The sequence below is a fragment of the Anabrus simplex genome, chromosome 1 (assembly GCF_040414725.1).
Source record: "Anabrus simplex isolate iqAnaSimp1 chromosome 1, ASM4041472v1, whole genome shotgun sequence".
Taxonomy (NCBI): Eukaryota; Metazoa; Arthropoda; class Insecta; order Orthoptera; family Tettigoniidae; genus Anabrus; species Anabrus simplex.
Window position 1 is genome coordinate 179,591,268 of NC_090265.1, and position 72,089 is coordinate 179,663,356.

The following is a 72,089-nucleotide window of genomic DNA, read 5'->3' on the forward strand; positions in this document are numbered from 1 at the left end:
ATTCTGGAAAGTTGAATGAAATATGGAAGGCAAGGCAGGACATTCTCATAGATATAGTCATTTCCTGACCTGACAAGTACACAACTCAATTGCTTTATTAAGAACAGGGTAGTTGTAATCTTAAGACAGAGGAACAAGTATCCAGGGAGAAGACAGGGAGTCAATCTCACCGTCAATAATTCCTTCGTGATCTTAGAGCAGAATGTACTTTTCTGAATGCCGCAGCTAATTCCGTCGAAATATTACCCCAACTAGCACAGACACAATTGCTGCATGAGCAAGTGAATAGAACACTATAAGATATTTAAAAGAATTAAGCACAAGAAAACAACGAAAATACATTGATTTACAAAATGAAGTGCAATACTTACATTTATTCTTAGCCAAGCAGGGTATGTCTGTTAAGTTACACGTCCTGTCACCTGAAAACCAACACAGAGAAGTCAGAACTGTCATTAGACTTCAGTTATCATCAGGGCTCTCTGGAGGCCAAACATCAATCAATCAATCAATCAATCAATCAATCAATCAATCAATCAATCAATCAATCAATCAATCAATCAATCAATCAATCAATCGATCGATCAATCAATCAATCAATCAATCAATCAATCAATCAATCAATAAATAAATCAATCAATCAATCAATAATCAATCAATCACAGGTTAAATAGAGAATACGAACATGGCCATTGCCTCGCTACGATTGTGAAAGAACTTCATAGTCGGTCAAACAGATTTTTTAATGTAAATAAAAACGACATCTCGCCATTTGCACACAAAGCATTACCAACCTCCATAGAAGAATGTAATAGTAAATACATCCCTGCACATAGGGTTGGTGTCGAGAAAGGCACCCGACCGTAAAACTGGGCTTAATCTACGTGTAGTGACTAGTCCAAATAATTGGGGAAAGTTCAGGAAGAAAGACAACTATATGATGGTAGTCATCAATTGTACCGATTATGATAACACCTCGGTGGAAAATTATGGCAAGTAATGGAGAATATTACCGTAAACCAAGTGCGTAAAATGAATCCGAATTAAATAAACTCTGTAATGTGTTTGACGAATCAAAAATTGATTGTACCTCTTGATAGTGAAAAATGGTATGTTCTCCTTCCTAGAGATAAGGTAAACACGCGTATCATCAAAGCAGATGACACACCGACCTCATTTAATCAACTTTTCATTTTTAAGATTCACAGGAAATCTTCCACTTTGCACGCCGTTCGTGACCTTTACCTTTCTTTAATTCTTTCGTTTTCTTCCTGTTTACGATACCCTCAGCCTTCGATTCACCTCTCTTATTCAAACAGGCGAGAGATACCGTGGTTACATTCTACACTCCCATCCACAGGAAGAAGAGAAGGACCTGAAGAAACAAGCATTATAGTTTGTGTTATATGCTTTGATGATGCGCGTGTTTACCTTATCTCTAGGAAGGAGAACATGCCATTTTTCGCTCACTCACTATCAACAGGTTATCTTCCTCCTTCACCTCCTCAATAGAGTTAAGTTATCAAGTTGAACTTCCCTTTGAAACAATAATGGCCGGGCTGAGTGGCTCAGACGGTTGAGGGGCTAGCCTTCTGACCTCAACTTGGCAGATTCGATCCTGGCTCAGTCCGGTGGTATTTGAAGGTGGTCAGATACGTCAGCCTCGTGTCGGTAGATTTTCCGACACGTAAAATAACTCCTATGGGACTAAATTCCGGCACCTTGGCGTCTCCGAAAGCCGTAAAAGTAGTTAGTGGGAAGTAAAGCAAATAACATTATTACTGAAACAATAATGACCATCATCATCAGCTACCAAATAATTGCCGATGTTTTTCGTGACATTCAAAAGTAACTATGAAAAGGTAAATGAGTGATATTTTGCAACATTCATTTATTCAACGTGACATCATTTACTGGAAATTGAATCAGATAGGCTAAACGTTTTAATTGTGTCCTGAGAAATAAGCCATTTATGTATCAACCAAGCATGAGCAAATTTCACGAATATGTGCCAGAAAATAATGGAAATGATGCATATGTCTTTTAATTATGTTCTGCACATTTCAATGCATGGTGAATCTGGAGTAGCTACTAGCAGCCCACTTTTGAAAAATAAACAAGACATATATATATGAGACATGCAGCCAGTATTTTCTTGAGGAAGTATGACCAAGGACGGGAGCTCTATTAGTTGCAATAGAATGTTTACATAATGGGAATTGCCTGTTTGGTCACGAGAGTCACACGGAGATGAGTTCAAGATATTGCACAAAAAACATGTCCTCCTTCTGTCATTCATTTTACATTACAAAACATTTTAATGTGAGAATTCCTTAATTTCATGCATAAATTGTACAAGCAGATGCCTTATGATCTATATATAAATTTCACGTAAGAATTAATCTTACAACTTTGACTCTTGGAACATCTGTGTTTAAATGATAATTTTACATCGACGGATTACTTCTAAAGCCTCGTATCTCCCATTGCCCTTCCTATCCATTGTTTTCCTTAAGACTTGTCATGCCCCCAGCCGCATATTGATATGCAGCCCATCAGAACAATTTTCGTTGCGTTCATTTTCCTGTGTTAATGTGAAAAGGAAAATGAACTTAAATACATTATACTGTAGGAGTGCGTAAATACGACATGCAAACAACATCCCTACTATACGATATGATAAGGTTCATTTTCCTTTACACATGCACATAGGAAAATAAACACAACGAAAAATGTTCTGATGAACTGCATATCAATATGTGGCTAGGAGACGTGACCAGTCTTAAGGGAAATAATTGGTAGGAAGAGCATTGGAACATACGAGGTTTTATAAGTAATCCATCGATATTTTCAAACCTGTACTTAAACATTATTACATTCTGTATATTCTCTTTCTGTTTACAGGAAACATCCGAACTAAGGTCATGGCAGATTATATACGGAGTATCGTAGAACGCTCATCGTAACCCAAGAATGTACTCCACCTGAACCAGATCCAAACGCACCCCACAACACTAGACGGTAAGAGAGCCGAATAATCTACAAGATTGTAATACTATAGATAAAGATTGTTCTATTGTATTTTCAAATGTAATAGTTCAATTATGATATCAAATACCATATCGTCGATGCTGTGCCAAAACCGCGAATTTAACTATGTTCTTCCTATCCATAATTTCCCTTAAGGCTGGTCAAGCCTCCCAGACACATATTAATATTCAGTCCATCAGAACAATTTTTGTTGAGTTTATTTTCCTATGCGCTAGTGTAAAGGAAAATGAACCTGAGAATGAGTCATACTCTGCCATGCAAACATACATTCCTACAGTACGAAAGAGTAAGGTTCGTTTTCCATTACACTCGCGCACAGGAAATTGAACTTAAAAAAATTGTTCTAATGGAATGCTTATCAATATGTGGGTGGGTGGCGTGACCAGTCTTAAAGGAAATAATGGATAGAAAGAACATTGTTACATTCACGGTTTTGGCACAGTAGCGACGTTAAGCATACATACATTATCATTATAGACTGTTATGCCTTTCCGCATTCAGTCTGCAAACCTCTGTGAATTTACTAAACGTCGCCACAATCCTCGATTATCAACTAGTGTTGTGGCCTCCTTTAGTTCTATACCTCTTATCTTTAAATCATTAGAAACAGAGTCTAACCATCGTCGTCTTGGTCTACCTCTACTTCTCTTACCCTCCATAGCAGAGTCCATTATTCTCCTAGGTAACCTATCCTCCTCCATTCGCCTCACATGACCCCACCACCGAAGCCGGTTTATGCTTACAGCTTCATCCATCGCGTTCATTCCTAAATTAGCCTTTATCTCCTCATTCCAGTACCCTCCTGCCATTGTTCTCACCTGTTTGTACCAGGAATCATTCTTGCTACTTTCATGTCTGTTACTTCTAACTTATGAATAAGATATCCTGAGTCCACCCAGCTTTCGCTCCCGTAAAGCAAAGTTGGTCTGGAAACAGACCGATGTAAAGATAGTTTCGTCTGGGAGCTGACTTCCTTCTTACAGAATACTGCTGATCGCAACTGCGAGCTCACCGCATTAGCTTTACTACACCTTGATTCAATCTCGCTTACTATATTACCATCCTGGGAAAAAACACAACCTAAATACTGTACTTGAAATTATCGACCTGTTCTAGATTTGTATCACCAATCTGACATTCAATTTTGTTGAATTTCTTACGTACTGACATCAGTTTAGTCTTCGAGAGGCTAATTTTCATACCATACTCATTGCACCTATTTTCAAGTTCCGAGAGATTAGACTGCAGGCTTTCGGCACAATCTGCCATTAAGACCAATTTAAGCATAGTACTCAAAATTGATAAGGAAAATACTGTATATTTTAAAAAAACTGGCCTTAAGTAGGCTTAAGAAAAAATATTGTTCAGTGATATAAAGTGACTAGTTCAGTTTACTGATGTGTGCATTATCAATTATCACAAAAATTATATGTAAAATTATGACTGGTGACTTTGCTGAGGGTTTTCTTTACAGGCATGTTTTCCTTTGAAAATCCAAATCCTGTGTCCAGTCATTCGATCGGGTAAGGATAGAAATTGTGCAGGCTGCCGAAGCCTGTCGCACTCCTCTGGGGCACTGATTAATGAATGACAGATGAAATGAAATGGTATTGGAAAGTGTTGCTGGAATGAAATATGACAGGGAAAACCGGAGTACCCGGAGGAAACCTGTCCCGCCTTCGCTTTGCCCAGCACAAATCTCACATGAATTTGAACCGGGATTTGAACCACGGAACCCAGCGGTGAGAGGTTGGCGCGCTGCCGTCTGAGCCACGGAGGATCCTACGTTTTCCTTTATTTTTTAAACATAATTTCCTACTTCCAACTTCTTTGTAAATCACCATTGCCCAACGCTTGAACCTGCGGGAACTGGTCGTCCTCCAAATGAACAATGCTCAGTTGATGTTCGACGAAAACTGATTTTATTTTTTTAATGAAAAAAGCATATTATTATTATTATTATTATTATTATTATTATTATTATTATTATTATTATTATTATTATTATTAAATTTCGCAAATCATACAGAATTTATGGATGGTCTAGTGAAAAAGGGAAAGGCCTCATGTACAGTAAATGCTTCACAGACCCACTAAGGTCATATTTAAAATAATTACATTATTCACATATTTACACTCCTACATAAATTCATTCGCTCGATAACTAGTATATTCACTTTCACTTCCGTTCATGTGAACTCGAAGATAAACCACATATTTCTTAGGTTTTTTTCATCTGCATTAGAGGCAAGGCGTTGAAATGAAATGGCGTATGGCTTCTTGTGCCGGGAGTGTCCGGGGACTAGTTCGACTCGCCAGGTACAGGTCTCTTGGTATAGGTCTCTTGATTTGACGCCCGTAGGTGACCTTCACGTCGTGATGAGGATGAAATGATGATGAAGACGGCACATACACCCAGCCAGTGAAATTAACCAGTTATGGTTAAAATTCCCGACCCGGCCAGGAATCGAACCCGGGACCGCTGTGAACAAATGCGAGCACGCTAACCATTTAGCCATGGAGCCGGACGGTAAGGCGTTTATTTCAGGCGATAGTCCATCCCAAAGTCGTGAGGAGCAGCCATAGTAACCAGATTGGTAGGAGATGGAACAGGCAAATGGAAGGAAAAGGTTAACTGCTGCGAACAGAGCAAAAGGACAGGGAAAGGCGATAAAAAAGGTCAAGGTTAATGGAACCGGCGAAGAATTTTCGAAAGAAGATCAAGTCGGTTATTTTGTCGGTGAATCCTCTGGCGTCAATAGAGGTAGTCCTTACTATAAAACCTGAGAGTTCCCGTTGCCAGGTCACATACTGGCCAGCCATGATCTCACGCCTAAACCAACCCATCTCATCAGCAAACAATGCAAACCACGGAATTTACTTTTAGGATAGGGCTCTGAAAACTTGTACCGGTTGACAGACCACAGCATTCACGAGTCACAAAGAAGACGAAAGAATTAAGTGGTAGTGGTGCCCCTGGGTCTTATCTGTTCTTGTCGTCTGTACCGGAGAGCTCGGAGGACGTGTCACATAGCGTTAAGAATACTAGGACTTTGCATATCGATGGCTTTCTTTTAAAACCTCGTATGTGCAAATGTTCTTCCTACCCATTATATTCCTTAAGACTGGTCACGCCTCCCGGTCATATATTTGTATGCAGTCCATCAGAATAATTTTCGCTGTGTTCATTTTCCTTTGCTGACGTCTAAAGGAAAATGAACCTTAACGTACCGAATTGTAGGGATGTTGATTGCATGGCAAATTTACACACTCCTACAGTATAATGAATTTAAGGTTCATTTTCCTTTACAAATTGGCAGAGGAAAATGACCATAACGAAAATTATTCTTTTGGACTGCATATAAATATGGGACTGGGAGACGTGACCAGTCTTAAGTAATATAATGGATAGGAAGAGTATTCGGACTTACGAGGTTTTTCAAGAAAGCCATCGATATATTCTGGACCCCACTATTAGATGCGAGGTCAACCCAAGTCAGCCAGCGGAGGTAGAAGTGGAGAAGCGAGCCATCCATGAACCAACCATCATCTACTTCAAAGAAGCATACATCACCTCTATGAGGGTTGTAGGACTTTTTATCGGAGCAGGAGGAACCATATCAAAATTCTTAGTTGAGTTTTTCAAAAGTGTGGGCTTTCTCAAGAATCTGTACTGTGACTTATCCGTCTTGGTCATTAAAAGCTCTGCGCCAGTTGTTATAAATCATCTCTATAGTATTGCATGAAAGAAGGACTAACTCCAGAAAACTCTTCATAGTTAAACATACATTCAATATCCAAGTGTCATGGTATACTTTGTTAGATTTGGGCAGTCTATCATTGTAGGAAGTACAAATACATAAAATACGTTCCTTATTAGACATGATTTTAACATGGAGTGTTATAACGAAAAGAATTATTTTTTACTTAATGAACATACAGAGTCTGGAGACACGGGCACAGTAGATCGTTCTATAATCTATTTTAAACTAACGATTTCAAATTACCTGGGTACTGCAAATTTAATTACTCAAGTAATTAGTGCTAAGTAATTTCAGCTGCGAATCAACGGACTCGTATTTTGAGAAGTTCGCGAGCTAATGAACAATTTTACCCGTGTGTATCTAGTTGCGAATCTTAGGAGTTCTATGTTCGAGGACCGCTGTCAATGTTTTACTTGGTCCGCGAGTGACTCAGTTGTATCGGTCGTATAACCATTGATAATTATTTCTTCCTATGCAGCAGAAACTGTGTAACAGCACTGAGTTTAGAAAGAAATCAATAGTAGATGGTCATCAGCATCGATATGGAGTCCTTGGTTCAGACAGCGTCGTCTGAAGTCATCATGGACAGTTAAACAAACCAGGAGTCAGTTAGGAGGCCGGTCGCTATCAGAAACGGAGTACAAAAGTTGTTGACTTATATTTATGTAAAGAAAGCGGCATCACCAATTTGTAAATAGTTACATCTATTTGTAATGATAAATGCTGATTCGCAACTTGTGTATTTTAATAGTTTGGAGTGATAAATAATAATAATGTTATTCTTTTTATGTCCCACTAACTACTTGTTACGGTTTTCGGAGACGCCGAGGTGCCAGAACTTAGTCCCGCAGGAGTGCTTTAACGTCCCAGTAAATCTATCGACACAAGGCTGACGTATTTGAGCACCTTTAAATACAATCGGACTGAGCCAGGATAGAACCTGCCAAGTTATGGTCAGAAGGCCAGCGCTTCAACCGTCGACTGAGCCACTCAGCCCGGCACCTTGGAATGAGGCCACGTGTTTATTTGCATGCATTTCTATTCTTCCTTAAGGGAATTCAGTTAGGCAGTTTTGTATTATTACAGTCATCATGGTAGTTTAGATTATTCCTATTTTCCTTTTCAAGTGCTAAGTAAGGACGTATGGTTGACAAAAGTCATCTGTGCTGCTAGGATAACACTGACCTACCCTAGAGATGAAGTAAGATTTTTTGAAAAGCTTAGAGAGCACTTACTTTTTTGAACTCATGACCTCCTTCATGACTGACTGTATTTAGTGATCTAACCCGTTACGTTATCAGGGATATAATTGTTGGTGGAGTTTTTAGTATTGAAAGCATGGGCCTGTATCTGCGTGTTAGTAACATACCCGTGGAATTGCTTGGACTACAGTCTTCTTTTTATTATTTTATGGTACCGCTTTTCCCACAACTGTGGGGTGACGGGTGCGAACTGTGTAGCACATGTGGATTTGGCTGTCTTTTACGGCCGGATGCCCTTCCTGACGCAACCCATATGGAGGGATGAAATCACCATTGATTTTTCTATAGTGGTGGGTAGTGTAGTGTGTTGTATGAATATGAAGAGAACAAACAAAAATACCAAGTCCACGGGCCAGAAGAATTAATCAGAGGCAATTAAAATTCCTGAACCGACCGGGAATCGAACCCGAGACCCTCTGAACCGAAGGCTTCAACGCTGACCTTCCAGCCTATGAGTCGGACAGTTGTTGGACTGCAGACAGGGGCATTAATGTTTTGTTACCCAAGGAACGTTTTGATAAGAATTGAAATACGAAGATATGTAATATTGACAATCAGATGTCCTTTTGAGAAAGATGAAATAAGAAATAAGAGATACTGTTAGCCGCAAGTAACCGAGGTTTCGGGATATGGCAGAGTGGCATGCAATATAGCCGCAAGTGTTTCGTGCCAGTCCTCATCAGGTAGGAAGGAAGGGTGTGTCCCTTTCACGTGGAAATATTGAAAGGGACCCATTCACATTCGATCGGGTTGGCGAGCCGATCCACGAAATAATTCCCCGCTTCGAAGCCAAATGGCTCGACGGTTACCATCCACTAGCGAACCGGTTGGCGCAACGGTCCGCCAGTCTATAAGTATACCCCAATCTGGGAAGTTTGCTACGACTTGAAAATAGTATGTGCATCGCCTAAAATTACATACATACATACATTATCATTATAGACTGTTATGCCTTTCAGCGTTCAGTCTGCAAGCCTCTGAAAATTTCCTAAACGTCGCCACAATCCTCGATTTGTAACTAGTGTTCTGGCCCCATTTAGTTCTATACCTCTTATCTTTAAATCGTTAGAAACCGAGTCTAAACATCGTCGTCTTGGTCTCCCTCTACTTCTCTTACCCTCCATAACAGAGTCCATTATTCTCCTAGGTAACCTATCCTCCTCCATTCGCCTCACATGACCCCACCACCGAAGCCGGTTTATGCGTACAGCTTCATCCATCGAGTTCATTCCTAAATTAGCATTTATCTCCTCATTCCGAGTACCCTCCTGCCATTGTTCCCACCTGTTTGTACCAGCAATCATTCTCACTACTTTCATGTCGGTTACTTCTAACTTATGAATAAGATATCCTGAGTCCACCCAGCTTTCGCTCCCGTAAAGCAAAGTTGGTCTGAAAACAGACCGATGTAAAGATAGTTTCGTCCGGGAGCTGACTTCCTTCTTACAGAATACTGCTGATCGCAACTGCGAGCTTACTGCATTAGCTTTACTACACCTTGATTCAATCTCACTTACTATATTACCATCCTGGGAGAACACACAACCTAAATACTTGAAATTATCGACCTGTTCTAGCTTTGTATCACCAATCTGACATTCAATTCTGTTGAATTTCTTACCTACTGACATCAATGTAGTATTCGAGAGGCTAATTTTCATACCATACTCATTGCACCTATTTTCAAGTTCCAAGATATTAGACTGCAGGCTTTCGGCACAGTCTGCCATTAAGACCAAGTCGTCAGCATAGGCCAAACTGCTTACTACATTTCCACCTAACTGAATCCCTCCCTGCCATTTTATACCTTTCAGCAGATGATCCATGTAAACTACGAACAGCAAAGGTGAAAGATTACAGCCTTGTCTAACTCCTGTAAGTACCCTGAACCAAGAACTCATTCTACCATCAATTCTCACTGAAGCCCAATTGTCAACATAAATGCCTTTGATTGATTTTAATAATCTACATTTAATTCCATAGTCCCCCAGTATGGCAAACATTTTTTCCCTCGGTACCCTGTCATATGCTTTCTCTAGATCTACGAAACATAAACACAACTGCCTATTCCTCTCGTAGCATTTTTCAATTACCTGGCGCATACTGAAAATCTGATCCTGACAGCCTCTCTGTGGTCTGAAACCACACTGGTTTTCATCCAACTTCCTCTCAACGATTGATCGCACCCTCCCTTCCAAGATGCCAGTGAATACTTTGCCTGGTATACTAATCAATGAGATACCTCGATAGTTGTTGCAATCCTTCCCATTCCCTTGCTTATAGATAGGTGCAATTACTGCTTTTGTCCAATCTGAAGGTACCTTACCAACACTCCACGCTAATTTTACTACTCTATGAAGCCATTCCATCCCTGCCTTCCCACTATGCTTTACCATTTCAGGTCTAATTTCATCTATTCCTGCTGCCTTATGACAATGGAGTTTATTTACTATCCTTTCCACTTCCTCAAGCATAATTTCACCAACATCATTTTCCTCCTCCCCATGAGCTTGGCTGTTTGCAACACCACAAGGATGATTTCCTTTTATGTTGAGAAGATGTTCAAAATATTCCCTCCACCTCTCCAGTGATTCCCTGGGATCTATTATGAGTTCACCTGAATTACTCAAAACACTGTTCATTTCCTTTTTTCCTCCCTTCCTAAGATTCTTTATTACTGTCCAGAAAGGTTTCCCTGCTGCTTGACCTAGCCTTTCCAGGTTATTACCAAAATCTTCCCATGACTTCTTTTTGGATTCAACAACTATTTGTTTCGCTCTGTTTCTTTCATCTAAATCCCTGTCTGCCTCGGCCCTTGTTTGGAGCCATTTCTGATAAGCTTTCTTTTTACGTTTACAGGCTGCTCTCACTTCATCATTCCACCAAGATGTTCGCCTTTTCCCATCTTTACACACAGTCGTTCCTAGGCATTCCCTTGCTGTTTCTACTACAGCATCCCTGTATGCCACCCATTCACTTTCTATATCCTGAACCTGCTTACTGTCTACTGTTCGAAACTTCTCACTAATCATATCCATGTACTTCTGTCTAATTTCCTCGTCCTGGAGATTTTCTACCCTTATTCGTTTGCAGACAGATTTCACTTTATCTACCCTAGGCCTAGAGATACATAGTTCACTACAGATCAGATAGTGGTCTGTATCATCGAAAAATCCGCGAAAAACTCGTACATTCCTAACAGATTTCCTGAATTCAAAGTCTGTTAAGATGTAGACTATTATGGATCTGGTACCCCTAGCCTCCCATGTGTAGCGGTGAATAGCCTTATGCTTGAAGAATGTATTCGTAACAGCTAAACCCATACTAGCACAGAAGTCCAGCAAACGCTTCCCATTCCCATTAGCTTCCATATCTTCCCCACATTTACCAATCACCCTTTCGTATCCTTCAGTTCTATTCCCAACTCTTGCATTGAAATCACCCATTAGCACTATTCTATCCTTGCTGTTGACCCTGCCCACGATGTCACTCAATGCTTCATAAAACTTGTCAACTTCATCCTCATCTGCACCCTCACATGGTGAATACACGGACACAATTCTTGTCCTAATTCCTCCAACTAACAAATCTACCCACATCATTCGCTCATTTACGTGCCTAACAGAAACTATATTGCGTGCAATGGTATTCCTGATAAAGAGCCCTACCCCAGACTCTGCCCTTCCCTTTCTAACACCCGTCAAGTACACTTTATAATCTCCTATCTCTTCCGCATTATCTCCCCTTACCCGAATATCGCTTACTCATAGCACATCCATATGCATCCTCTTTTGCTGACTCAGCCAGTTCTAGCTTCTTTCTTCCATAAGCCCCATTAATATTGATAGCTCCCCATCGAATTCCATTTCGTTCGCCAAGTTGTTTCCAAGGAGTCCCTCGCCTGTCAAATGCGAGTGGAACTCCATTACTCCCATAGGTCCGAGGCTTGCTTAAAGTGTTCTGAGCTCGGTAAATTCATGAAGCAGGATGCTGCCCTACTTGCACATAGTCCAAGTGAGGATCTCTCCTCTAACGGGTTATGGACCACCGGTGAATTGTATAGTCCTAGCCGCCTAAGCACAAGGAGGGCCACGACTCAGAATATGTCTGATATGCCCACTCCCATTCCATAGCAACTGGTATCCCGACTCTCAGGACCACTTACTAGGCCACTCAGCCGTTGCCCATGGTTCACGAACTAGGACGTGACTACAGTAACCCACAAACTTGAACCATGCCTAGAAGGGCAAAATACTCGTACGTTGTAAAACAATGGGTGCTGATTCAGTATCTTCCCACGAGGTCATTGACCTCTAGTAGTGTACCTAAGTGGGTATTGGCCTCTAGTAGTGTACCCATGGGGGTTCGTACCCGGGTTCAACGACCTCTCGGCGAAGTTAAGTCGCGGATTTACATCATAACATTGCGTACGAGAAAAAACCTAACCTCATAGACTCCAGTGGAGGGGCCTAGTTGGTCAGGCAATGATCTGGGGTACTTTTGACCCCTAGGTGAGGTTATGACGTCAGACCCATACGTACGAGGGAAATGCTAACCTCACTGGCCAACCTGGAGTGTTTATGACCGCTAGGTTAGGTTATGACGTCATTCCCTTACGTACGAGGGCAATGCTAACCTCACTGGTCAACCTGGAGTGTTTATGACCGCTAGGTTAGATTATGACGTCATTCCCTTACGTACGAGGGCAATGCTAACCTCACTGGCCAACCTGGAGTGTTTATGACCGCTAGGTTAGGTTATGACGTCATTCCCTTACGTACGAGGACAATGCTAACCTCACGGGCTACTTTGAAGAAGCCGGATCGGACGAGCCACCCCTCCTGGAGGAGCCGAGTCGGACGGTCACGGACCCCTTTGAAGGAGCCGAATCGATGGAGCTGCTGACAAAAGCATGGCGACCCGGTCGGGTAGTTGGCCATACTTACACACACTGTTGGGTTGACGGACCGGTCGGGTTCGCCGGTTTATCTGTCGAACCGCCAACACAGACCGAACCTCGGGCCCAACCACGAACAACCTCCCCCCCCCCCCTTCCAATACACATTCGAGCCGGTCAGTGCGACCAAGGTCACGGACCGGTGGCGAACCCGCTCGTATGTGATTGGACCCCTTAAAGCCAGGTACACGTAGCGCAGGCGACCGCCCCAACACATATTTGAGCGGATTATTTGTCAATGTATCACGGTAATGCAATCCCCTTTTGTATTAGAAGAGGTTTACGGATAATAAGGTCATTAAATTAAACAGCTACCGTTTTGCTAGGTAGAGAATTTCAGGATTGAAGTCATGAGAATGGATCTTCATAGGCATGTGTTCCACTCCCAGTTGCTTCCATGGGGAGAGTCAGCAGTGTTATTTATTCTCACTTTCTCCATGTGCTATCACGATGTTTTATTTTTGTGTTTTGCAGTCGTGTTTACGTGTGTTTCTCTTGTGTCCTTTGCTTGCGCAGTACGTGAGTTAATCCTGTCTTCGCTTGGCAAGACCGCGTTCATATCCTAACGTCAGTGTTTTTAAGGTGATTTATTTTATGTGTTAGGGTATCACTTCAGGGTATTTTGGTTCATTTTGTATTTATGTTTACGCCGGGCTGAGTGGCTCAGACGGTTGAGGCGCTGGCTTTCTGACCCCAACTTGGCAGGTTCGATCCTGTCTCAGTCCGGTGGTATTTGAAGGGGCGCAAATACGTCAGCCTCGTGCCGGTAGATTTACTGGCACGAAAAGAACTCCTGCGGGACTAAATTCCGGCACCTCAGCGTCTTTGAAAACCTTAAAAGTAGTTAGTGGGACGTAGAGAAAATAACATTATTATTATTATTATTATTATTATTATTATTATTATTATTATTATTATTATTATTATTATTATTATTATTTATGTTTACGTCCCACTAACTACTTTTACGGTTTTTGGGGGTTTATTTGTAATAGATAACCCGAATATACGAGAATTAAATAAATATGTGCGATGCTTTCTCTTTCTTTACGTACTCAATATCCATAAACAATCTGGGTAAACTGAATGACAAGACAAGTATTTAGCTGATTATTGTAACGGACTCATCACATCACTGGTATCTACTTCAAGGGAAATTCGCCGCACGTACATAACCTCCATCATTCTGTTACTGCTATGGACTCACCTTATCTCCACTATTACGACAATACGCCGTATTTCCCTCTGCAGCTGGTATTGAATAACCTCATCGCCAATATTTATTGAAAATCATATACCCCTCATGCATTTCAGCTCTATTCATGTTCGCCGTGTTCTGTCAACTGCCTGCCTTCAAGCCTACTCACACTCCCGATGACGTCACCTGATACTGTTCTGTTTACTAGTGCACGCTCTCGTAACATTTAGAATGTGCTCGACGTGCCTCTCCATATCCCCCCCCCCCCCCCTGCACTTCCCTCTATAAACCAGGCCTTCCGGAGCTGGTGTCCCAGCAGTACCAGGTCTCCCGGCTACCAGGACTCAGGGGGCACCTGGATGCCTCTGGCTACCAGGAGGCAGCCACGCAGATGGAGCGGAGGACCGAGGACGACGGCGGCGCTCCTGAGCGCCGCAACGGCGTGACCCCAGTTGGACCGCTGTACTTTACGAAGTACACGCACACCAACAAGGCCGCCAACCAGGATCGTCGACCACCTGCTAGGGCGAAGTGGACTCAGATGCAGGCCTACCAGAAAGGGCCTGCAACCCGGGCGCAAGCCAAGAAAGCCCCCGTGACGGTGGATGGCAGCACAGCAGTGGAAAAGGACGTCCCCTGGCGTTCTGAGGCTGCTGTCCAGGCCCAGCCTGCCAGCATGTCTGTCGAGCTGCAGACCTCGATGCGCGCCCCACAGGACAGGGAACGCAGTCGAGTGTTAGCACCGACCGACGCCACCGCCGCTAGCCAGGAGAAGGAAAAAGACGGCGACGCAGCGCAGCCATCCGCTACCCCGGGGTCGCCAGGTCGGGAGGAGGGTTGCCAGGAAGAGGCCTCTTCCCCTGCTGAGAAGAGACCCCCGGGAGGAAGAAGAAGAAGAAGAAGAAGAAGAAGAAGAAGAAGACGCCACCCCAGGACCAGGAGGCAGAAGACGCCGGCCCACCAGGAGAGGGCCTCCCAGCTGCAACCCAGGACTGCTCCCAGGACAGCAGTCTACCGAGGAGCAAATCAGGAGAGGACTTCAGCGGGCAGCGGCAGTCAGGTGAGATTGAAACGTTCCCCTCAGCAGCTCTTGCAGTGTTTCCGCTGTCTGAGGTGGGGCCACCGGCAGGAGAGGTGTGGGCTCCTAGTGAGGTGCAACCGCTGTGGTGGTGATCACCACTACACGGCCTACGCAGAGCTTAAGGAGGCGCCGGTGTGCGCCAACTGCGCGGGGGCCACCCGGCCTCTCATCGCAGTTGCCCTGTTTACCAGGCCATGGCGCGGGCAGAGAGGAAGGAGGCCCGGCGTCATGACCCACCCCCTTCCAGGAGGCCCCCGCCACGGCGGGCTCGGCCTCATTCTCCGGGATCGGAGACTGGGTACAGGAACCCCAAGGAGTTGGCGCTGTGCGGCTGGCCCTAGTAGTACTCGACGCATGGCTCCGCAACCGGCAAGCCCCGCGCTAGTCATGGCAGTGCCCAGACGGACTGATCCCCTGGCAGATGGAACGGCGAGGAATAGGTTTATGACTTGTGCATGATACCTGTTCCCAACTAACACTACCACTGGACTTTTCCAGCTCACATCCTTGCATGTGCTTTCACATGATGTCAGGTTTTACATGTAGGCTCTTTCTCTATTCTACCTATGTGGTTTTTTCCTGACCCTTCAATACAACACTATCCAACCAATACAAACTTTGCCGTGGTAGCGAATCCTCGGAAACCGGCAGATACTCCTTGTATCACTTCCCACTCTTCCCTGCGATCTCTTTCTTCTTAGAAATTAATAGCATGTCGGAGGCCATGCAGATTGAGTCGATGGTCACGCGGGGGGAGCGGGCTTCGGGGGCCCCCCCGAAAGAAACTGATTCAATTGAGATGGACCTGTGTAGAAGGTGGAACGTGGAATATCGTTTTCGTTATTATGGAGCTGTGCAATTGACTGTCTTTCCTGCTCTAGTGCAAGGAACTTTGAGATTAGGTATGACAAACATTTGTATTCATCTTTTTTAATTTGGAATCTCAGGAGGAACAAATTTCCTTTTAAAATTTGGATCAAGGAACATGGCGTTTCTAAGCCAAGACTTAATCCCTTTCTTTATCTACGGACAATTGTAAATTATGAACTTAGTTGCAAACTTTCTTTTAACCTGTGCGTGTTCAATTTCTAGTGCCTTACGAGCCCCATACATGCTTACGTATGAACGGTGCTTCGGATCTATGTTCCTATAATGCGAGGTTGAATGAGACTGTCTTTGAACAGCCCCGTCGGATGACTGTGATTTTTGCTAGGTCAGTAAACTTTCCAAACATGATCTCACGTGTTTATAGACTGTCGATAGATGCAGTTCTTTACTAATGTCATTTTAAGGTGTGATTATTCAATAGACTTCACCTCTGAAGACCTTTATGTATGTTGTAACCTGCATTTTTTCTTGAGATTGTAATTCTGTAAAATATTGTATCTACTTCTTAGCTTATTAACTTGTTATTAGGTAGGCATATCTTTTCATCTTCTCCCCTTTCCGCTCGCTTCCCTGGTTCTAACTTTCCTACTTTCTTTCTTGCTTGTTGGTATGACGAAACAAAAGAAACATAATGGGGTTTGTTGTTGGAGAAAAACGATATTTGTATAGCTCAGTGATTGTAAAGATTGTTGGTTTCATTTCTCTTGAATAAATGTGTCATCAAATTTTTATTGTGGTTTTATCTTATCTTGAAATCTTAACCTACTGTATGGTATTCCTCACTTGACTTGACATACTCTGATATTCTGATACTCACACGCGTTGCTTCCACTGCGCTATTCTTTACATAGTGCAAGTCTGCAATCTGTTTTGCTATTCGAATCATTATTAGCAGGCCTCTTATTATCTACTTATCGTAGCAGGATAATTGTGCAGTACTGCGATCTATTTGAACATATGAATCTCCAAACCTTACTCTACAATAAATCAAATGGAACCTTATTTATCAAGCACAAAATTACCCATTCAAAATAACGAACTATTCTAGTGAATCATTGTTTGTGTTACCATTTCTCTTTCGAGAGTTATTTTGATTTTAGTGATTTCTTTTCATCCAAACTTTCTTCCTTTCGATTATTAATCTATATTTTACAACTTTACTCAATAGTTCTCATTTCGTAAATGTATGTACCTTTTTATTCTGTCCAGAGATCCACATCAATTCAGTTAGAGCCCTTTACGAACGTACCATCTCTGTGTAGCTAGCTAGGTGCATGATAGGATGCAATGTCATATAAAATGACTCGCTAACAACTAAATGAAAGTACAAATAGATGCTGGCTGAATAGTCGAAGAAGACTGCAAGAAAAAAAATTAACATTTGGGAATTAAAATTGTTCTTTTAGTCATACTAACCTCTGCTAGGGAAGTAAAATGGAACACAGCCGCACAATAGAAGTATCAGGTCCATGCGACACCTCATAATGCAGTTATTGAAGGAGTAATACCTCGCAGTATTTCTATCAACCTCATCGGTTAAGCGGCAGTTGCGCCTCTCTATGGGCAATGTTTTTACTTCCGACGTGGAGTAATACTCAGTAGGGAATACTGCGAAGAAAACCTCACTGCCTGACCTCACCATTCTCCTGTCTAAGTAAGGGTTCGGATAATCGAAAGGGCTATGTAGTATAACCTGGAACACATAAGTACACGTTCGGTCATGAATGACAAATATAGTTCATTCCTTGCATATAATAAACATATGGCGACAGATTAGTTTTGTACAATTCTAGAAAACTTATCTTTATCATCCCTTGAGCACCTTACAATACAAATATAAAGGTATTCTATAGCTGAGGATGTCCATGATATAAGGACGAAATATGTGCCAATTGATTTTAATTAAATTGGTGTTTGTATTCCAAGGTGGGTCTTCCGTGAACTCTCTTATAAGCTTTACAGTGACAATACGGAAACATTATGAAGTTTATAGTATGCAGTAATACCATCTTGTGGAAGCGAACTTTAGCAGAAGGGACTACGAACATTTGAACTAACAGTAGCCAGACATTGTAATGCTACTGTAGATCAATCAATTAACAATCAATTAATCAATCAATAAATAAATAAATAAATAAATAAATAAATAAATAAATAAATAAATAAATAAATAAATAAATAAATAAATCACTACTGATCTGCATTTAGGGCAGTCGCTGAGGTGGCAGATTCCCTATCTGTTGTTACCAACAATGTTGGAAGTTTGCAAAAATTTAATAATAGCGAATATCTCGCTTGTTGTTTCATGTACGGTAAAACGTACATTAAACATGACAGATAGGAAATCGTAGTTTGCACAGATTTTCCACAATTTTCATTGTGAACAGTTTTCCTCTAGATGAAGCAAGGGAGAAGCTTGGACAAAGGGTTGTTGTTAAGATTCAAGGAGAGATAATAGATACAATTCGTTTTGCTGACAACATAGCAATAATAGCAGAGAGTGAAGAACAATTAAGGACATTACAATTACATATGGATGTAACATGAAAATGTATTCAGAGAAAACAAAAGTAATGGTTATAAGTAAGTGGTTGATTTTAATGACATAAAAATCTTCGAAATATGCAAGCAATAAAACCCAAAAATCTTTAATGTATGATCGAAAAAGGAAAACATATTTCCTCACATTATAATCGATAAATTTAGGTCTATAAATGAACATTTGTAAGTTTTGCTTGTTACGTTCAATTTCTCTTCATCACACACTTCTTTTTTATCTTCAGATATGGCAGCACACGTATCCTGAAATATCAAGAAATAATTAGAAACGAATTATGATCTGATAAAGTATTTAACTAGTTCTGAATCGGCAAATTTCTATAAAAATGACGATCAAAATATCCAGTTCCTTTACGGCAGTGAAATTGCACTGGACGATCATGTCCATTTTCATATTATCGAACTCGAACCCTCTTCTGTGATCAGGCAGAATGTTTCTATACCTGGAGAAACTCCGCTCGACGTCACACGATGTTATGGGGGCAAATTTGAACAAGGTTATGTCCTCCGGAGAAAACTACTGCTGAAAATCCCCAAATGCTGTATGACGTCCACAAAGAATGTCATTTATACGTATCTTACAAAGCATTGAATAACCGTAATTTGAGTACAGCACTCTTTGCAGTTTTTTAGAAATTTTTTTCAGCCGCTTCACCATTCCCTTTCTCTAAATCACACTCAATATACTTCACAATATCCAACGTGTCACTTAGTGGAAGCCCCACAGTTTCAAGACGAGTGATTGCTCTTGGTATCATACCGAAATTGGATTATATGAATGCCAAATTTCCGATAAAGCTGGCAGAAGTAAACAAATTTTGCACAATCCTAACAGATGTTGAATCTCAAGGATCAAATTCCTGAAGTAATCATAATTGCTGCAGTAATATTGAACAGCGTCGAGCCTAGTTCCCCAACGAGTAAGGACAGGCGGAGGTGGAAGAGCCAGAGTAGCGGCAGTTTCTTTCAAATTGAAGGGGAACCTTCAGGAATATTTTCTTGTCATTTGCAATTAACTTATCTACTTCAGGGTAGTTAATCCGAACCTCTTCGCTCACTCTATGCAAATCATGGGTAAGTCACGATACGTGGCGCATTTTTGGATAAAGTAGATTTAGTCCCTTGGCGGCCTTCTTCATGTACGGGGCGGCATCAGTTGCAAGAAGTAGTATATTGTTTCATTTTACCCCATCTGACCACAGTAACTTCATAACATCATCAAACAGCACTGCATTGGAGGAATGATTTATTTTCTCTAAAACTACGCACGTCAGGAGAAACACATTACCGGGCTTGTCACCTTTCAGAATGCCTATACGTTAGCTATGTACCTCCCATTCACGTCAGTTCGTCCAATGAAACTCATAGCTTATGGTTGAGAACTTCAGATATTATATTCCTTAAAACATCTCCATAGAGACCCGAGATATAATATTTTCTCAAAGTTGATTCATTGGGTATAGGTTGACTGATATACTTCTCTAAGAAAGATCTGAAGTTGGCACTGTTCAGATTTTTCAAGGGAATATTTGAAGTAACTGTCATCCTGCAGAGATCCTTACAGAATTCCGATTTATTGCCTGACGAAGTAGTAGCTGTACATGAGGCCCTTTTAAAAACCAAACGCTGCATATTCTCTGTCGTGGAAGATTTTATTGAGCACTTCTGATGTTTGGATGTAGCGCAGTGTTGTTGCACATTAAAACATTTCTGAGCACATACCTTCACTTCACACAGTTTACAATACAAAATAACACCATCACTACCGAAATTCTGCTTAACAAATTCCTTAACAAACTGCCTTAATTTAACACTCTCTAAATACTTCAGTTTAGGGATGTTGAAACTGCACTAAAAAAGTGGTCTCGAAACGACAAGCCAGACAGTCCTCTATTTTCTAGTAAACAGAAATACTAGTTCATTACCTATACCTCTAATATCTAAAGTTGATTTCTGACAGTTCATAGAGGGAGGTCCGTTTACTGCCTCCCGGAGCTGGATAAAGGGAGTGGGGGGTATTGTTGCCATGGAAACGAGGGTGGGGCGACTGCGGTTGCCATGGAGATAAATCTTCTGGCCAGCTCGTCTTGCTTGGAGATGCAAAACCTCTCACTTCTGAGTTAGATCTTGTCGCAAGCAGTTCAGACAACGGAACATGAGGCCAAGTCAGTCACTGTCTGGCCAGGTAGTCTAGAACAGATCACAGTGGTCCGAATGAACGAGGGAACACGAGAGCCGGAAGCGAGGGGGAAGAGAAAGGAATGCTGGAATGTGGCAACATCGTGAAATGGCACGTGCAATGCTCCTCCCTCCAGCTCTAGCTGTCAGAAAGCATCTTTAGTTATTAGAGGTATACGTATGCACCCCAGGATGCCTTTCTCCTGAGTATTGTCAATCACTTTGTGCTTCCCATTAGGAAATTCCAAGAAGATTCCTTGTTCATAATTTCATTTACTTCCTACTTGCCCATCTCCGCATACAGAGTAATATTCAGTTCACAAATAGACTCCCTAACTATTACAGCAAGATTCTCTCGCTGAATAGCTTGCCACAAAAATCCACTCATGTGAAAATCGTTAGAATATAACAGGAAATATGACTTTATTGCGCGCCAAGTATAAATATGACTAATAAATATGACCAACATCTTAAATTTGTCCCAAATATGACTTTTGAAGCAAAAAGTATGACATGTCATTAAAATCCACCCCTTGGTGATAAGTAAGCAACAAGGGAAAAGAAATATAGCTCTGCTCGGGAACCATCTCGGTAACGTTGAAGAGTTTTCTTACTTAGGAAGCAAAATAACAACTGATAACCGAAGTAAGAGACATCTAGACCTGGTCAGTATAATTAACCAGGCAAAGGTAATCTTCGGTAAAGAGAGAAAGCTCTTCACACCTAAAATTATCAGTTTAAAAATGAGGAAACAATTAGTTAAGATATATGTATGGAGCATGTACGGAAGTGAGACCTCGACACTAGGGGTGGCAGAGAGGAATAGGGTAGAAGCCTGTGAACCAGTCCGACTCGTTGGATGAACGGTCAGCGTACTGGCCTTCGGTTCAGAGGGTCCCGGGTTCGATTTCCGGTCGGGTCGGGGATTTTAACCTTAATTGGTTAATTCCAATGGCACGGGGGCTGGGTGTATGTGTTATTTTCATCATCATTTCATCCTCATCACGACGCGCAAGTCGCCTACGGGAGTCAAATAGAAGACCTGCACCTGGCGAGCCGAACCCGTCCTGGGATATCCCGGCACTAAAAGCCATACATTTCATTTCAATGGTGGTATAGACGAATACTGAAAATTCCTTGGACCGAGTTACTAATGAGGAAGTAATGGAAAGGGCTGGAGAAACCCCGAGGTGGTCAGTGAATATGAAAAAAAAGAAATACATGGTTTGGACATGTAATCAGGCATGATAGTTTACTAGCCTTCATCTTGGAGGGCTGCTGAGGAAGAAAGTAATGTTAGGGCAAGGCCTAGACTAGCCTGGTCAAGTGGTGGAGGAGCTGGGATACCAATCTTATGCATAACTAAAGGGAGTGGCACAAAAGCGGAACCTTTGGAGAGTTGCTGCCAACCTACCTTAGGGTTATAAACTTTAGTAGTAGTACAATTTTTCGATACAGCTAATGTTAGCGAAACAAATGACATTACTTGTCCCCAACCACCACCACCCTACCACCTTAATGTTAATATGCGCCTGTTTGCTAATCGGGCATAGCCTGGTGCACAGCCCGACAAGTCTTGAGGTAAAAATGATGAATTTCAATAAACTCTGTAAAACTGTATATTCCAGTGATGTCATAACAAACAAACAATTAACAAAACGACTGACAGAAGAAATTGAATTGCAACTACTTTCAAATTTACTCTATCTGATCCGAGATATCGATGAAGTACGAGGCAAACTTTTGAATTGTACAGACAAAACCATCCACAGTTCTAACCCTTCAGCCAAGCAACTCAATGTTTAAAATATCCCAGGGATATGATCTACGAATTTTAGGTAAATAAAATACAATCTGAGGTAAATTAAGAAACACTATGAAATATTTTACTTGTAGGAAATAATATGGATACATACTTTACTACCTTATAACTATTTTTCTGCTACGTCGCAGCGCTTCCGTATGTGTTTTTGTTTGTCTAACACTTTCGTGTGTGATGTCTTTGCTCACTGAAGTTGTTTGAATTAATTAGGTGCCATTTTCTTCATGTAGCTCGTTCGTTTTGTGCCATAACTCGTTCATTAAGTGATGTATTTATTGGTCCAAGGATTATGTTATTTTCCTTTCAACAAAAAATAATATATTTATTGGTCCAGGGATCATGCTATTTTGCTGTTTGAAATGCCCGCGCTAGTCATATGGACAAAGATAATGAGAATTCACAGACATAGCACTTCCCATTTGTCGGTGTTAGCCCTGGACCTCGAGAAAGAAACGAAAGACGGCACGAGCAGCGGAATGCAACTTAAGGGACTTCTGTCAACAGCTCGTAAGTTCGTATACACATTTATCTAGAAACGACGGTATTTCTTAATTTACTGCAGATTTTACACTTTATTTCAGTAAAAGAATTTATTATCTTCCATTTGAGACAAATATTACAGTGACATTTTGTGGATCCAATTCGTTCACATAACCTAAATGTAATTTCCACAACTGACGGTCTGAATATATTTTTCTAGAAGCTCAAAGGTGCCGCTAGGTGACACGCGAACATAACTCCTGTGGCACATCGCGCAATTTAATATTTTAACATGTAATAAATAGGTCGAAAATCTTGCAACATAGTATTTTTCAGCATTACGCTTTTATAAATAATTAAGTCACTATTAATTATTGGACCATATTTATTTTAGAAATGTTATTAGGTTAAAATAAAAATATTTATTTATTTTATTTATTATTTATTATTGACTTGTTTTATATGGCGTGGCTCAGGCTATGAAGCCTGCTGTTATGCCAAACCATCTCATATGTACTACATTGTACAAACTACAGAGTATTAAGATTTCTAATTACATATAATTAATTATAAAATTAAATTTAAATAATAGTTATAAACAAAAGGTAAATTTCTTAGTCACTATTTACAAAAACATTAAATACTAATTTCTTAAGTCTGTGTACCATTTATAACATATTTTTTAGATACATTTCTACTATGTATGTCTCTAATTACAGCCGGAAGGGAATTACAAGAGCGTATGGTTGGAGGTATGAATGAGTTGCCGTACCCGGTCGTGCGGTAAATTGGGAAGCTCAGCAGGGAAGAGGTTTCTGACCTTGTAGGTATACTGTTTGGGGATGACAAGTATTTAAGATCCATTCTCCGATAACTTAGTGTGTCTGTACGGAGGATGTTGTGAACAAGCGAAACAGAGTGAAGGTTTCTTCTCTCCGCCAAGTATAACCACGACAGCTGTTCAAGACAAGGTGATATATGACAATACCTGGGCATGTTTAATACAAAACGGATGCATGTATTTTAAGCCCGCTGAAGTTTAGCGTTAAGTGTGGTGTTTAGGTTGTTGTATATTACGTCACCATAATCGAAGATGGGTAGAATTAAGCTTTGAACAAGTAACTTTCTCGTATTTAGAGGAAGGAGATCCCGTAAACGTTTAAGAGAGTGCAAAGAAAAGAATACTCGTTGGCATATTTTCGTCGTGTGCTCCGTCCAGTTTAAGTACTTATCAAAAATGAGGCCAAGGTTTTTTACAGTTTCGTTTATTTGTATTGGTGTTGCGTGGAATAGGATTGGGGGAATTTTAACACTTTTCAGTTTGGTATGATTACTTTTGGATCCAATTATGATTGCTTGTGATTTGAATGGATTGACTTTAAGAGAGAGATTTTTAGTCCAGTCTTTTATATTTTCCAGGTCATCGTTTAGTTTGTTAATGTCTAGTTGGATGTTTTTCGGGTTTGTTTGTATATAAAGTTGTATGTCGTCTGCGTAGAAATGGTATTTACACGTTTTTATATGTTCTGGTAGGTCGTTTAAGTACGGTGAAAATAGCAGTGGCGCTAGAACACTGCCCTGATATACGCCAACTTCAGTTTGTTGCCAGTGTGATACTTTCGTACCTGCTGAAACGCACTGCTGCCGCCCAATTAAATAAGAGTACAGCCACGTCAGTGCGCTTGAAGAAAATTTGTGTGCTTGTAGATTAGCTAATAATATTTCCCTGTCCACACAGTCAAGTGCTTTACTTAGGTCTAAAAGTACAAGGATGGTCATTTGTCCATTGTCCATGCCTGCTTGAATGTCATTTGTAACTTTTAGTAGTGCTGCGGTTGTGCTGTGGTTAGGTCTAAATCCTGACTGGTATTTGTCGAGTAAATTGTGTTTGTTAACGTAATTTGTTATCTGCTTGTGAACGACCTTTTCTAATATTTCACTAAGACAAGGAAGCTTGCAAATTAGTCGAAAGTCTTCGGGTTTTGTTGGATTATCGATTTTTCTTATCGGTTGTATTATGGCACTTTTCCATATATTGGGAAAGATTCCTGTCATACGTGAGGTATTTATTATGTGTGTAATTGTTGGGAGAACAATTTCAGAGAGTCTTCTCATTAATGTCAAATTTATTCCGTCACATCCTGTAGCCTCTGACTTTATTTCATGAATTGCTTCTCTGGCGTCATTAAGAGTTACATGTGAAAAATAAAATTCTTCTCCATTGTGTTTTGTTTTCGTATGTAGTCTGTGGATTGTTTCCCTTTTAGTTCGTTCTTCTGTATGTGAATTTTGTGAGCAGAAAAAATTATTTAATTCGTCTAATGGCAAGTCAGTGTTTTCATTAGTTTTCTTTTTTGTCAAACCAATGTTCCGAAGAATTTTCCAAATACTGTCAGAATTTTTATTTTTTAAGATTTCATGTGTGTGGCGTATCTTAGCATTCCTGATGGTCTGAGTTGTTGTGTTACGCAATTTTTTGTACTTTTCGAAATTGTCTGCAGTTGGATTTTTTCTATAATATTTGTAAGCTGCATTTCTTTCCTCCATTTTTAACCGTATGTCTTGCGTCAGCCAAGGTGATGGTTTTCGTTTCACTCGTGCTGTCCGTATGGGGGCGTGTTTGTCATACAGTCCTAAAAGTAGTTTGTTAAACAAGGTTATTTTGTCGTTAATGTCATGTACGAGCTGTATGTTGTGCCACGGTGTTTTTACTGCGTCCTCAATGAACGCCTCTTCGTTCAGGCTTTTGAAGTCTCGATAGGAAATTAATTTAGGCTCATATTTGGGACATTTCAGTGAGTAAGTTGCGTAAATGAAGTCATGTTGGGAAAGTCCGGGAGCTGACTGTTGTCCGTAAGTCTGCATTCTATCAGTATTGATTGTAATAATTAAATCCAGCAGTGTATGGGAAGTAGCTGTGTGGTGTGTAGGATTTAGGGGAAGGATCGTCATATTGAGTGTGGTAAGCATGCTTTTGAGTGGTCTAGATTCAGCAGAGTCACATTTCATCATGTCAGAATTAAAGTCGCCCATTAAAATAGCATGCTCATACCTGGGTAATAGGTCCTGTAGTGCTTCCTCCAGGTCTTCGATATACCTCGTCTTCGGTGCACGATACACAACACCCAGTAAACCCTTAACACTGCGAATTTGTAATTCAATAAATAGGAACTCCGGCCCGTTGTGAAATTCACTTGGTGTTTTGCGTAATTCTTTGAATTTCATATCCTTACCCAGATATATCCCTACGCCTCCCCCATCTTTTCCTACTCTATCGTTTCTCATCAGCGTGTAACCCTCCATATGTACTAGTGAAGACGGAATACTTGGTTTCAACCACGACTCGGATATTTGCTATGGGCTTTACGTCGCACCGACACAGATAGGTCTTATGGCGACGATGGGATAGGAAAGGCCTAGGAGTTGGAAGGAAGCGGCCGTGGCCTTAATTAAGGTACAGCCCCAGCATTTGCCTGGTGTGAAAATGGGAAACCACGGAAAACCATTTTCAGGGCTGCCGATAGTGGGATTCGAACCTACTATCTCCCGGATGCAAGCTCACAGCCGCGCGCCTCTACGCGCACGGCCAACTCGCCCGGTGACTCGGATATTAATATGGCATGGAAGTTGTTGTTAGAGAATATGTCTGAGAATTCAGTGAAATTTACCTGTGTCAAATAATGTAATTGTCAATGATGTTTGCAAAATAAAACCATGGAAGTCAAATGAGGGTCCTCATGACGATATATATATATATATACTAGCTGATGTACCCGTGCTTCGCTACGGGATTCTCAGAAAGACTGACTTAGTGGTTTTCTTAACCTGAAATCAACATAGGTCATTACAAAAACGTAAGTATGAATGTAGCGATTAAAAGCAATGCTATCATATAAAATACTCGATCAAATGGAAAGCCGCACGTTTTATCACTTTTAACAAACAGTGCTGCGGTTAGACTGCGGTGCCAATCTAATAGTCCAAAGTTCCAGAGCTGGGATGACCAGGCCGCAGATTGCCATGAACACTCATCTGCCATTATTCCGCTAAATATGCACACTGTTCATTCCAATCAGTGCCTCAGAGTAGAGATTAAATAGCCCGAATGCTATTATGATCCAGTGCGTTACGTACCAGTAGTATCAGAACATTTATAAACCAGGGGAATGTCATGCTAAAGAAGAAAGTTATCTAACTCCCCAGCTACTTCCCATCAATATTCAGGCAGGCTGTTACACTCTGTATGACTGGGCGAGTTGACTGTGTGGTTAACGGTGCGCAGCTGTGAGCTTGCATCCGAGAGATAGTGGATTCGAACTCCATTGTCGGCAGCGCTGATGATGGTATTCCGTGGTTTCCCACTTTCACACCCGTTAAATGCTGGGCCTGTACCTTAATTAAGGCATAAGGCACTCCTAGCCCTTTCCTATCCCATCGTCGCCATAAAACCTATCTATGTCGGTGCGACGTAAATCAAATAAAAAATACTCTGTACGCAGCAGTAATCCTATCTACCGGGGATGAAGGGCAATAGATGACACAAAGCACATCACGACAAACAATGGTCAATGTAATGTTATTGTTGATCAATGTTATGAGCTTTCTATATTGTAGGCCTACACATTTAGTTTTCTTTCGACTCTGTGATTTGTGAAATATTTTATACCATAAACTGTAGTTTCTTATTCTCCGACTTTACATACCGATTTTCATTAAATACTGTTTACCCATTTCTGGTTACTCGGCGCTGATATGGACTTAGTAACAAAAATCCAAATTCTTGAATATCTTTGTGATCATAGCCAGTACGGTAATAATGTATAAGACATGAATAATAGGAAATTTAATACTATATAACCCTAGTTATGTAGCATTCATCGATTACATCTCCAATAAGAAATATTTGAGAATTACATTTTAGGCCTTCCCCTCAACTACCATTTCACTCAGCGTGAATAAAATAATTTACAGCCTAGACTATAGTGACTTATTTCCTGACGTTGCATACCGATTTTCATCAAGATAGAACTATTAATAACAACAATATTTGAGAATTATATTTTAGGCCTTCCCCTAAACTACCATTTTTCTCAGCGTGAATACAATTATTGACAGCCTAGATTGTAGCAACTTATTTCCCAACTTTGCATACCCATTTTCTTTAAAATACGACAACTAATAACATAAATAGTTGAGAATTCAATTTTAGGCCTTCCCCTAAACTACCATTTCACTCAGCGTGAGTAAAATGATTTATAGCCTAGATTGTAGAGGCTCATCCCCCGACTTCACATACCGATTTTCATTAGACCACTAATAACATAAATAGTTGAGAATTCAATTTTAGGCTTTACCCTAAACTACCATATCACTCAGCGTGAGTAAAATGATTTATAGCCTAGATTGTAGAGGCTCATCCTCTGACTTCACATACCGATTTTCATTAAATTCTCTTCAACCGTTTTCTCGTGATGCGTGTACATACATACAGACAGACAGACAGACAGACAGACAGACAGACAGACAGACAGACAGACAGACAGACAGACAGACAGACAGACAGAAATTACGGAAAAGTAAAAAGTGCATTTTCTTGTTACTATGGACATGACCGATACAGAAATACCATTATTTTCAAATTCTGAGCAATGTACAGACAAAACTCTTATTTTATATATATAGATTTGGTAGTTGCTTTACGTCGCATCGACACAGATAGGTCTTATTGCGACGATGGGACGGGGAAGGGCTAGGAGTGGGAAGGAAGCGGACATGGCCTTAATAAGGTACAGCTCAAGCATTTTTCTGGTGTGAAAATAGGAAACCACGGAAAAAACATCTTCAGGGCTGCCGACAGTGGGGTTCGAACCCACTATCTCCCGAATACTGGATACTGGCCGCACTTAAGCGACTGCAGCTATCGAGCTCGGTCATTACGATTTTAAAGCAAAATAACCGATGGCACACTAGACAGTGAAAAGTTATGAATACGACCTTAAGTGGCACGTAAGTCGGGAATGATTTGTCATCCCTGGTATAGGCGATTTCCAGATCCTCCACGTGTTGTTGCAGCTTATTGTCAACAATCTCGTGATGCAGATGACTAAAGGTCTCACTGTTGCCAGGTCCATTTTCCAGAGTCTTCGAAATCTGCTGCGAAGTCACTGTACTTTTCAATATTCTGGACATAGGTCTGGTGGACATTATGATATGAAGGGACCCTCACATCCAGAATATGTCTCCCTGTGCAGTTTATCATTGAGGAAAATATCTGGCCTGTTTGATCTTATGCTCCTGTCTGTCTGCGAAGATCAATTCAAGTACAGCCTGAACCTTTCATTTTCGAGCACATCAGATGGTCTGTTCTCATAATATGGGTTTTTCACATCTATAAGTTCCAACCTAGAACCTCCGTGGCTCAGGTGGCAGCGCGACGGCCTCTCACCTCTGGGTTCCGTGATTCAAATAAATCCCAGTCACCCCATGCGGAGGGGCGACAGACTTTTCTCTGGGTACTCCGGTTTTCCATGTCGTCTTTCATTCCAGCAACACTCTCCACTTTCATTTCATTTCATCTGTCAGGCATTAATCATTGCCCCAGAGAAGTGCGACAGACTTGGGCAGCCGGCACAATTCCTTTGCTCGCCTCAAGATAGGGCTTTCATACATTCCATCCCTGACCCTGTCACTGACTGGAAAACAGATTGTAAGATTTTTCAAGTCCCGACTTGATTCCCAGTTCTCGGTGCACCTAACATGCCGATGAGTATATTCTTTACCTGCCATGGCCGTACATACACCCATAATGTGCTCCACCGTCTCAGCCGTGTCTCTACACCTTCTGCATCGGTCGTTCACTTCTTCCTTTAGGATATATTCGCGGTTCTTATAGGTGTTTATGACTCTATCCTGCATTGCTATCAAGAACACTTCAGTTTCTTCGTGGAGGTAGCCGTGTTAAAGCTAGAGAGTAGATTTCAGTCTGTCAATAGGTGGTTGAATTAGACGGTGAGGATGTGAACCATGGAGTTCTTTCTACTTCCAGGCATTTTGTAGTTATTCCGTGTTGGTAAATTTGGATGAGCAGCCGACATGCTTTTAAGATTGAGTGGAGTAAACATCATCAGCACAACAGACAGGTGCGAAGAGATTTTGATCTCGCTTTGAATTGAAGAATCTACGTACATTTTCTGTCTGTTGGTGGCATACCATCTTTAGATTCAATGATTCTCTTCCTCCGTTTAGATGTGGCAAGTTCACTTGCTCAATTGCAGAATTAGGTGGTGGTGGTGGTGGTGGTGGTGGTGGTGGTAGTGATTATTGTTTCAAGAGGAAGTACAACTAGGCAACCACACTTTATATAACAATAATCAGAGAGCAAACATGGAAGGGGTCCGACACTTCGAAAAATGAAGATATCGGCCAAAGAACGGCAAGGGCCACGACGGGCGTGGAAATGAAAGACTCCCTAAGCCTCGATACCTAATATCGTCGGGGTTGGAAGAGAATACCTATATAAATAAAGTTATAGGGGGTCCGCTGTCTGTAATTTCGTTTGTTTTGTCAAGTTTTCAGATATTTACCCGTTTTGTCTGTTTGTCTGTCTGTTTGTTGCACCATCACGGCGAAACGGCTGGATAGATCTCAACCAAACTTCATATTTAGATTATACTCATCCCGTGAAAGGTTTCGATATGCATGTCATATTAAAATCTTTGAATACGCGGAGGGTTTATAGGAAAACCAGAACGGTTTTCCTCCATTTTCTCTTAAACTATTGATTTTCTGTAAACTCCGTGGACCGTGTGCGAAACGCATCTTCATTATAAACAACTTTCGTTATGTTCGTAATTTACCTTACTCTTCAAATGACGGAGAAATTTACTATATTCTACGGGTATCACGCTCTGCATTGAGTGACCGACAGACCGACAACGAACCTGCAGGATACCATGGCAACGTCTCTGACCGCATGCCAGCAGGGAAGTAACGCATTGCCATTTTCCTCATCATGCCTTTTAATTCGTAGTTGGCTGAGTGGCTCAGACGGTTAAGGCGCTGGTCTTCTAACCCTAACTTGGCAGGTTCGATCCTGGCTCAGTCCGGTGGTATTTGAAGGTGCTCAAATACGACAGCCTCGTATCGGTAGATAAAGCAGTAACTCTTGAAATAAAGGTCTGCACTGCTAGACCAGTCCATGATTATCTATATAAATAAAGTTATAGGGGGTCCGCTGTCTGTAATTTCGTTTGTTTTGTCAATTTTTCAGATATTTATCCGTTTTAGGTCAACTCAAGACTGAATTGGTGGTTTGTATTTTTCGTGTCTGTTTGTCTGCTTGTCTGTCTGTTTGTTCCACCATCACGGCGAAACGGCTGGATAGATCTCAACCAAACTTCACATTTAGATTTTACACATCCCAAGGAAGATTTTTATATGCATATCATATTCAAATCTTTGAATAGACGGGGGTTTATAGGAAAACCAGAACGGTTTTCCTCCATTTTCTCTTATACTATTGATTTTCTGCGAACTCCGTGGACAGTATGTGAAACGCATCTTCATTATAAACAACTTTCTCTATGTTCATAATTTACCTTACTCTTCAAATGACGGAGAAGTTTACTATTTTCTGCGGGTATCATGCTCCGCATTGAGTGACCGACAGATCGAAAATGAACCTACAGGATACCATGGCAACGTCTCTGACTGCATGCCACAAGGAAGTAACGTATTGCCATTTTCGTCATCATGCCTTTAAATTCGTGGTTGTTCCTTGAGTAGAAAGCAAGAGAGTGGTCAATCGGACATTCTGCAGGATATCGGCGGAATATCTTTGGAGGTTATAACCGTCCTCGAATAGCTTAATTGTATGTATGTTTAGTGCTCAGCCCGAAGGCTGGTTAGATCCTCAACAGCTCCGCCATAAGCTGACATAGATGGCCTAGGCATCACTGAAGAGGCGTACTAGGGAAATGAGGAGTGAGGTAGTTTCCCGTTGCCTTCCTCACCGAGCCAGAAGTTGCTATTACATATCAGTCTGCCAAGCCCACTGAAATGTATGCACCAACCGACCCTATGAGCAATATTTTCACACCATTCATAGCAGGGACTGGCTGCAGAAGGAATGGCATTAGTAGCATCACTCATACCTCAGTCACTTTCATTTTGTCAAAGCCAAGGACAAAGCTGAGACAGATCAATGAAAGTAACAAAATTGCTCTAGCCCAAACCAGAAGACATAGTGCACTGTAAACACTAGGCCCTGCCAGCAAAGGCAATAACACCATTAGTCATCTTCTTATCTGTTTACCTAAGAATCCCTGCGCCTAAATTTCTCCTCTCTTTCCGCTTTCTTATATCCATAACTCATACCAGCATAATTTATTGATGGACATTTGATTTTCCAATACATTCGCTTAGAATTTAGATATTTGTACTCCCCGCTGTCCTCAGTTATAATCCTATTTTTTGTTAGTTTCAACTTTCTCAACTGTATTACTCTCTTCCTTAATTGTCCGGCTCCATGGCTAAATGGTTAGCGTGCTGGCCTTTGGTCACAGGGGTCCCGGGCTCGATTCCCGGCAGGGTCGGGAATTTTAACCATAATTGGTTAATTTTGCTGGCACAGGGGCTGGGTGTATGGGTCGTCTTCGTCATCATTTCATCCTCATCACGACGCGCAGGTCGCTTACGGGAGTCAAATCAAAAGACCTGCACCCGGCGAGCCGAACTTGTCCTCAGACACTCCCGGCACTAAAAGCCATACGCCATTTCATTTCATTTCATTTCTTCCTTAATTACTCCGTATGTATGCGAGTGCCAATCCCGAAAGCTGGCAATTTTTTCTTGGAGGAAATACATCTTCCAGGCCATAACTTTTGGCCCCGGAAAATATTGAGATATGGATGCAATTTTAACGACTGTGCAGACCTTCCTTTCGGAATAATTGGTGGCTAAACCGTAAGTCGTATCACGAAAGATGGCGTTTCAATTTGAAGAGATCTACAACTTTCGGCCTATGACATTTTTTCGTATCTCTATACATTATTCGTTAACTAGTACTGCATTTCTTGATTTCAAGTTAATGTTGCACTTTTTACAGGTATGTATTGTTGTTTGGCATACTTAAGGAAAGATGCAATCATGACATTGGGCAGGCACATTGACATGACCAGTGGCCATATGTTCGCAAAATTTTATGATTCCAGGGTCAATTGAGTATCAAAAGAATTAAGTAGTATGTGAAAACTGTACCATATTTCACCCCATTCAATGAATAGCTGAATCTAACCCATAGATATAGGAGATACGGGAAAATGTCATAGGACCAACCCTGTAGAACACTGAACGGGTCGTCTGATGATGAAGTCCGTTTGTAGGTGCAATTTAATATAGTCTTACTCACTGCATTTACAGTAATTCACGGAGAAAACCGTATACAATGTAGAATACCGTAGTGAAGCACGGGTACATTTGCTAGTTTATGAATAATTCTGAAACAGCTGTGGATCTCTCAAGGAAATCAGTCTATCGTCTTTCTTGGATTATTATTATTATTATTATTATTATTATTATTATTATTATTATTATTATTATTATTATTATTCGGGGAATATCGTGGATCACAGATGTGTAAGAAGCGTGAGGGGTGAATGGGTGAACAAGTAATTAACAAGAGTAGAACTTAACACAACGAAATTCGAAATATCATTTCTTTCCTTTCTTAATATAAAATTTGTAAATAGAAGATCTGAAGAAACAATAACAACTTATAATGAGCTCTTCAGTTCCAGCAACAATGACTTAAAGTCCAAAAATTCAGTTACTAAATTTGAGAGATTTACAAATACTAATTTTCACAGATAAGAGCTCGATTGCTCTTGGCAGGTACAAAATTTATAACAGCTGGAAGGCTCCAGGAAAATACCCTTTGCAGGAGTCTGCGCTACAACTAAATCACTGTCCAGCCTCACGGAAGCATCAATCACTAATGCACGTACAACCTGTCGGTTGTTCTTAATTAAAGTATTTACACATCGTTGCCCTGAGATGGGCTTATTTATCGCTCAACAGTGTGTTCCACGTTGCTCCAGAAACAATTGCCGAATAAACAGGGGCAATGAGTACCCACACTAAATGGCCTTAATGTAAAAAGAAAAGATTTAACATGATTGGCCATGAACAAAACGCTAAGAGACGAAACACTTGCACTCCTTCTAGAAATATTTTAAAACCCTGTGTGGGCTTATGGCCCAAATATACAGAGGCTAAGCTTATTCTACACCGGGGTGACTAAGTGGGAAACATTAAATACCAAAAGGGTGTTAAGAATTTTAAAGGATTAGAAACATTTATTCACCCCATACCAAGTTGAATGGAATCAACGGAAGGTAAAGACTCTTTCTTCCCTTAAATTATATATTTCTACATTTAAACCACCAGGTTTAGAAATTTACATAAAATAAAAGAGGTTGAAACCTTCCCCTCAAGCTATCTGCCTGAGCTATCACATGTTATGGAAATTCTGTCATTACCTTGCTTTGCTGGGCCTTCCAAAAGCTGACCGCGGCCTCTGCCTCCGAAGAACACGAATCACTAGAAAAACTGGAGCGATGTAGATAACAATACTGCCCCTAAGCATCCAGCTTTTATGATATTTTTGAGGGGAAGATCCCAGAACACTGGTTTTAATTGGCCAGAGAAAATATCTGTAAATTTCTGATAGGTTGATTACAACTGAAGAAGGAAGCAGCAGCAGAAGTGTAGACAACTTCGATACATAAATAAACAATCCTAAGAACCAGGCTGATAAACCTCAAAATTACAAGTTTCTTTTTGGAATGATTGTAGTTTACCCCGCAAGATGGAGCAATTAAAACTATGGTAGAGACATCTAACAAAACTATTTAGTACTACATCAGTTCAAGAAAGATTACATAGATAGCCTTATAGAAGGCGCGCAGTCTAACTGGCCGGAGAAGTTGTACCCCCGTGGGGCCCCGGTTCAAATATTATTATTATTATTATTATTATTATTATTATTATTAGTAGTAGTATTATTATTATTATTATTATTATTATTATTATTATTATTATTATTATTATTTCCGGTTCCTTGCCTTAAAGCTCAGCGTAGTCGTCTTCGGATCAGAGGGCCCCGGGTTCAATTCCCGCCCGGGTCGGGGATTGCAACTTTAAAACTTTGTTTCCCCTGGCTCTGGGACTGGGTCTTTGTACTGTCCCCAACATCCCTGAAATTCACTCATCGCACACAACACTGTCCTCTACTACAAAACACACAGTTGTCATACACGACAGATTATGCCCACCCTCGTTGGAGTGTGTGCCTTACAAGGGCTGTTCCAGGCTAGGAATAGCCACACGAAATTGTATTATTATTGTTAGTATTCTTCTTCTTCTTCTTCTTCTTCTTCTTCCTGTTTCGTCATACCCATTCATAGAGAGAGTTGGAACTTGTTCATTGGCTTGATGACTTTTCACCTTCCTGTTGTCCGACTCGTTGGCGTTCTGGCCTCCGGTTCAGAGGGTCCCGGGTTTGATTCCCGGCTGGGTCGGGGATTTTAACCTTAATTGGTTAATTTCTACGGCACTGGGGCTGGCTGTAGGTGTTGTCTTCATCATCATTTCATCTTCATCACGACGCGCAGGTCGCCTACGGACGTCAAATAGAAAGACCTGCACCTGGCGAGCCGAACCCGTCCTGGGATATCCCGGCACTAAAAGCCATACGACATTTCATTTCATTTACCTTCCTGTTCCTCCAAAATCCCTTCATGAACTCACTGTGTTTCCTCTTTCTTTCTTCTGAACACTTTGTACCAGTCCTGCTGCAAGCTTTGACCACAAATGTGTATTTGCGATTTTTCATTATGTCTTCCCTGATGTTCAATTCAATCAGGTCACCTCTTGTTTCCTCCAGTCAATTTATTCTCCTACTTTGGGAATTTAATTCATTGAATAATCTTTCTGTGAATCTATTATTGTCCATCCTAAAAAATTGTCCAAAAAATTCCAAACCTCTCCATCGTACAGTATTGATGAAACTATCTGTGTAAATATAGAGGTCTGCAGTTCGCCTACTGATCCAGATTCCATTTTCTTGTATGGAACCGAAAGTTTTCCTAAGAATGTTACGTTATTGTTTATCAATATCTCCAATTTTAGAATGTCCTCCTAAAGTTAATGTTCCTGATACAGTATATATAGAGCTTCCGGTAGAATAACTGTTTTGAAATGCTTCAATTTATTGTTACTCGTTTATTGTAGTGATTCCTTGTTAGTCTAAATAATTCCGTCTGAAGTTTTAAGGCCCTTTCCGTATTGGCCAAACGGTATTATTATTATTATTATTATTATTATTATTATTATTATTATTATTATTATTATTATTAGCAATTACTTCATAAGTAATGATTTATTGATCAGGCACGTTTTCGTCAAATCGTATAGAATTTCATTCTGCAGCTTACGTCCACTATAATAGTGCAATAGTAAATCTCTTCAATGATGACTGTAACGGCATAAATGAACATATTTTTCAAATAATCCCCGTAATTTTGAATGAATACAAGAGTGTCGATACTTGTTGTGATTGATGAAGCTGACACGAATTGTGTAACAGCATACCCATAGAATACCTACTCTCCATTATATCATGTTAAAATTGAAAGTAGGTTCAATTGTAATGCTTATAAAAATATGCACATGGCCTTTGGCTTCGTAAACGGAGTGCGTATGATAGAGAAATATATGACAATGTTGTAAAATTATAAACCATTACGGATTTCCAAAAGTCAGACAATTTATTTACCTCATTTTGATTTGGAGCCTACTGATAGCAACTTGCCTTTCAAATTTAAAAGTGGGCAGTTCCGATTGCGTCTTGTTCTCGTAATGACTATTAAAAAAGTACAGGCTCCCAGTTTCGACAAACTAGGTAGCCTATTTACTTATCTCAGCCATGGTAAAGTATATGTGGCATTCAGTAGAGTTAAAGGTGTACATGAAATGGCGTATGGCTTATAGTGCCGGGATGTGTCCGAGGACTTCGGCTCGCCAGGTGCAGGTCTTTTGATTTGACGTCCCTAGGCGACCTGCGCATCGTGCTGCTGCTGCTGCTGCTGCTGCTGCTGATGATGATGAAATGATGATGAAGACGACACATACACCTAGTCCCTGTGCCAGGAGAATCAACCAATTATGGTTAAAATTCCCGACCCTGCCGGTAATCGAACCCGGGACCCTTGTGACCAAAGGCCATCACGCTAGCCATTTAGCCATGGAATCGGCCAGTTAAAGCTGTGAGCGATGTAAAAATTAAAATCATAACAGCACCACATCAGGATCACTTCCGCGAAACGTAATAGTATTTCACAAACAAACAAAAGTGAAATACTATAAGCAATCAATGAAGAGGACAGTCAAATGCAATCATTTACGGTGAACTGTAGCCTACTTTATTACACTGATTGAAATATGAGTACAAAGCTTCCATACGAAAAGTAACAACTGAAGTTAAGTATAAAGGCAAATAATTGACCTTCCAACGTTCAGTATTCTTCGTTACTTTTTTCACGTTTCCTTATCGTCAGTCTCATTTCTAATCTTTGTTCGGAGCTCTTGCTGCGGCAGGCCATTACTTAATCTATATTCCTATTTTTGGATAACCACTGAATACTGTGTCTAACGTGTTTAACCTTTAAACTGAATCTAGGAGACTCACCTGGTAACCGTAAGAGGAGAGAAGAGTTTTGAAGTACTCCTCTTTATTGCTGCGTAGGACGACCGTCAGTCCATTCTGCATGCCCGCTGAACTCGATCGTGCAGGCCCTTCTTTCCTTTTGTTTTCGAATCTGAAAATTATCCATACTAAGAATAGTCAAAATTTCTTGACACAGTTCGTCGCACTTCGGGCAAAAGGTCATATCTCACAATGCTCTTCCTATCCATTATGTTCCTTAAGACAGGTCACGCCTCCTAGCTACTCGTGGATATGCAGTCCATTATTCGTTATTTTCATTTTCCTATGCTTATGTGCAAAGGAAAATGAACTTTACCGCACCACAATCTAGGAATGTACGTTTGCATGACTTATTTATGCACTCCTACAGTATAATGTCCCGGTCTAGAAAACCAAGAATAACGGCCGTGAGGATTCGTCGTGCTGACCACACGACACCTCGTACTTTTCAGGCCTTCGAGCTGAGAAGCGGTCGCTTGGTAGGCCAAGGCCCTTCAAAGGCTGTAGTGCCATGGGTATTTTTACAGTATAATGTACTTACGGTCCATTTTCCTCTACACGTTAGCATACGAAAATGAACACAGCGAAAATTGTTCTCATGGACTGCATACACATATGTGACTGGGAAGCGTGACCAGTCTTAAGGAAAATAATGGAAGGGAAGAGCGCTTATAGATATGACCTTTTACACGAAAAGCGACGAGCTTATCATCGTTGTGAATTTAAACCCTCCTGCTTCCAATATTTTGTTTGTGTGTGTGTGTGTGTGCTAGGGGCTTTACGTCGCACCGACACAGATAGGTCTTATGGCGACGATGGGATAGGATAGGCCTAGGAGTTGGAAGGAAGCGGCCGTGGCCTTAATTAAGGTACAGCCCCAGCATTTGCCTGGTGTGAAAATGGGAAACCACGGAAAACCATCTTCAGGGCTGCCGATAGTGGGATTCGAACCTACTATCTCCCGGATGCAAGCTTACAGCCGCGCGCCTCTACGCGCACGGCCAACTCGCCCGGTAGATTTTTGTTTAATGAAGGACATTAACATTGATAGAACGTAAGTTTCCGTTACGAATTAGAAAGTAGTTACTTAATGTCACGTTAATACACATAAAAACACTGTTTTGATGCAATAATAATAATAATAATAATAATAATAATAATAATAATAATAATAATAATAATAATAATAATAATAATAATGTTATTGGCCTTACGTTCCATTAACTACTGTTACGGTTTTCGGAGACGCCGAGATGCCGGAATTTAGAGCTGCAAGAGTTATCTTACGTGTCAGTAAATCTACCGACAAGAGACTTACGACGTATTTGAGTAACTTCAAATACCACCGGACTGGGCCAGGATCGAACCTGCCAAGTTGGGATCAGAAGACCAGCGCCTTAACCCTCTTTACCACTCATCCCGGAATGCAAATAATATAATAGAAACTGTATACACCTATACAAACTATAGGCGTTAACTCATTGCTAGTTTATTTGAAGATATGGGATTTTAATGACCAACTTAATATATGAAGTCGTGTCCAAGTCATGTGGGTGAAGGCGGTAGAATAACACCCAAAATACCCGCTGCCTGTCGTAGTAGTTAACTGAAGGGGGCCCGAGAGGCTCAAATTTGATGTTGGGTTGACGCCCAGGGGGCCCTTAGCTGAGTGCTGGAATTGTTTTTAACTTACTTGGGCCAGGCGTCTCACTTCCATCTGTCCTATCCGACCTCCCTTGCTTTTCCGACCCCGAAACTATTATATTACCGAGGCCTAGGTAATCTTCCATTTGCATGCCCTTCGTGCCCTTTGACTTTCTTTGGCCGATACCTTCATTTTTCGAAGTGTCGGACCCCTTCCATTTTTCCGTCGGATTAATGTTAATAGTGGATGGTTGCCCAGTTTTACTTCCTCTTAAAACTATAATCAACACCACTCATGAATATAAGATGTTTTGTTGTTCTCTCAATTTGCTTTACGTCGCACGGACATGACGATAGTGACGATGGGGTAGGAAAGGGCTAGGAGCGGGAAGGAACCGACCTTGATCGTAACTTAGAAACAGTCCCAGCGCGCAGCGTGATAATTTGAAACCACGGAAAACCATCTTCAGGGCTGTCGACAGTGGGATTCGAATCCACTATCACCCGAATGCTAGTTACCAGCTACGTGCTCCAAACCACGCAGCCATTCGCATGGTATGAGGTTTTGTGGTAATGGTTTAAAAAACCAGCTCCTCGAGTCATGAATTTACAATGCTTTGTGTTAAAAGAAGTATGTACATTACAATATATGTATTGTTTTGTTTTTTTTTGTTAGCAAACAAATCTACACTTGTTGGATAATGAGATTCTTTAGACATGCAAACATAAACATTTTTTCGTTCAGTAGGCTAAAAATCTTGATTTCGACGGTCTCTGGAGTTGTGAGAATTTTTAAGTAACGGCGACGATATTTTGATATCCGGTAATTTCATTCTTCTGAACAAAGAATCCGAATTATTTCGTTTTCTTTAAAGAAAATAATATGCTGCCGAAAATTCCTGAGGGGCTTTGGCAGCTTATGTTAAACAGTTCTACACGCAATCGAACTCTTTGAAAAATCATAAAATTTTCAAACAACTGTTGCCAATATAATTGGCAGTGTTTTTAAGAAAATTTTGGTTACGGTTTATGGAAACTTAATACTGACTTTCGTATTATTATTATTATTATTATTATTATTATTATTATTATTATTATTATTATTATTATTATTATTATTATTATTATTGTACCGGGCGGTACACCTCCACGCCGCTAATTTAAAATTTGCGCCAGTTGAAACTCCTCTGCTGGAGGAAGTCTGAACTTTATCGACGGTATTAATTTTCAAGTTTCTCAGAAGATGTCACTACCTGGGAATTTTGGAGTTTTTGAACTGTGTCACTTTTGATGTATTTTTGTTTTACCGGTAGTAAGAAGTGTGAACTTTCTCTTCTAGAGGACTACTACTGAAAAACTACAATGGTGCGCCCTAGTGCAAGGTGAAAGAACTGTTTTTTGGAGAAATTTTTATTTCAAAAGTTTGTTTCTTGTTAAATTTCTTTCTGTTATTGTTTAAGTTGGCTGTATACCCCTTTCTTTCCCCTTGTTTTGTATTTAGCCAATCCCGAATTTTTAAAATTAATTTCTAACCAATCAGGTGTATCTTCTCCAAAGGGGATATGTTGCTGTACCCTAGCCAATAAAGTGATTGTGGGCGGGTGTTTTCTTCCCTAAAACGCCTCGAACTTTCCGCGAGAGTATATAAACTGCTGATTTTTGGGTCTCTGCGCCACTTCTGTTCCATCTTTTAGTGTGTAAAGTACATAGCAGGGGGCGGGAAGCGCCTCTTTCTTCGGCAGCGGTCAACAACAAGGTAATGGCCGATTAATACCTTCTTTCTTTGCTAGCTCAGCAGTTTAACTCTCGGGGCGGGTCCGAAGTTTTTCCATAATGTAACCTTCCTTAAAATGTAAAGAAACTTAGTATCTATTCTATCTTTTAAACTGCATATCGGGATAGAGAGTGCTTAACCCTCTCGAGCTCCCACTCATATTGCTTTGAGGTGAACTTATTTCTCACAACCGATTCTTCCTTAATGTAATGTAAATTGTTCTTTTCTAAAGTCACCTCTGTAGTATGGGATTAGCCCTTGCATCAGTGGCCTAGAGCCAAATTAGGTTTTGAAACAAATACATTAGGAGTGCAGATCGCCTCCTCTCAAATTGTTATTTTAGAGGTCATGTAATTAACCTTTTTCACTTAATAGACCTCAGTAGGTTGGGTATTTTACCCCTGTGTCTATGTCCTCAGAGGACAACTTGAAGGTGGAGTTTGGTGTGGCCTTTGAGAGGCTTATAGTTTGAGAGCGAGTAGCTCTTTCTTGAAAATTGAGTGTTGTATGCCTCGAGGAGGCTTTTCTGTGTAATTAGGAGCAAGTGCTCCTGATCATGAATGGGGTTTTCTGCCCCTCTGGTAAAACTTATTTTGGAGTGAAGTTGGGCTAATTGCCCTAGAAGTGTGAATTCGGGGCTCGAAGCCCAAATACTGTAAATACTGTAATTGCACCTTTTGTTGTTTTGCTACTCTGTACCTGCCGTACTTGTTATTTCTTAATTTTGAAAAGAAAATATAACCTTGTTAAATTTTACATTAATTTTGATTCCGTAGTTTGAGACCCGTTCAAGCCCGCACCTTCTTTCACCTCTACCTACCGCAAAAACACTGTAACAAGTGGTAGCAGAGCGTGGTTGAATGGGTCTCAATTTAGCCCCTTTTGACGGCTAAACATTGTTTTGTTCCGAACTCTAACCATTTTCTCAGTTGCTGAGAATTTTTGAGTTTTTCAAAATTGTTCTGTCATCATGCCCGGCCCTCGCGATGTTCTCCATCTTAACTATTTGCGCAAAGAGGAGTTGATCTATGAGTTAACTATCAGAAATGTGCAATCTGGAGGCACGGTTGCAGTAGACACAAATAAGCTTAGAGAGTCCCTTGATTTGCCTATTTCCATCCCCAAATTGGGAGAGAAAGAAATTGATGACTCTCTTTCCACGATCACCGAGAATACTACTGGGCTAGCATCGGTAGTTAGTTTTTTTGATGAAAATGATCCTTCTCCTAATCAAATTAAGCGCGTGCAAGCCAGGCTATATCATTTTTCAAATAGGGTTAACGATCTGTTGTCTCTGAATTTGAATGACGTTCAGAGGAAGGAAGCTAGTACGTTGCTTGAGAGTATTTCTACATTATCTAGCAAGGCCACTCAATTGTTAACTGGGGAAGTTCCTCCCAAAATTGATCAACCCACCACGATGAATGTAGGTAGCGAGGAAGAGCCTCCTAAGGGAGAAGTCAATAGGATAACCGTTGCTGCTCAAACTATCTCCGCCCCATTGGACAACGAGTCTGAACGCCGTGCATCGTTGAGTAATATCCGTTCTGAATTAACTTCCTTGCCACTGAAACCTTTACCTACTATGTCACCCGGGTTTAGCAGCTTGCCTCATCCATTGGCAATGTTGCTCAGAGGTATCTCTAAGTTTTCCGTTAATACCACCAGTGAAGTAATTTCATTTTTAAGATTTTTAGTTGAATTTCAGGATCATGCCCTTGTGTTTTCTCTTTCCCCATGTCAGATTTTGCAAATCATCTATCCTTATGCAATTGGCATTCTCTCAGACAAAATAGTAAGAGCCATTGCCGAGCAATCATCTATTGAGGATTTCCACGCCCACTTGCTAGCTAACTTCATCCCGGCTAGGGCCAGGTCCTCCCTTATTCAGAAGTACTATTATCGTGTACAGCGTTTGGATGAAAACTTGGCAGACTTCATCCAAGATATTAAATTCTATAATAGGGTGTTTGCTCTTCATTTTCCTGAAGAGCAGATTGTACAGGCTATTGTAGAAGGAATTTCACCATCCTATAGGTCATATTTGTGTTTCGCGGCGTGCCCGCAAACCTTCTCGGAACTTGAAGCATTGGCCGTCTCAGCGGAAGGAGTTAGATACGCCGATTCTTTGCGTGTCGCGAAAGAACCCCCTCCTTCTTTTGGTCATCCTCGTCCTCCTCCTCCTCGCCGACCAGTCACACCTCGTAAATGCTATGCTTGTGGATCGCCCGACCATCTTCGGAACAAGTGCCCATTGTTCAAGTCTAGTGGGACAAGGAATGGAACTGGTTCATCACAAGGCTGTTTTAAATGTGGGGCTTTCTCACATATCGCCAAGAATTGTCCCAATTCGAATAGCACCTCCTCCTGCTCAACTTCAGGTGCAACTTCCAACAACAATCAAAAGTGACTAGTGGCTTCGGCTGAGTCGACTAATCCATTTTCCCGAGGCTCAGCCCCTGGCAAACAGGTCGTAAATTCAGGGAATGTTCAATCCGCAAATCTATCTTTTGAATGCCCCAAAGAATGTCTTCGGATTGCGGCGGATACCCCCGCACCTGATCCTTTCCTTAAGATTGAGTTAAATAACGAGCCTACAACAGCTCTATTAGATTCAGGCAGCGTTTGTTCAATTATTTCGGATCAATGGTATTCAAAATTGCAATCTGTTTGTAAACTACCTGGCTATGTCTCTTCTCCTGTTCAATATGTTTCGGCTAATTCATCTCCATTGGAAATTCTAGGTTCTTTACAGGTCAAAATTCGTATTTTTAAATTTACATGGAAAATCAAATTGTTGGTGGCCAAGCACTTGTCTTGCCCCATCATATTGGGAGCTGACTTCAATTCTCACACTGGTCTTGTGCTCGATCTTCAGAGTAAGTCGTGCACATTCAAATTTGCTTCCAATTGTAAAATTCCCTTGTTAAAGTGTAATTCTGTAGCATGTTCATCTATTTCGCCTACCCAGGAGGAGATGTTGTTAGACCTTAGACATCTACCTGAGGAGCAGGCTGATAGTATTCGTAAATTATGTCAGTCATTTCCAGAGGTGTTCTCTGATACTCTTGGTGTTACTGACCTTATTGAATACAAAATTGAGGTCACGGATTCAATTCCTGTCCGTTTTCCACCTTATAGGCTATCTCCACCTAAAATGAAGGCTCTGAAAGAAATCATCGATCAGATGTTGAAGGATGGTATTATTAGGCCCTCTAAGTCGGCGTATTCGTCACCTATTTTTCTAGTCCCGAAACCCCAAGGGGGCTTCCGGCCTGTCATTGATTATAGGGCTCTCAATCGGAAGGTGTTACAATCTGTGCCCCTTCCCGACCTTCATTCTTGTTTTTCATGGTTTCGTAAGGCCAAGTTCTTTACTATCTTGGATTTGAATCAAGCCTACAATCAAATTCCCCTTGCGGAAGAGTCTAAACATCTTACAGCGTTTGCCACGGACTGGAATTTATACGAATACAACCGCGTGCCTTTCGGGCTCCCCGCGGGAGCAGCTGTACTCACTAGGCTGCTAGATAGGGTCTTCTCCGACATCAAATTTGAGTACTTGTACCACTACTTGGATGATGTCGTCGTATTTTCAGAGACTTTTGAAGAACATCTAGATCATCTGCGAGAAGTTCTCGATCGCCTTCGTAAGGCTGGGTTAACTGTCAAGTTGTCCAAGGTTGCCTTTGCTAAGCCCTCTATGTCATTCCTGGGGCATATTGTGTCCCCTGATGGTGTTGCAGTCGATCATTCTAGAACACAGGCCATCCGTGATTTTGAACCTCCCAAGGACATCAAAGGGATCGCCAGGTTCATTGGTATGGTGAATTTCTTCAGGAAGTTTATTCCTAACTTCGCTAATAGAGCGGCACCCTTGAACCTTCTTCGTAGGAAAGGCATCAAATTCGAGTGGGGACCTTCTCAACAAGCCGCTTTTGAAGATCTGAAATTAGCTCTCTGTAATGCCCCTGTACTTGCTATGCCTGATTTCTCAAAGAAATTCATCGTCCAAACCGACGCGTCGTCGTCAGCAGTAGCTGCAGTCCTTCTTCAAGAGACTGAACTAGGGAGGCGACCCATCGCCTATGCATCTAGGACCTTGTCGGCTCAAGAAGCCAAGTATTCCATCTATGAGCTCGAAGGTTTGGCAGTCGTATTTGCCTTAGAAAAGTTCCGTCTCTATCTGGAACATGTCAAATTCGACCTGGAGACAGATAATCAAGCCTTAAGCTGGGTCTTAGGTAGGCCGCGTCGTACTGGTCGTATAGCCCGTTGGGCCATCCGTATTTCTGCCTTCCAATTTGATGTTAGGCATATCCGAGGTACCGAAAATGTTGTCGCTGACGGACTCAGCCGTATGTTTTCCAACGACCTCGAGACCCATGAACCGGTCGACAGTTCATCACCTCCCGAGTCCATACTATCTGATGTTAATGCCATCTTAACAGATGCTCCCATGCTCTTTAGGGATATCGAGAAATACCAACGTGAAGATCCGACTCTGGCTCCGATAATGGAAACCCTTTCTTCTGGGGAACATGTTGTCCCTTATGTTCTGAGGAATGGTGTTCTATGTTGCCCTTCGAGGCATGATAAGATGATGAAGGTTGTCGTTCCAGCTGTTCTTGTGCCTATGATCTTCAAGTACTATCATGAGACCCCATTAGGGGGGCATCTTGGAATCTTTAAAACTCGTGAGAAAATCCGTGAAATGTTCATCTGGAAGGGTATGGACGGTGACATACATGAACTAGTAAAGGCTTGTAAATCCTGTTTGCTTAGTAAACCAACCATGTCCACCAAGGTAGGCCTTTTGTCTTCTCATCAAGCGTCGCGCCCCATGGAACGCCTGTATATTGATTATGTAGGACCCTTCCCCCAGTCGAAGGGAAATGCCAACAAGTTCATCTTTGTATGCGTAGATGGTTTTACAAGATTTTCCTGGTTATTTCCGACTACGCTGGCTACCGCTCAGTCCACCATTACTTGCTTAAATTCTATTTTTGCTTCTTTTGGTCCTTGCCAATATATTGTGTCTGATAATGCTAAGGCGTTCACATCAAATCTTTTTCGTAAATTCTGTTTTGACTTGTCCATCTCTCATGTAACTACTTCTGCTTATTACCCTCAACCATCTCTGGCTGAACGGGTTAACCGTAATCTCAGGTCCGCGCTTATTGCCTATCATCATGAAGATCACTCCAGGTGGGACTCGTCCCTGCATTGGTTAGCTTTTGCTTTGAATTCGGCGATTCATGAATCACATAAATTTACTCCAGCCTCTTTGATGTTCAAGTTCGTTCCCAACACGCCGCTCTCTAACCTCTGGTCTCTGAGTGACATTCTACCCGAGACAATAGATCCGGATAATATTAAAGATCTTTGGAAGAAGGCTAAAGCCAATCTTAAAGTGTCTCATGAAAAGGTTAGGGAAAGGTATGATCGTGGACGGAGACCCACCCATTTGAAGGTAGGTGACCAGGTAATGGTCAAGAATTTTGTTCCCGCGGGCAAGCTTGCCCCCAGATTGCATGGGCCGTGTGTCATTCTCGATTTCCTTACGCCGGTTACGTTGTTATTGAGTAATCCAGCCACCGAGAGGATATTTAGGGTTCACCTGTCGCAGGTGAAACCAGTGTAAATTTTGTGTCAACTTGCTTTATATAATTTGAAAGGAATATGAAGGTTATATTTTTTTGAGTTTTCACTTTTGAGGCATTCTGCCCCTTCTATAATATCTTGTTTCATCTGTAAGCATTTTTGTCAAACCTTCCCCGAACCGTTAAACTGCCATTCTGTCCTTACCACGGCCATTACCACGCTCCGGTCTCCTGCTCCACTACACACAGTGGCTCGCATCTGAAATGAATTGCTGCACGCCGCTGGCCCCTCGACCTCTCCACAATGAATGTACCCTGGAATCATTCTGGTCCAACAAAAATTCTGCCGCCTAACTTTAATGTTTCAGTGCCCCCGCAGCCGCGCGGCACTGCGCCGCGTCTGGGATAGAGGAAGGGCCCCCTCGACCCCAGCGAGGACGACATGTGCACGGCGAGCCGGAGCTCTCCTATCGGCCAAGGCTGATGTGCGGCGCACGACCTGCTACTGGCCCGCAGCCTGTATATGTTCCCCTCATAGTGCGGGCGAGCGGTATCTCAGGGTACTTGAGGTGCGGGCGAGCGGTATCTCAGGGTACTTGAGGGGCCCGGGTGGCCTCCTTTGAACGCAAGCAGTGGCGGCTGGTCTGGCCGTTAAAATCATCAACGTTTGAAGTACATATCCAGCTATATGGACATTCCAGTTCAACTTACTACCTTTCCTTCGGTATTCTACTGCAATATTTGGTGGACTTAGAAAAATTTTCCTCAACTTTAAAAACTAAAGTTTTCCTTCTGAATTCAACTTCTACAAACATAAAGACTTTACTTCACCAGATGCAACAAACATTTTGAAACTGAATCAAACCAAATTAAGAAAATCTTACAAATACTTCTGCAATTAATCTCCATTTCAACATCGAAACTTGGACCCTGTTTTTAAACAAATTTCATGTGTCACCCCTGGAGGAACTTTGGGGGGGGGGAGGTCTGTACCGGGCGGTACACCTCCACGCCGCTAATTTAAAATTTGCGCCAGTTGAAACTCCTCTGCTGGAGGAAGTCTGAACTTTATCGACGGTATTAATTTTCAAGTTTCTCAGAAGATGTCACTACCTGGGAATTTTGGAGTTTTTGAACTGTGTCACTTTTGATGTACATTTGTTTTACCGGTAGTAAGAAGTGTGAACTTTCTCTTCTAGAGGACACTACTGAAAAACTACAATGGTGCACCCTAGTGCAAGGTGAAAGAACTGTTTTTTGGAGAAATTTTTATTTCAAAAGTTTGTTTCTTATTAAATTTCTTTCTGTTATTGTTTAAGTTGGCTGTATACCCCTTTCTTTCCCCTTGTTTTGTATTTAGCCAATCCCGAATTTTTAAAATTAATTTCTAACCAATCAGGTGTATCTTCTCCAAAGGGGATATGTTGCTGTACCCTAGCCAATAAAGTGATTGTGGGCGGGTGTTTTCTTCCCTAAAACGCCTCGAACTTTCCGCGAGAGTATATAAACTGCTGATTTTTGGGTCTCTGCGCCACTTCTGTTCCATCTTTTAGTGTGTAAAGTACATAGCAGGGGGCGGGAAGCACCTCTTTCTTCGGCAGCGGTCAACAACAAGGTAATGGCCGATTAATACCTTCTTTCTTTGCTAGCTCAGCAGTTTAACTCTCGGGGCGGGTCCGAAGTTTTTCCATAATGTAACCTTCCTTAAAATGTAAAGAAACTTAGTATCTATTCTATCTTTTAAACTGCATATCGGGATAGAGAGTGCTTAACCCTCTCGAGCTACCACTCATATTGCTTTGAGGTGAACTTATTTCTCACAACCGATTCTTCCTTAATGTAATGTAAATTGTTCTTTTCTAAAGTCACCTCTGTAGTATGGGATTAGCCCTTGCATCAGTGGCCTAGAGCCAAATTAGGTTTCGAAACAAAATGTATTAGGAGTGCAGATCGCCTCCTCTCAAATTGTTATTTTAGAGGTCATGTAATTAACCTTTCTCTCACTTAATAGGCCTCAGTAGGTTGGGTATTTTACCCCTGTGTCTATGTCCTCAGAGGACAACTTGAAGGTGGAGTTTGGTGTGGCCTTTGAGAGGCTTATAGTTTGAGAGCGAGTGGCTCTTTCTTGAAAATTGAGTGTTGTATGCCTCGAGGAGGCTTTTCTGTGTAATTAGGAGCAAGTGCTCCTGATCATGAATGGGGTTTTCTGCCCCTCTGGTAAAACTTATTTTGGAGTGAAGTTGGGCTAATTGCCCTAGAAGTGTGAATTCGGGGCTCGAAGCCCAAATACTGTAAATACTGTAATTGCACCTTTTGTTGTTTTGCTACTCTGTACCTGCCGTACTTGTTATTTCTTAATTTTGAAAAGAAAATATAACCTTGTTAAATTTTACATTAATTTTGATTCCGTAGTTTGAGACCCGTTCAAGCCCGCACCTTCTTTCACCTCTACCTACCGCAAAAACACGGTAACAATTATTATTATTATTATTATTATTATTATTATTATTATTATTATTATTATTATTATTATTATTATTATTATTATTATTACAGTTGTATAAGTCTTCAACATACATTTCAGAGAGGTAGTAAATTAGCATGCAGATCTCTAATGACAAAATAACAACTGAAAACCACATGGAAAAAAAGTTCACTCAGAACTTTCAAGTTCCGAGTTCAGGGGTTATAAGTAAACATATGATGTGAAATTTAAGCATTTAAATTGAATTATGTTGCAAAAATATTTCAGACTACTAACCGAATGAACTATTTTACATTCAGGAATGGAATTGAATGCTTAAAGGTAAACTGCTGGTGTTGAAATTATATGATGCCTGATTTCTTTACTTTCGATATTTCTCGAGTACTAGAAGATATTGCAGCTAACGAAGTAAACCGTAAAACAACATCTAGAAGACTGGTAACCACAAGGAGAGATAAGAGTTTTAAAGTACTCCTTTTTGTTGCAATTTTCTTAATTTTTGTTACAGACATCAACAACTCACCTCGTGCTTCAGTACAAAACCCACATTTTATCCCATAAGAACCTGTAAGCAACACATGGCTTTCGAAAGACATGGTAATGAAAAGACATGCAATATTCCAGGAACAAATAAATACACTTAAGACACAAACTTGTTTAAAATCCTTCAACCATTCAATGCTGACTTCGGGCTTCCATCTGTGGAAGTTCTTTAAATTTCCTAATGAAACTCTCCTTCATTATTTCAGTACAACTTCAGAATATTTAAATCATTTATACTTACAGTATTCACTAATATAAAATAAAAATTGTTCACGTGTTTATTTACCCGACGAAACACTTGTACTGTCTTAGGCCCATTTTCATGAACGCGAGTAAAAGCGTTTATCTTGGTTTAAAGCTAAGAAAACCTAAATAACAGTTACATTTGTATTCACCAACATTATCTCGTATAACGTGTATTATCTCGGTTTAAATTTTACCGGAGAAAGGTTGGCTGGTAAAGGAGGAAATCTAAGCTAATAGCTCTTCAAGATGGCACCTCGTAGACGGCTGAAATATTTAACTGAAACAGAAAATGACAGGAATATAACCACGATTAATGCAATAAAGCGCCCTAGGTGATGAAAAGAACGCGCTACGTAGTTTGAGGACTACGATGGCCCTGATTTTAAAACACACTTTAGGTTATCTGAAGCGTCGACACTGTCACGTTGTCCATCATCGAACATAACTTGGAATTCCCTACACATATGTAGGCCTAAGATGAATTCTCGATTATAGCTTATACTTTGCACGGTACACGACTGGATGATTTTTTAATGAAGAGTTAAGGAATACTGCTTTATGAGTGAAATATACTATGTGTGGACTAGAATTTGTTTTCTCCTTCTCTATGACAATGCTTTCTGTCCCCAAATTCAGTAACAATTCCCTCTCTTGAAAAATCATGTTAGGCTTTTTTATTCGTTTTTGTTCAATAGCGGATACCATTTATACCAAATTTTCAAACCCCCAATGGAATCAAAAACTTGTTTACATTTCGATAGCGGCTGCAGTACGTAGTCTTTTTTTTTTCGTGCGTCAGTATGAAAAATTTAACTTTCAAATTTAGATTGAAACTAAAACTTTGGTTTGGTAAACCGAGATAATAAGTTCTGTGATGAACACAAAGTCCGCCTCTGTGGTGTAGTGGTTAGCGTGATTAGCTGCCACCCCCGGAGGCCCGGGTTCGATTCCCGGCTCTGCCACGAAATTTGAAAAGTGGTACGAGGGCTGGAACGGGGTCCACTCAGCCTCGGGAGGTCACTTGACTAGAGGTGGATTCGATTCCCACCTCAGCCATCCTGGAAGTAGTTTTCCGTGGTTTCCCACTTCTCCTCCAGGCGAATGCCGGGATGGTACCTAACATAAGGCCACGGCCGCTTCCTTCCCTCTTCCTTGCCTATCCCTTCCAGTCTTCCCATCCCTCCACAATTCCCCTGTTCAGCATAGCAGGTGAGGCCGCCTGGGCGAGGTACTGGTCATACTCCCCAGTTGTACCCCCCACCAAGAGTTTGAAGCTCCACGACACTGCCCTTGAGGCGGTAGAGGTGGGATCCCTCGCTCAGTCCGAGGGAAAAACCGAACCTGGAGGGTAAACAGATGATGATGATGATGATGATGAACACATTATCTGAGATAATAATAATAATAATAATAATAATAATAATAATAATAATAATAATAATAATAATAATAATAACCAAGTTATAGAAATCTAAGATAACAGCAAATGTGACCGACGCTGGTGAGATCCTTAAACGTCGCTGTCTTTGTATCATAACTGTTATAATCACTAACTGAAGATATTTTAAATAAATTAAAAGCAACCCGCATGCACATTAACACAACCCCCCATGGCACTACAACCCTTGAAGGGCCTTGGCCTACCAAGGGACCGCCGCACAGCCCAAAGGCCTGCAGAATACGACGAATCCTCTCGGCCGTTATTCTTGGCTTTCTAGACCGATTCCGCTATCTCACCGTCAATAACCTCCCCAATTGTAATCACGTAGGCTGAGTGGACCTGGAATCAGCCCTCAGATCTAGGTAAAAATCCCTGACCTGGAATCGAACCCTGGGCCTCCGGATAAGAGGCAGGCACGCTACCCCTACACCGTGATGTGAGTATACTCGCATCACGCCCTACACCACGGGGCGGGCTCACATTAACATAGAGAAAGCTTAAATATTGAATACTACTAACCATATACGAACTTTCACCGCTGCTTCCTTGTAGTAACGGACTTGAATCGTTCCTTTATGTAGCACGATATTCTAGAGCTCTATAGTTCCAATTATGATCGATTTTAAGGTAAGCCACGCACTTAGCACCGTAATACACCACTAGACACAGCTTTAATTGTACTTTATATGAAAAATAGACTATAATCGCTTTTACCATGTGGTTTTCTACAACGTTCTAGCTTGACTTACGAGGCGATATCTTCACTGAAGTCTTCATAATTAAATGAGCAGCAGTAACCATCCGAAGCCTTCACCTTTTCAAAAAGCTTACTGCATGGAAACTGAACACGACCTTTCCATAGGCATACTACCAAGCTATGCTTGCACGAAGGCATTACCTGTAGATAGAAAGGATTTAAAATAATATTACAAACAAATATAAAACAAATAAATAATAAATATAAAATCACTTACGAAATAAGTAAATAGCTAATAAGTTTCAATGTGGGTAATGTTTGACCACTGGGGTAAATATTGATCAATAAGATGGTGTTTAGCAAGGTATTTCAGTGGAAAATGAAATGAAATGGAATTATTGTAGGATAAGTTTTGTCTAATAGGATTTTTTTTGCTATTTTGCTTTACGTCGCACCGACACAGATAGGTCTTATGGCGACGATGGGACAGGAACGGCCTAGGAATGGGAAGGAAGAGGCCATGGCCTTAATTAAGGTACAGCTCCAGCACTTGCCTGGTGAGAAAATGGGAAACCACGGAAAACCATCTTCAGGGCTGCCGACAGTGGGGTTCGAACCCACTATCTGCCGGATGCGAGCGCACAGCTGCGCGCTCCTAACCGCACGGCCAACTCGCCCGGTGGATAAAGTTTTAACAGTGGTATATACTGTAGTCTGTCTAATGGGTAAGATTTAATGAAATCCGAAAATTTTGAATAGGTTATGACTGTTATAAGTGACCAATGTAGTAAGCGTTGTTCAATGAGATAAGGCTTGACCGATTAAATATGGTTTTGTCCCATGGGATAAAGAATGAGATTATTCAGTTTCGCAAGTGATTAACCAAAGGCAGTCATATAATTTTCACAATAATGTTCATTATAGAAATGTATAGAGGATGTCTGACTCATTCAAGGAGGATTTTGAAACATGTTTTCTGGTTGGTTTCTGAATTCGCAGAACAGTTTTATCAACATCTACCATCTAGCGTTTTGTCTTCATACTTACTACTACGCAGTGACTCTCCAAATAAATTCTGCGATGTAAAAGAGTGAAACTGATTTTAACTGGGGAGAATCCATGATTAGGAGTGCCGGAATTCATATGATTTTTACAACATAGCCTGTTATCAAGAGGCTAAATCGATGGCTTTATTTTAAAACCTCGTATGTCCAAATGTTCTTCCTACCCATTATATTCCTTAAGACTGGTCACACCTCCCGGTCATATATTATTTGTATGCAGTCCATCAGAATAATTTTCGCTGTGTTCATTTTCCTATGCTAATGTCTAAAGGAAAATGGACTTTACCGTACTGTTTTGTAGGGATGTTTTTTGTATGGCAAATTTATACACTCCTACAGTATAATGTATTTAAGGTTCATTTTCCTTTACAAGTTAGCAGAGGAAAATGACCATAACGAAAATTATTCTTTTGGACTGCATATAAATATGGGACTGGGAGGCATGACCAGTCTTAAGGAATATAATGGATAGGAAGAGTATTCGGACTTACGATATTTTTAAAGAAAGCCATCGAAATATTGCTTAATCTTTCATCACTAGTTGAATAAAAATTCAGTGTAACATATGGTTCTTATATTCTGGAAATTGAAATGAATAATTCTTCCAAAATAAAGGCGATTCTGAAATTATAATAATAACTCGGTATAAGCAGTTGAACAAGATTGAATTAAGATTCAAATTAATTATAATAGGTTTTCAAATGAAACTACATAGGGTACTTGTTAAAGTGAAATGCATGCTCATTACAAGTCAAAATGAGTTTGATGCTAAGTGATAATAATAATTTTACATCTTTTAGAGAGGAAGTACATATGTCTTACTATGCTCTTAAAAGTCTTATTCATTGAAGATATCACACGTAAAACCAAAGAAAAAAGTATCTTTCCAAATAAGTAAATTTAAAAGTTTTGCCATCAAAAAGTATTTGGGTCACGACAATAACTGCACTACCCTAAAGTGACAGTCTGGTAAGTAATTAATCGCGATTGTCCACATTATCTACAATTCCGTCATTACCCACTAACGAAAATATACCCATAATACCATATAGCAATCTATGTGAAGAACTAGAAGATGTGAAGTTGTTACATAAATATTTATCCATGAGGAGGATGAAATTAAAATTGTCTATAACAAAATAATCTCTTGGTTAACTGTTAACAGCGAGAACTAGAGAACTTGAATAAAAGACACTCAAGATATTCTCCTACGTCTGCGATTATGATACAACCTGTGACAATAAAGTTCGATGAATGAAGTCAGAATGGTCGATCCGGCAACACTGGCGACACGCAACACTGCACCTGCGTAGCAGCAGGTTTTAACCACCTGCTCCCTACGTTCTTCAGTTGCGCATCGCGTGTGTTCCGTGTAGGACCTGTTTGACACAGTGCGTGTTTAGTGTGTTGGTTCTGAACTGCGAACAGGAACTTCAACGACCAAAAGGTCAATGTACAGTTTTGTTTTAAGCTTGGCAAGACACCGAAACGCATGCGATGCTGGTACGTGTTTATGAAGATCAAGCACTGTCCTTGAAGTGTGTGTACGAGTGATTCGCCCGTTTTCTAGGAGGCTGGGAAAGTGTCTCTGACAACCCCCGTAGCGGAGGACCGGTGACCGCCGTCAGTGACGAAAACATTGAGAAGGTGAGGACATTAATCACGAATGATCGGCGATTAACTGTGCGCATGATAGCGGATGAACTGCATATTAACCGTGAATCCGTGCGACAAATCGTTACCCAGAAGTTAGGGAAGAGGAAAACGTGTTCTCGTCTTGTGCCACATCCCTTGACTGACGATCAGAAGCAGGCACGTTTAGAGGCTTCACAGGATTTTGTAGAAACGGCGGATGCGTCACCAAATTTCTTGAAATGTATCGTCACCGAGGATGAAACCTGGTGTCTCAGATAAGACCCTGAAACGAAACGGCAAAGCATGGAATGGAGTTTTCCGGGATCGCCTCGTCGGAAAAAGGTCAGAGGCGAGAAGACACGCATAAAAACGATGCTCACCACCTTTTTTAACGATATTCCTGACATCCAACGAAACGCGACGAAGCTTTTGAACACCATCCCAAAGTATGCCTTCTTGCACAAAGTTTCCAGGACATCTCAGCAGTGCATAGTTATGGAGAGGAGACTATTTCGAAGGGCAGTAAGGTCACTGTCGTGCATTGTTAATCTATGTTGATAGTACAGGACTATTCACCGAACTTTATTGTCGCAGGTTGTATATTTGTATCTGAGTAACTTTAATAAGATGCATGGTTAAGAGAAAAAATACCAGAAAGTTTTCAGAACTTGTCTTTGTTCCTGTGTTTCAGAGTAACCCGACACTGTGCGTTATTGTTTGTAAGCATTAGATAGATAATAAACCGATTTCTTTAGCTTTTAATTTTAATGATTTTTAAATTTGATAAATAACGCATGTTCAGGAATATAGGGACCCCACATCACATACGTAGGAATATATTTTATCTTAAAATGATCTGAAATTTCACGAAAAATCTCATAGACTCACTGCATCAAAATAAGAACGAAATATCAAAAATCACAAGCCTGCGAAGTTGTTTCTACTTTTCTCCAAACTAGTAGTAGTGAATACGTGACTTTTCTCAAATAACCGATTCAAAATTAAACTCTAACCACTAACATTAAGGCTTTTAAACCTAACATGTACCGGTACTACATTTCTATAATTCGAGCATTTTAATAATTGTTTATAATAAACATTTACCTTCAACATCACCTTTTCAATGGACAGATTATTCATATCGAAGGTTTTCTGCACGCGGGTCATATTGACAGTGAGATCAGTTTCCTCAGGAAGTATCAGTTGGGTGAGGATTCGCATGTCCTCCAGGATTTCTGTCTTGGAAGTGTTATTTGGGAGGGTCCTACAAGAGAAAGGAAAATCAGTCTGCTGCACGGTTTAAAATACAAAGAGCACAACACTGTTACAATTAAACATATAAATATATAAAAAAATTAATACTACACACCGTAGATAAGAGATTTTTTAAGAATCAACATTTCATATATGTGCAGTTTACTGCTCTAAAATATTAAATAAAATAAATATCAGTTTACCCGATAGGCCTACTTGTCACTAAGTTTAAATTCAAGATTTCTACTATAATTATTTTTTGATCTCTGGAACATTTCACAAACCAACATTCAACCACTTTGCAAAATCATCCCGTTGCTCTCTAGCAGGCTGCTTGATGTAATGGTTCTTCCTGATTATTTCGTCTGTGGAGTATTTAATCATATGGAAAGACGGTTTATTTAGGAAGAGTTTAGGAACTACATCAGCTGTTAGGAACTTTCTGGGAGGATACAAAAAGGTATCATTTTTTCCGGTAGGAAGGATACATTCTCTAATAAAATATTCTAGCTCGAAATACAGGTTTATTCACTTAAGTTGTTACACCAAAATAACTGCTAATCTGTTTTTGAATATCGATATTTTGTTCTCATGGTCTTAAGTGGGATAGAGGGGCTCGTAAAATACTGCGCTACGTTTTACCCTAGAATTATAAATAACGGAGATATTAGCCGTGGTACATGGTGTGGGTTACTGTAGTCACATCCGAGTTCGCGAACCATGGGCAACGACTGAGTGGCCTAGTAAGTGGTCCTGAGAGTCAGGTTACCAGTTGCTATGGAATGGGAGTGGGCATCATGGACATATCGATGGCTTTCTTTAAAAACCTCGTAAGTCCGAATACTCTTCCTATCCATTATATTCCTTAAGACTGGTCACGCCTCCCAGTCCCATATTTAAATGCAGTCCAAAAGAATAATTTTTGTTATGGTCATTTTCCTATGCCAATTTGTAAAGGAAAATGAACCTTAAATACATTCTACTGTAGGAGTGTGTAAATTTGCCATGCAATAAACATCCCTACAATTCGGTACGTTAAGGTCCATTTTCCTTTAGACGTTAGCAAAGGAAAAAGAACACAACGAAAATTATTCTGATGGACTGCATACAAATATATGACCGGGAGGCGTGACCAGTCTTAAGGAATATAATGGGTAAGAAGAACATTTGGACTTACGTGGTTTTAAAAGAAAGTCATCGATATTCTGAGTCATGGCCCTCCTTTTGCTCAGGCAGTTAGAGGAGAGATTCTCACTGGGACTATTTGTAAGCAGTGTTTCTTTCTGATTCACAGAATATGTACAAAAATTTCTGATAGTATCAAAAATTACTACAGTTCCATTTCAAGAAACAAAATTAGTGTCTATATCGCCTCTATGAATAATCCCACCACCGGGCGAGTTGGCCGTGCGGTTAGGAGCGTGCAGCTGGAAACATTCATCCGGCAAATGTTGGATTCGAACCCCACTGTCGGCAGCCCTGAAAATGATTTTCCATGATTTCTCATTTTTACACCAGGCAAATGCTGGGGATGTATCTTAATTAAGGCCACGGTCGCTTCCTTCCCACTCCTAGGCCTTTCCTATCCCATCGTCGCCAAAAGACCTATCTGTGTCGGTGCGACGTAAAGAATTGTAAATATTGTAAATATTTGAAAATTCCACGGAAAATGTAGCACAATATTTCACGAGCCATTTAATAGAATTTAAAAAATGAAAGTGGAAAATCAAAATATTCAGTCGAATAGAAGTTATTTCGATGAATAATCCTGTATTTCAGGAACGGCTGGGGATGTACCTTAATTAAGGCCACAGTCGCTTCCTTCCCACGAGTTAGAAATCATTCCGACGTAAATTCCTTATCAATTTATCCATCCTTTAGAAATTTAAAACTTTAAGTATCTACTGCAGTGTAATTTTCACCCACAACTCTGTACATAGCACATAGGCTACTAACATTTGTTCTTGATGTTACGCGCATTATTTGAATTTGTTACTTACATGGAATTGACAAGGGAGAGCACCTCGCTGAAGTGAAGCTTGTTCATATCACAGATAGTAATGGCCGGGAAGGGCACGTTATACACGTGGAAGTGTGAACTCTCCAGTGTGTTGATTGTTGGCCGTGAATAATTTTTCTGTAGAGACACAGAAACTTGATACACAGCCAGGATCACAAACGTCATAAGTACCAGAGCCCACAGGAACCTGAAACATCAGATTTCAGGAACATCAATTTGAAAGGTGTGAATGTTCACAGAGAATAAAATCCTTCATTTGGTCATATCAGTCATTAACACTACTAGAAAAGTGTGAGACTAATATAAAATGACGTAATCGATATGAAAACAGAATGAAACTTCTGAATTATATTTGCATTGTAGAAACGGTCAGAAAATCACGAATCCAAATATTATTTCATCCTTTCAGAACTAGTATTGGTAACGTTTACGTCAGTGATTGGAAATTATTAAACCATGACACCTCAGCGCCATTTCTCGCTCACCTGAAGTTGTTACTGTGTGAACATAATCTTTATCTCCCAGAATCACCCTAAATACAGGGACATTATTTTATCTATTCAGGGGATTGTTGCTCGCCCGGTCGCCTGCATTGCGAGCGTGACTCCCGCCAAGCACTTTTCCGTAATGCGCTGCTCGGCGCCACAAGTTCTCCTCCTTTGCAGTCTGCTGAGAGCTTTATCAGCGCAAGATACAGTTTTGTCAAGTGTTCACGCGTTTAGTACTCAGTGTATTGTTCTAATGTCATTTTCATTACGTGAGCGAGTGTATATATACCTTCATAAAATGCAGGAAATCCCGTGCGAAAACACTCTGACTCAGTGCCGGGCGAGCGCTGGTCGCATTACGGCAAAGTGCTTGGCGGTGGACAGGCTCTCAACGCAGGCGACCGGGTAATCCACAAACCCCTGAACAGATAAAATAATGTCCCTGTACCTCACAAAAGGTTACTGTGATTAAATCTTCATTTTCTTCCCTGGCCACCTCCAAATTACTTGGAGTCGACTCTAGATGTCAGTTACGGCCATTTTTATGGCTGGATGCCCATCTTGCCACCAAATGTATGTGGAGGGATTGATTCAATATCACGTTTATCTGTGGTGGTTGGTGGAGTGGTGTGCTGTATGTTAATGAAAGTGTGTATTAAGGCAAGAACCCAGCCCCCGATATAAAGGAACTAACCAGACTTGGCTGAAATACATCGCCAGGTCCGGGATTCATATCCAGAATCCTCTGAATTGAAGACCACTATGCTGATTATTGAGCCCAAACCCGGTTTAAACTGTGACACCGGGCGAGTTGGCCGTGCGCGTAGAGGCGCGCGGCTGTGAGCTTGCATCCGGGAGATAGTAGGTTCGAATCCCACTATCGGCAGCCCTGAAGATGGTTTTCCGTGGTTTCCCATTTTCACACCAGGCAAATGCCGGGGCTGTACCTTAGTTAAGGCCACGGCCGCTTCCTTCCAACTCCTAGGCCTTTCCTCTCCCATCGTCGCCATAAGACCTATCTGTGTCGGTGCGACGTAAAGCCCCTAGCAAAAAAAAAAAAAAAACTGTGACAAATCGGTAGATAAATATTATACTACCGTTGAATACCAATCATGTTATCTCAAAACCATACTTGGATTCAAGAAACAAGTAGATTCTATTCTCACTAGTGATGGGACATTCGATTCATTTTACTGAATCGATTCATTTGATTCCGCTCACGTTACTGAATCGATACAGTGATCCGATTCACGGCACATTAGTCACCGCTCCTACTGCATCTGTGTAGTATGTGCTGGTAAGACAGCAGCAACAGCATTCAGTGCTCGCAGCTGCCATCTGGTCTTCATACTATGAACTCCTTTCTTAGAAAAAATGCTAGTCACTCTAATACATCGAAGGTTTCCGGTGACGCAGGGTGGGAAAGGTTAGGATTAGAAAGGTAGCAGCCATGGCCTGAATTAAGGTACAGTCCCAGCATTTCCTGGTGTGAAAATGGGGAAACTGCGAAAAACCATCTTAACGGCTGCCGACGGTGGGATTCGAACCTACCATCCCCCGAATGCAAGCGCATAGCTACGCGATACTAACCGCACGACAACCCGCTCAGTCATTCTTGAAAATATGTATTTTTATATCAGCTGAGGATTTTTAAAAATCGTTATATTTTGTATAGGCTGCCCGAGATGTACAGTAGCTTGCTGGTTTTCTGATTCAACATACTGTTGATTAAGTTATTGCGTCTGCCCACATATGATTGAAGTCTTGTGCAACGATATGACATATGAATTGAGAAAATACTGAGCCGTTCTTCCCAATATAAAACAGGTACTTTTGAGTGGTCATGAGCATGACTTACAGTCATGTTTAATTGTCAGATATGACAACTAAGTTATAATACTAAGATTCATTAAAATAAGTATAACCTAATAGCCTACCTACTTACTAGCTACTTCAGAATTGTTTTGACTACCTTTATAACACTGCTAATAAATCCATCTATTAGTTAAACCTCCCTGTAAGAAGAGTACAGTGAATGCAAATGGGTATTATTTTCAAATGAGCTGAGCTCGAGAGTCCATTATAGCATACCATTCTTTCAGTGTACCATGGCTCACTGTATGTCTCGCTGCAGTGGAAGCTCGGCTCTCCGCCAGTGTCCAGTGAGCCGATAAGGAGCCGTGTGTATCTTGTGTCTCACTGAGCCGTGCTCGTTCACGATTCTTTCGATGTGCCATGGCTCACTGCATGTCTCGCTGCAGCGGAAGCTCGGCTCTCCGCCAGTGTCCAGTGAGCCGGTAAGGAGCCATGTGTATCTTGTGTCTCACTGAGCCGCGCTCGTTCACGATTCTTTCGATGTGCCATGATTCACTGTCTCGCCGCAGCGGAAGCTCGGCTCCCCGTCAACGTCCAGTGAGTGCGCCACTCAACACTGTCCACTGGGAGTAAGTTGAATCGTGTGCCTTGAGCTCGCCGTTCCTGTGAATCGATTCACTCGGACACTTGAATGAATGGATACACTGCTTCGAATCATGCATTCAGTAGCCAACACTAATTCACACCACCCTTCTTCTTTTTCTACCGAGCGAATTGGCACTGCGGTCAGGGGGGCACAGCTGTTAGCTTACATTTGGGGGATAGTGTATTCGAACCCCACTGTCGACAGCCTTGAAGATGGTTTTGTGTGGTTTGCCGTTTTCATACCAGGACAATGTTAGGACTCTACCTTAAGGCTACAGCCGCTTCCTTTCCACCCCTAGCCCTTTCCTATCTCACCGTCGCCATAAGACCTATCTGAGTCGGTGTGACGTAAAGCCAATTATTGTTAAAAAGTAATTAAATACTTCTTCACAATCTTCTTCCATCGAGTGCGAATTATGACAGGCATGTGGACCTGTCCTTGTTTTACAGTCGGATGGTCTTCCTGGCTCCAAGTCTACATTGAGATACGTATTCATCAATGCGTGATTCTGAGGTGGCTGGTAGTGTGTTGGAAGAACATGAACTGGACAGTGTTGTGATAAACATAAATACCGCGTTCCCGACTCAGAGAAATTTACCAGACGAAATTAAAATCCCTCTGAACCACTCAACCAAGGAGCTGCATTCGAATCTCGCCAAAACAATTCCCCTGGATTTCCATTTCTACTCCAGGCTTTTGATGATAGCACTCTCAAGATCTCCAGTCTTATCTCCAGTTGAGTATAAATACACAAATGTGGTGAACATATGCAGAAACACGGATTATTACGAGATAATTTATTCACACAGTAACTAACTGAAGCAATTTTCCATTTTCAGAACATTGCTCTACTCCCGTATTCAAAACAATATAAAGTTATCAATTGTGAATTTACCGACCGAGTTGGCCGTGCTGTGAGCATGCATTCAGGAGATAGCGGGTTCGAACCCCACTGTCCACAACCCTGAAGATGTTTTTCAGTGGTTTCCGATTTTCACACCAGGCACACTTTAATTAAGGCCATGGCCGCTTCCTTCCCTTTCCCCTCCCATCGTCATCATAAGACCTATCTGTGTCGGTGTGAGGTAAATCACTGGTGAATTTATTGCTGTATCGTGTAACGTGAGATGGCAGGAAATGTTTGAATGCTAATTAACAAGTACGTTTACGTAATTTACAGCCGGCCCCACGATGTAGGTGTAGCCTGCCTGCCTTTTATCCTGAGGCCCCCTGGATCGATTCTCAGCCAGATCAGGGAATTTTACCTGGACGTGATTACAACTGAGGAGCTATCTGACGGTGAGATAGTCTCGAAAGTCAAGAATAACAGCCGAGGGAGTTCTTGGCAACGACCACACGATACCTCGTAAATCTTTAAGCCTTCGGGCTGAGCAGCGGTCGCTTGGTAGTCCAAGGACCACGGCCCTTTGGGGCTGTTGCGCAATGAGGTGTGGTTTTGTTCGTAATTTACTCATCCTTAACTCCGACTACGTGGACGGTAAGTGGGATATTAATTAATCATTTTTTCTGTCCGTCAAGTATTCAGCTCGCACTGATCTCTATACATGGATCGCTGATGGCAGCTCTCCGCTGCAGGAGAAAGTACGCCAAGTTGAGCGCGCGGTCCGCCATGTTGGTGTACCCATCCTAGAGCTCTCCTTATGGGGAAGCAATGATAATATAATCAATTATAAATCCCTATTAATGGCACATTGGAATAATTAAAAATATAGGGACATGTTCACTCAAAACATAAGGACATTGGGAACACTGACACGTCATTCCGAGGTCAGTAAATCTCCGGGATAGCAATAAAAATGAGCGTATAATAACGGCCGACAAATATTAACTTAGGTGCTGAATACATGCAATTAGCGATCGGTAACACAATACGAGTGAAAAACTGTTTCTGGAAACATTGCTGCAAATTGTATACAGGTATGCTACGAAATCATGCATTCTTAAGGGGAGGTATGACTGAATTATTCAAAGTTTGAACCAAAAACTCAGTTTTTCTTTTTATTCATACAAAAATAGCCCAGTTCTTACTCTTACCGAAAATGTTTTTATTTTAGCCATTTCGGCTTGTATAAAGCTTGTAGAAGCCATTTAATATGAGCCCGTAGGACATTTAAAAGTTCAGAACCACACCAACTTCTCCTGTAATGGCATAATGATAGTTTACTGTGTGTTTTCCGCTGGATGTTTAAGTATTTCGCGGCGTATTTGCCGTAGAAGTACACCTGGGCATGCTGACAGTCACTTGTTTACTACGTAATCAATACAATTACGTTATGTTAGGAAATATTTTAATTTGAACTGACGGAGAGAATATTTTACCTCTTTCAAATAGTACTCAATTTATATCTGCCACACATGTATACTATGATAGTTTAAATATATTATGTATTTGTATTATTTACATTTAGGTATTCGTATTTGTGTTAATCGTAGTAGTACAAGCATGCCACCTTTGTTTGTTTATATTTTACTAACATGCAGAAGTAAATACGTGGTTTCAATTCAGCGAGTAAATATCTAAACTAGTGATTTTTCATTGATGTGTTTCATCTTAATTCCTTTGTAAATGTGCGATTTATAGCGTAGAGTTCATAGCGCGTCGTTTTAGTGCAGAAAAAAGTGGTAATTATAGTGTTAACCACGTAAGGCCTAATCACGCCACCGTAACGCGTAACTGATATGCAAACACATCCAAATATTACACATATATAGTGACATTTAACACTTTTCATACAAAAAGGAAAGGAAATATTCCAAGGGGATAGCATTTGTCACCATCTCGAATAGTTTAAATCAGTTAATCATTAGGTGCACGCTAAATCGGGATTTAAAACACTCCGTAATGCTCTTCTTATGGAAGACCGCCTTGTTTTGCCCTATATTAGCTGATCGCTCGGAGCTTAATGTTGGTGCCACTCTTGGCTGATAGAAACATAGGGAGCGACCACTCTATCTGTTGTTATGCTCGAAGGAACTAAACATAAATAAAGCAAGCGCGCTCCTCGTGGACTACTGCAACGTGCGCTCGCTGCCATCTTACTACGCCAGTCATCTTCTATTCGGCTTACTGCTACCGAAGCTACCAGCCATCCATGTATAGAGATCAGTGATCGTGACACAGCACTGATCATAAGTCATTAGGTTCCATATTGTCACAGCCATAAACTAGACTAAGAATTCGATGGAAGCAATATTTTGCTTTGAGTTATGCCAAGAGACAAATTTAAAAAAAAAATGATTATATATTATTACATTATTAGCCATACATGGCGAAATGTTGATTTCGTTGAAATGTGAAAATTCCATTTCTGTAAATAAATATGCAAGCCTTTGACTTGAAGGTTGATATGGTAGTGATAGCCAGGGGAATTCCGTTATTAGAAATACAATACACAGAGATATGACGTGTCGTCTGCCATACAACTTGCATCAAACGGGCCTCGAATAGTGACTTGCTAGGTGTGAATTCAGCGACGATGTTACTCGGTTATGACACCGCATTACTCACACACTGGAAGTATCACACATTGCGGTAGACAGTGTGATTGCTGTTGCTGTTATTATTATTATTATTATTATTATTATTATTATTATTATTATTATTATTATTATTATTATTATTATTTCTTCAGCTTGTCCCAGTTATTTCTGGGGTCAATAGAGCCACCCATGCTCATTTTGAAATTCGACCGGGGTTTTAAAACCAGATGCCTTTCCTGACGCCATGTGATTCCTAAAGTGAAAATCTCGACTCAGGATCGATCGGGATTTAAACTTCTGCCTTCCGGGCACGAAGGCAACAGATAAGCCACTGAACTAATGCCGCACCCCATTATAATTAATATTATGGAAACTTTAAGAATGCCATGGAAAAGCTAACAGAGTTTTTCTTTGCTTATAGTCTACTCAACCATGTTCCAACTAGGTGGTAATCCGGAGTCAATATACTTGCTAAGAACAAAGGTGCCACTAGAGACTGTTCTTATTATCGACCAGTCCGGTGCCTTTCACACTTCTTGAAAATGTCGTCCTAGCAGAAGGTACCTTACTTATATTCCAAGCAAATCCCGTTGCTCTGTGAAGTAATTCCATTCCCATATTTCCTCTTTATTTCACCATTTCAGGTCTAATCTCCTATGTTCCTGCTCCTTTATGATGTGTTTATTTACCGTCCTTTCCACTTTCTCGAGCGTAATTTCCACTACTATCATTTCTCCCCTCCTCCTCCCCCCTCCCTCAAATCCCTCTCCCTTTTGAGCTCCATTATCCGGAACTTCAACGGCGTTTTACTTGGTACTCTGCCATACGCCTTCTCTACATCTACGAAACTCTCAGTATTTTTCAATTACTTGTGCATACTGAAAAGTTCGTCCTGACAGTCCATATGCGGTCTGAAACCACACTGATACTCATCCAACTTACCTTTGATCGCACTCTGCTTACCAGAATGTCCGTGAAAACCTTGCCTCGAATATTGATCAATAAAATACCTGGATTGTTGTTTCAATCCATTCTGCTCCTTGCTTCTAGATAGATGGAATTATGGCTTTCATCTATTCACAACATACGTTACTAAAATGATATTCTAATCCTTTTATTGTAAAAGCGATCTCATCCATGTCTTTCCGCAGGTCTTCGCCATTAAGGTCTAATTTCACCTATTTCTATTGCTTATCACAATGCAGTTTAATTGCCATCATTTCCATTTCAGTTCAGCTTAATTTCACTGCCATATTAGTTCCACTCCCCATGAATTCAGCAGAAATAGTTCCTTTTACGTTTGTTCAAAATATTCCGTCCATCTACCCAAAGATAGGGACAGCCTCGACGAGGCGGTAAAGGCGTGCTCGGTTCACCAGGAAGGGCGTCGGTTTGATTCCCCGTCAGGAAGTCGAAATTTTTAGGAACGATATTTCCACTTCCGGAAGTGCACATGGCCCTGGGGTTCACTCAGCCTACACGAAAAATGAGGACAGGTTAATTCCTGGGGGCAAAGGCAGTCGGGCTTGGAGCTGACTACTCAACCCCACCAAGTGCCGAGGTTCCACCCCTTCATGGGCCTTCATGGTCTGTACGGAGATCACTTTGCTCTGCTTTTACGGAGAGTTGATCTGGGGTCTACAGTGTGTTCACTTGATTTACACAAACCTCAGTTCACTATTCATTTCATTTTCCTTCCGTTTGTAAACTTCCTTATTAAGGTTTCCTTGCTTATTGTCCTAGCCTTTCCAGATTATTACTGATTCTTGCGATTTCTTCTTGAATTCTACAATGATTGTTTTTCTTTTGATTGACTACTCTTTGATTAGTGTATATGTCGATTGTTGGATCCCAAATTAGTGAGTTCAAACTGAACAGAGATATTCACATTACTGAAAATCCTCTCTATATCTCACGCCGTAAGATGTCCGTATTTAGTTTCGGCTTCACTGGCATACACGAAGTAATGGAGCGCAAATCAGCGTCCAACTTGAAACACGTAAGTAGCTTAAATGGCATGAAACCAAAGTACTAGCACATGGTACCCGAAACCAAACAATTGAAGGGCTCGGTGGAATATAGTCTAAGCCACAATTTTGTTGTTTTTGAGATGTTCATGCCATCGTATTCTTTAAAATTTCCTCTTTAATATCGCACTAAGAAGTTTCTTGTATTTATAAAAGATAGCAGCATATGCTAGGTAGGAGTTCTTTACTTTGCCATTTAGCGACAATTTCAGAACTAACACAGTCATAAGCCACAGCAAAATGGCGTTGAAATCAAGAGTGAATGAAGATTTATCAGGACTTTTGAGAATAATGAAGCTGAAAGTGAAGAGTCAGATCCATTTGATACAGATAGTGATGATTCTTGGCACCCATCAAGCGACAGTTCCAGCTCTAATGACAACTTGGTAAGAGTATAGACAAATTTTATCATGGATAACCTCTAGTTTGTGGCTTGTGACTGTATTTTACTCATTTTACTTACTTTACAAATAACTCGTATCTTATGAAAATGCATGAACAATAGCGTTAGATTTGATAACCATAGAATAATACGAGTAATTTAGTAGAACTACCAATATTAGCAATAATATTTACATAGAATATCATGTGAAAGCAATTAGCAGTTAAATATCTGTTGATGTGGCTTATAACTATGTTCATCTGAAAATGTCTGAACTTGTTACTCCTAATTTTATAGCTTGAAGTTAGTAGAATGCCTGAGGAATCACCAATAGTATATACTCCAGATGAATGGGTGGATGTTGTGAAGTCAGCAAGTCCAAAAACTTCATTGTGACAAAAATGAAAAGAGATGACTTCAAAACTTTAGATGATCTCAAGGCATTGCCATCAATACCCACTAAATTCACAACTAGAGATTCAGTTCACTTCAGTGAAGCTACACAATTTCAACTGAATTTCAAAGACCCTTTTCAGCTAGGTAGCGGCTGCCTGGCCGAGGCGGTAAAGGCGTGCTCGGTTCGCCCGGAAGCACGTGGGTTCGAATTCCCGTCGGGATTGGTAAGAGTATAGTAAAATTTAAGAAACGAGATTTCCACTTCCAGAGGTGCATATGGCCCTGAGGTTCACTCAGCCTACACCAAAAATAAGTACCAGGTTAATTCCTGGGGGCAAAGGCGGCCGGGCGTAGAGCCAACCACTCTACCCCATCACGTGCCGAGGTTAAAAATGGTGGAAGCCTTTACCTTCCACTCTTCCAAGGGCCTTCATGGCCTGAACGGAGGTGACTTTGCTTTGCTTTTCAGCTAGGTGTTAAGCACTGTTATACTACATTAGGGCCAGTTCAGTATGCAAACATTGGCACCAAGAAGAAAGGATGATTTGTGGAACATGATCCATTTCAGCTGAGAGTCAAAAACAGAAATCAACTCCCTGTCAACCAGAAGAAATTTACTTATGTCATGTCTCTCATGCCATTCATTCCTGTAGCCAATCAACTCATCTTCATGTCCCTTACAGGATATAATGTTGAAGATAATGATGTGGAAGAAATGAAATGGCGTATGGCTTTTAGTGCCGGGAGTGTCCGAGGACATGTTCGGCTCGCCAGATGCAGGTCTTTTGATTTGACACCCGTAGGTGACCTGCGCGTCCTGATGAGGATGAAATGATGATGAAGACGACACATACACCCAGCCCCAGTACCAGCGAAATTAACCAATTAAGGTTAAAATTCCCGACCCTGCCGGGAATCGAACCCGGGACCCCTGTGACCAAAGGCCAGCACGCTAACCATTTAGCCATGGAGCCGGACGATGTGGAAGAATTCCCTTGAGATACACATTGTTTTTCTTTTAAGTATGTGTATTCATTCTCAAATATTGTGTTTTCTTAAATTAAGTGTGTGCATTCTCAAATATTGTGTCTTTATAATTAAGTGTAGGCTTATTAATTCTCTAATATTGTGCTATTCTTGATAAATAAAACTGTATTCACCCTCAAGTACTTAAATTTCTTTCCGGGAAATAAAGTCATAAGCCCATGTTAGTTACCTCATTCATCAAAAATGCTCTTAAATCATATACCAGGGCAAAGTGTTGTTTCACTGTCTCCCATATGTTTTATAACACATACAAGTGTTCATTTATACAAGGAAAGTTATTACAAAAGTAGTGGATGATTTACAGATTTGAGCTGAACTTTAATTTCTCATTTACTCAGGACTATGTTATTGTGGCTTATGACTATATTCCACCGAGCCCTTCAATTATTATTATGGCTAAATGGTTAGCGTGCTGGCCCTTGATGACAGGGGTCCCGGGTTCGATTTCCGGCAGGGTCGGGAATTTTAACTTTTGGTTAATTTCGCTGACACGGGGGCTGGGTGTATGCGTCGCCTTTATTCACATTTTATCCTCATCACTACATGCAGGTCGCCTACGGGCGTCAAATCAAAAGACCTGCATCTGGCGAGAAGAACTTGTCCTCGGACAGTCCCGGCACAAGGAGCCATGCGCCTTTTATTATTATTATTATTATTATTATTATTATTATTATTATTATTATTATTATTATTATTAGTGGAGCCATGTTGCTCCACAGCAGGTCAGATAACTCGTCTTGATATGCCTGTGGCAGTCATATTGTTTTGCCTGCCCTTTTCAATAGTGGTATATAAACATTTAATACCGGTAATGTACTCCGACTCGTTGGCTGAATGGTCAGCGTACTGGCCTTCGATTGAGAGGGTCTCGGGTTCAATTCCCGGCCAGGTCGGGGATTTTAACCTTAATTGGTTAATTCCAATGGCTCGGGGGCTGGGTGTGTGTGGCGTATTCAACATTAGAAATCATCCTTGGTAGGGCCCTCATCTTCACAGACATGCAGGTCGCTTAATAGGACGTCTACTAGAAAAAGACCTGCACCAGGTCTCTCCGGAGGCCATGCGCCATTTTTTATTTTCTACCGGTAATGTAACTTATAACACTTCTTTCCATACATTATTATCTGTGCTTCGATCATTCGGCCGTATCCGGATCTTATTTTAAAACGAACTTGCTCGAGATAGTGCAACATACAATTGTCCGTGGCTGAATACAGGTACGGGTAAGTAGACTACGCAGTTTTTCAAGAGTGTGTACCTGCGCTATTTTAATGGTCATACAGAAGGCTAGCCTACTTGATACCTTCCTGTCTGTACGTACGTAGACTCTTTTGTCTTAGTAGCATGCAAGTAATTAGGAACGTTCTGCACCTGTTGAGTATATTCAGAAGATGGGGAAGGTCAGAGGATCGAAGAGTATCTAGCAGAGAATAGTATTCTTCTATGGTCAGAGGAAGTGTATACTCTGTGGCTTCACATGGCTGCACGCAATCACATTACTAAAGGATGACAATCATATATCAGAATATTACTGAAAGTGTTAGTCGCATAGCAATGTATTCCGCGCTAGGGTAAGTCTTCTCCTGCAATTACTGGTGTGATCATTTAGAGATTTTATTTTAGGATTACTCAAAGTTGACTCAAGACTTATCAATGTCTCATAATTCACTGTCAGGTAATTCCGGAGAGAATAAAACAGAAAAGAAGCAAATCGGTCCAGTAGAACGGATGGACGGATTTGCCAAAACTGTTTTTAGTAAACTCTTTTAATATATCGACGTCTTCCTTTTAAAATCTCATATGTCCCAATGCTTTTCCTACCCATTATATTCCTTAAGATTAATCACGCCTCCCAGCCACAAATTAATATGTAGCCCATCAAAACAATTTTCGTTGTTGAGTTCATTTTCCTATGCTGCTTTGTAAAGGAAAAGCCGGGCTGAGTGGCTCAGACGGTTAAGGCGCTGGCCTTCTAACCCCAACTTGGCAGGTTCGATCCTGACTCAGTCCGGTGGTATTTGAAGGTGCTCAAATACGACAGCCCCGTGTCGGTAGATTTACCGGCACGTAAAAGAACTCCTGCGGGACTAAATTCCGGCACCTCGGCGTCTCCGAAGACCTTAAAAAGTAGTTAGTGGGACGTAAAACAAATAACATTATTATTATTGTAAAGGAAAAGGAACCTTAAATACATTATACTGTAGGAGTGCATGAAAACACCACCCCTAAAATACCGTACGGTAAGGTCCATTTTTCTTTACACAAGATCATCGGAAAATAAACAGAACGAAAATTATTCTGATGGACTGCATGTGGCTGGGAGGCGTGACCAGTCCTAAGGAATATAACGGGTAGGAAGAGCATTGGGACAAACGAGGTTTTAAAGGAAAGACGTCGATATAGATTATTATTATTATTATTATTATTATTATTATTATTATTATTATTATTATTATTATTATTATTATTATACACTGAAAACACTAAATTTCACTATGAACTTTGAGAATAATGTGGTCCATAAACATGCTTTATTCTTCCATATTACTATCATGTTGCGACTGCGTACTCATTGTGCTACAATCGCCAATTTCGGCTCAGTTTATTAGTCTAAATTACTTAAGTTATTATACAAATTCGTTTGATGAGTTTATAAGGCTTCAAATTATCTTAGCAATAAACTCGAGATAACATGGGGCTAAACATGTAAATATTGTGTTCTTATCTGTTTCACGTTGAACTGAAACTACAGAGACGACACACGCTTTTCATGAAATGTCAAATCGTAAAATCGGAGAGTGAATCCCCGTCTGTTGAATAAGAAGGCAAAGACAATTTCACAGAACCATTACGGCAAGACATGTAAAAAGTCTGCTATTGAGAAGTTACTGTTAAAGGAACGTGGTGTTTATCAGACATTGCCTTAGAATGCATGAAACATGAGGCCTGTATTATGCAAATGAATAACGACTCAGTGCAAAGAATTTCTTAGAAGAAATTATATCCACACTACCTCACAATTGCTACTGATGCAAGAACGTGAGTGAAATATTTCCTATTCAAATGGCTTTCACATAGGAAAAGAGATGCATGAATACGTGAATAAAGTATAAAATTCTGCTTTTTAAATAGCAGGTGCATGCTATAGATTAAATCGATGCCAAGAAGAACTGGATAGTTTCTGTTTGTAACCAGGTATTTTAGACTTCATTCTTATCAACGTAACCAGCATGTCAACACGAGTACTTTATCTTCCTCTACAACTAGTAGCTCCTTCCAAGTAAATGTTTGGACTGGCATTTTGTGGTTCTAGGACATTTCGTATCACCGGACATTTCGTACCACTTGACCAGCTGATTACCTGCAAAGTGTCAGTT